Source organism: Mustela erminea, chromosome 14 (genome assembly GCF_009829155.1).
Source record: "Mustela erminea isolate mMusErm1 chromosome 14, mMusErm1.Pri, whole genome shotgun sequence".
Taxonomy (NCBI): domain Eukaryota; kingdom Metazoa; phylum Chordata; class Mammalia; order Carnivora; family Mustelidae; genus Mustela; species Mustela erminea.
In genome coordinates this window covers 72,943,598-73,013,358 of record NC_045627.1, presented here as the reverse complement: position 1 = coordinate 73,013,358, position 69,761 = coordinate 72,943,598, and the positions used below count along the sequence as shown (strand labels likewise).

Below are 69,761 nucleotides of genomic sequence, written 5' to 3'. Positions count from 1 at the left end.
AGTTTCTCTCTGAAGGTGATAAGGCTCCCCTGCTGTAAGGAATAGAAACCACTGAGCACCGAGCCGGGCATTCAGTAAGTGCTCAGTACGTCAGCTGTGTTGTCAGTCATTCATTCAACACTCACTGGATAAGAATGACAAAACAAACAACAAAACAAAAAACAGGCCTCATGGTGCTCACAGGGTAAAGAATCTTAAAGAGATTTCACTTAAACAAAGGTAAGTAAAAGAAGATAAAGTTTTTGTTTTTAAAGTGTGTGGTGGGAAGTATGGGGCTAGAGAAGGCTTTGATTCAGAAGATGAGAGCTTTGTCCTTGCCCCTGCTGTGGATTCACGCTGTTGGAGCAAGAACAGACTGTGGAGGTCCCAAAAGGGGATGTGACTTCCTGAGAGCCCAGAGCCTTCGGCCTCATAGAACAAATAAAATTGTCCCCGGCTCCACCTGCCTCCACACCGCTGTGTTTAACACTTGGTGACCTGCGACTATTCCTAGTTCTATCAACTTCCATATCCTTCTCTACTTCCAATGTCTCATTTCTTTTATTTTTTTAAAGATTTCATTTTTATTTATTTGACAGAGAGAGAGATCACAAGCAGAGAGAGAGGGGGAGAGGCAGGCTCCCCGCCGAGCAGAGAGCCTGACGCGGGGCTCGATCCCAGGACCCTGAGATCATGACTTGAGCCGAAGGCAGAGACTTAACCCACTGAGCCACCCAGGCACCCCTCAAATGTGTCAAGTTTCTGCTTAGAAACCCTCCTACATCTGCAAACGACAAAGTGAGGAATATTGCTTTTAAGATTTTATCTATTCATTTGAGAGAGAGAGACAGAGAGAGCACAAGTAGGAGGAAAGGCGTAGGGTGAGGGAGAAGCAGACTCCCCAGTGACCAGGGAGCCCAGCCCAATGGAAGGCTCAATCCCAGGACCTGGAGATCATGACCTGAGCCGGAGGCAAACACTTACCCAACTGAGCCACGCAGGCGCCCCAGTGGGGAATAATTAAATGGATTTGAGGACCAAAAGAGAACAGGGAGGGGTGGCACTGGGTGGGGGGTCAGGATCACAGGCCTGCTCTTCTGAACTAGAGGATGAAGGAGAACTGAACCCAGGCTCTCCTCCAGGAAGGCTGAGCTCTAAGCAGCATGGTCAGGGAAGGGGCTGGGGTAGTGGCAGGTCCTCAGTCTTTTTAAAACTGGGAGCAGAGGATAGGGTTGGGGGAGGTGAGAGCAGCTGAGGGTTAACACTAGAGAATTCCAGAATCAAAACCCTCAACCAGCACCCCACTCTGCAAAGGTGCCTGTGAGTCATGCGGAGTGAGAGGAAGAAGGGGCAAATCCTGGTTTTGGATTTGCAACTCCTTCTTGGCTACCCTCTGAGAGCCTACATAGCCCAGGATCTTGTTGCAACAAAGCCTCCTGCTGTTGCGGCTTGGCCTGTCTGGGGGTGCGGAGTGGGATGGAAGGGGGGAGGCTGCAGGAAAGAACAAAGCTCCACAAATAGTGCCCAGATTTGTACAGGGCTCTGAAAGCAGCGGGTTCAGGGGGCCCTCTCACTCAACGCCACGGCTGGCGGAGCTGAAAGCATTGGCTCCATCTTCCTTCCAGTTGTTTGTCGGCAGGCTCCACGCCCACACGGGGGCGGGGTGTGAACTCACGACCCGAGGTCAGGAGTCACATGCTCCACTGACAGAGCCTGTCAGGCATTTTGAGTTTTAAAAAGGAAGCCAGAGAGGTCTGGTGGACCCCGGAGACCAAGAGGCTATTCTCAGCTCCACCCACTCTAACTGGAATTTTTAAGCAAATTACTTCACCCTCATAGAAGCTCAATTTCCTCTTCTGGAGGTGGGGGTTACCACCGCCCACCTCTGTCCTTAAGTGAGATGATCAAAGAGCCTGCCTGGTACTTAGGAGGTAATTAATAACTATGAAGTCACATACACAAGGCTAGCCTGGATAAATCAATACTCTGAAAGGCTAATCTCTGTCTCTGAAAGGCTAATCCTCATGCCTCTGCCCATGGGATCAGGAGAGCCACCTGAAATCAAATGTCTCTCTTCCACTCCGCTAAAGGTAGAGGTCAGACACCCCAGGAGCACGTCCACAGGAAAAAGAAAACAAAAGGGTCACAGGAAAGATCTCTTCAGCAACTGCTTCAGTAGGTTCACTTTCTAGGAGGTTCCTCTGAGCTTTAATTGTACACGTGAGACGACAGACACGCTCCTTCTCGGAACTGAAATGCCAGGTTGCGTATTGATCTGCTCATACCTTAAACTCCTGTGCGTCATGAGGCCGTCCGTGCTCCGTGCCTGCGTTCCCAGCGGGGTCATCAGGTTAGCATCACACAGGACAGGATGGAGGCCGACGTGCAAGCCCCACTGAGGGACAGAGGGCAGGGCTGTCTGCACACAGGCTCCCGCACACCTGCTCAACAAGGGGGCGAACATGGTTCTAAGTAGTATAGAAACTAGACTTCTGGAACAACCCAAAAGAGGATTTTCTTCAAGGCTACAGGGGTCCTAATAAAGTTTCTAATAAGAAAATAAATCAGTGGGGCACCTGGGTGGCTCAGTGGGTTAAAGCCTCTGCCTTTGGCTCAGGTCATGATCCCAGGGTCCTGGGATCGAGCCCCGCATCCAGCTCTCCGCTCAGCGAAGAGCCTGCTTCCCCGCTCTCTCTCTGCCTATCTCTCTGCCTACTTGTGATCTCTGTCAAATAAATAAATAAAAATCTTTTTAAAAAATAATAAATAAATAAATAAATAAATAAGAAAACAAATCAGCAAGAATTCCTGTCATTCTGTGAGCAAATTAACCTAATTCAGACTCAGTCCTGCTGGGGAGATGACTTTGAAACAGTCAAAAGAAAAGCAACATAAAAGGTGAAGACGTTTTAATTAAGGGATGCCAGCTTAGAGTCAGAAATCGTAGATAAGGAACATTAAGGCGATCCCTTTGGGTGGATACAAGATTCAGAAGGCACAGGCAGAAAACAGTATAGCTCTGGGCAACAAGAAGGGCTACTGAGGAAAGGGCTGCTGCACCACTTTCTGAAGAGCTGTACACCTGCGGCAAGCACTAGGTACCTTGGCTAAAATACCCAGTTTATGACTGAGCCGGAAGCAGTTATCACTTAGCTCAGGAACTCCTGTAATAGAGAAATTTCAAGAATATCACACCTTGACCTTGAGGAATCCGAGAGGAAACAACTGAACGGAGAAAAGCCAAGGGGTTGACACGTGTCAAGGGCCCCCTCTAGCGGTCTGGAAATAAAAGCAGTTAATTTGGGATTAAGGATATTGGGAGGAAAAATAGCAGCACACACAAAGCTGACCAAAGCCTCGACCTCACCAACCTTTCATCATCATTCTAATTCTAAGGTGGGAGTAGAGATTCCTGTTGGAAAAACCTCTCCCAGCAAAGGCTTCTGCCTTGGACATGGCCTGGTCCTTTACAGTCTCCATGACCTTAGTACCAAATGATTTGGCCTTAAACCCATGTCCTTCAAGTTCAATTTTCTTTTTCACCTGCATGCACACTTCTAGGTTATCAGTTCTTAAAACCAGCATTTTTAATTACTGAGTAATTTCAGACTAAAATTATGAGGCTAGCGCTGGACCTGGTATTACCACACACTTAAACGTCTGTGTGTTATGTAATCAGCACACCAGGCGCTGGTCTGAAACGACATGGAACCCATAAAAGAGAACACGCAAATGCTAGTGTTCCGTTTGCAACAGAACTCAACCCACCAATGTGATGACTCGAGAGAGTCAATATACCCGTGTTCTCCTCGCAAACCTAATCCCTGTGCTGCCTTGTTTCCCCATGCAGCTACTGGCTGCCACAAGGGCTCTTACACCCAGGAGACACTCTGTCTCTAGGAAGGGGGGATGGAGTGCTATGCGGTGGCAGATTTATGGAGCTACACTGGCATCTTCCACGCAGAAGACTGGCAGCCAGGAGTAATCCAGTCCCCCTAGGACACTAAGCGAGACAGATGATCAGATGCCACCGAAATAGGTGACGTCTAAAGAAAAAGGGAGGAGGGTATGGAGGGAAAGGCTGAAGAAAATAAAAGTGGTGACTCACCCTTAAAATCTGTTACTCTGTATGACACAGAGGATCAATCAGCACTGTACAAATATGACACATCTTCCTTTTCATGGTGAAGTAGGGGGGACAAAGTACTCAGGTATTAGAAAGCTGACTCTAGTTAGGAAAGTCAGCCTGTGTGTGCTCACTTAAGTCATTTAGGTCCTACTTACTTGGGTGTTAACTTGGGTTTCAAATTTCCTCATCTACAGAGGTATTAGACTAAAAAGAAAAAATCTTGTTATTTTTAGATCTAAATATATCCCTGTGTACAGGGTCCTGATATTTTTAGTGCAAAGAAAGTGTTGACCAAAAGAAGCTGTATTTAAGGGGCACCTGGGTGGCTCAGTCATTAAGCATCTGCCTTCAGCTCAGGTCATGACTCCAGTGTCCTGGGATTGAGGCCATCGGGCTCCCTGCTTGGGGCAGGGGAGGATGGGGGTGGAAATGAAGCTGTATTTAAGAGCAAATGCTTTAGGAAAATCTTGAGCTTCTGCCATACTTAATATTCCTCCTAGAAATGTAACTGAATTAATAATCTTTGTTGAAAATTACTTAATGTGACCAAAACAAAGGCCATGTTTCTAGAAATTTCTGGAAATAGATTCCATTGTTTATCCCAGAGGAAAAGAAAGAGCTACCTGTTTCTCCCAAAAGGGGTATGAAAGCTAGGGAACGCTTTCACTATTGCTTAATCTTAGAAGATAATTTCTACCTAATTACATACAATTAAAAATAAAGGAAAAATCCTCAAGTAAGGAAAGACCTCCTTATTTTCTAGGTACTGGGTTAACACTGTGCTGTCACCAATTTTAACTGCATTAATATGCATCTGTTTTCTATTTACTCTTCGCCTGCTTAACATAAACAACATAAATACGCAAACTTGGGTTAGTGTTTCAGAACAGGGACTTAGGCCTGAGTAAAAGGTAAAGAATGAACGTTATTTCTAAAACTGTAAGAATCCTTAAGACAGAACAAATTTACTGCACTTCTCTGGCAAGCATCCCAGCAATGCAATGCAACGGTTCTCCTTGTTTAAGGAGACCATCTGCTGCTGGGTGACAACAGAATCTCAATACTGTTCTCTTTTCCTCAACATTGGTATTCTCCCTTCGTGGGAAGCTAAATGAAAGTGCTAGTCCTTGGGGTGCTTGGGTGGCTCAGTGGGTTAGAGCCTCTGTCTTCAGCTCGTCATGGTCCCAGGGTCTTGGGATCGAGCCCCGCATGGGGCTCTCTGCTCAGCGGGGAGCCTGCTTCCCCCTCTCTCTCTGCCTGCCTCTCTGCCTCTCTCTGTCAAATAAATAAATAAAATCTTAAAAAAAAAAAAAAGTAATTAACCAACTGTTTTCTGTTACTGTTTTTGCTTCAAGTTTTTACCTAAATTCCAGTTAGCTAACATACAGTATAATACTAAAAAAATTAACCAAATGTTTTTAAAAGGAGTTACTATTGCCTTTTTAAAAAACAAAGAAAAAAAGAAATCCTCCAAAATCCGTCTTTCACCTTTTTCTGTACTTCTAAGACACAATTCAGAGTAAACCATTTCTATAAACTGCATCATTTTTTTTATAGCAGTTGGTATTTTTTTTCATTTTTAAAGATTTTTATTTATTTATTTGACAGAGATCACAAGTAGGCAGAGAGGCAGGCAGAGAGAGAAGGTAGGGAAGCAGGCTCCCTCCTGAGCAGAGAACCCAATGCAGGGCTTGATCCTAGGACCCTGGGATCATGACCCGAGCTGAAGGTCAGAGGCTTTAACCCACTGAGGCACTCAGGCGCCCCTAAATTGCATCCTTTTTTTAAAAAGATTTTATTTATACATTTGACAGCGAGAGAGAGCAGCAGCAGAGGGAGAGGGAGAAGCAGACTCACACCGAGCAGGGAGCCCGACACGAGACTGCATCCCAGGACCCCAGGATCATGACCTGAGCCAAAGGCAGAGGCCCAACTGAGTGAGCCAGCCACACACTCCAAGCTGCATCATTTTCTTCAGAAGTTGGTACTTTTCCATTTTTCTATTCATTAGAATTAACAATTTCTATTCATTAGAATTAATAATCTTATGTCATCACTATGATAGAGCAAAGAATATAGTTTTGTTTCTTAAGTAGGCTCCACACCCAACACGGAGCTCAATGCAGGGCTTGAACTCACAACCATAAGATCAAGACCTGAGCTAAGATCAAGAGTCAGGTGCTTAACTGACTGAGCTACCCACACACCCCAAGAATATGGGTTTTAAAAACATTTACATTCTGGGGCATCTGGGCGGCTCAGTCATTAAGCGTCTGCCTTTGGGGCTCAGGTCATGATTCCAGGGTCCTGGGATCGAACCCTATATTGGGTTCCCTGCTCAGCTGGAAGCCTACTTCTCCCTCTCCCACTTCCCCTGCTTGTGTTCCCCCTCTCGCTGTACTCTGTCAAATAAATAAAAATCTTTTTTTTTTTTTAAAGATTTTATTTCTTTATTTGACAGAGAGCGATCACAAGTAGGCAGAGAAGCAGGCAGAGAGAAAGAGGGAAGCAGGCTCCCGGCTGAGCAGAAAGCCCAATGCGGGGCTCAACCCCAGGACCCTGGGATCATGACCTGAGCCGAAGGCAGCGGCTTAACCCACTGAGCCACCCGGGCGCCCCAAAGAAATAAAATCTTAAAGAAAAAAAAATGTACATTCTATGTCTCTTTATTTAGGTGCTCACTGGAGTTTCATTATAAGGATATTCACGAGGAGATGCTTAAGAACACTACTAAGTTTTAGGGATGCCTGGGTGGCTCAGTTGTTGGGCATCTGCCTTCGGCTCAGGTTGTGATCCCAGAGTCCTGGGATTGAGACCGGAATTGGCCTCCCTTCCGGGGGGGAAGTGGGCTTCTCCCTCTTCCACTCCCCCTGCTCATGTTCCTTCTCTTGCTTTCTCTGTTAAATAAATAAAAAAGATCTTTTAAAAAGTACGTTACTAAGTTTTAGAATGATGCTATACATGTAACTTCCCTTACCAAAATCTGTAGTACGGAGGTTGGTCACATCAGAACAAAGCTATATATCATAAACTATACAACAGTCATCTCAACCTCTATACGTAGTGACTCATAATGAAAATTTTGGGGGAGATGCCTAAGAAACATTTTAGGAATATTAGAAAGATACTATGCTTATATAACCGTTTGAATGGGGACTTACACAGAACATTTCTTACACCAAATTCTGTCAGGGAAGATCAAATAAATAGATTTTAGAGAGCATGCACATGTGCAGGGGGGAGGCGCTGAGGGAGAGGGCAAGCAAGCATCTCAAGCAAACTCTCTAGAGTGTGGAGCATGACAAAGAGCTCCATCTCAAGACATATCATGATCTGAGCCAAAATCAAGAGCCAGATGCTTAACTGACTAAGACACCCAGGGGGCCGTGGGAAGATTAATCATATTATAGCAAAACTAGAGTATAAAACTAGAGCAAAACTAGAATATACACTTAAACTCTACAGAGATTCAACTAGTCAAAATGAAAGTGAATATACATCTGGTCAGGGAACTCCAAAACAAGAGATATTCTATAAAGCACATGAAACATAGTACTTAGAACTGTCAAGATATGAAAAAGACTGAGAAACTCACAGACCAGAAGATCTAGGACAGCTAAATGTAATGTACTGGAAATACTCTTGAGGGATCTGGGGGTAAAAAGGGCATTAGTGGAAAAACTGCAATCTGAATATAATCTGGAGTTTAGCTGATGAACTAAATGCATCCACGCTGAGTGACTAATGTACCACGGTAATTGCTTTGGGCTGAACTGTCTCCCCCACCCTCCCCAAATTTGTACGTTCAAGTCCCAATTCCCAGTACCGCTATATGTAACAGTATTTGGAGAAAAGGCCCTTAAAGAGGTGATTTAAGTTAAAATGAGGTCTTAGAATTGGCCTAATCCAATCTAACTGGTGTCCTTATTTGAGGAAGAAATCTGAACCTGTAAATTTATTTTTAAAAAATGTTACCGTTCAAAAGACACCATTTGGAAAGCAAAAAGACAATTCACAGCCTGGGAGAAAGTATTTGCAAGTTCTACCTGATAAGGGACTTGTATCCAGAATATGCAAGAACTCTCACAAATTCAGTTGTTTATTTTTATAAATAAAAATATATATTAATATATAATACATATTAATATATAAATATTAAAATTATATGTGAAATATATTTAAAAATATATTAATATATAATATATATTAATATATATTTAAATACATAGATATTTAAGATTTTATCCAACAGAGAGAGCAAGCATAAGCAGGCAGAGCAGCAGAGAGAGGGAGGCAGAGAAGCAGACTCCCCATTGAGTAGAGAGCCTGGGATCATGACCTGAGCTGAAGGCAGATGCTTAACCAACTGAACAACCCAGGCACCCTTGTTATATTCTATAAGTAACAGAACTTTAAAATGTACAAAAAATATGAATAAGCATCTCACTAAAGAAGAGACACAAATGACAAGTACATGAAAAGATGCTTAATTAACATCATCAGTTAACAGGAAAATGCAAACTAAGATCACAAGGTACCAATCCACATTCACAAGAATGGCTGGCTATAATAAAAAGAATAACAACTGTTGGTGAGGATGTGGAAAAACCGTAACCCTCATGTATTACTGGTGGAAATGTAAAATGTGCAACTGTAAAAGAAGTAAAAGGTGCAACTTCTTTGGGACAGTGTGGCAGTTCCTGGGATGCTTGGCTGGCTCAGGTACAAGAGCACGAGAGACTCTTGATCTTGCAGTCGTGAGTTTGAGTACCATGCTGGGTGTAGAGATTACTTAAATAAAATGAAAAAAAAAAAAAAAAGGAAAGGGAAAAAAAAAGTTTGGCAGTACTGAATATGTGAAAAAGTTACCGTATGACCAACAATTCCAATCCAAGAAAAATGACAACATATATCCACACAAAAACTTGTTCATGAATGTTCACAGCACTGTTATTTATAATAGTCAAAAGTGAGAACAAGCCAAGTGTCCAACTAATAGTTGGATAAACCACAATATATATTCCTACAACAGGTATCACTCAGCAATATAAAAAAAAAAATGAATTATGTGCTACAACACGGATAAACCTCAGAAACACACTGAGACAAGTCACTCATAAAAGGCCCCACAGTGTAGGATTCTATTTGTATGAAATGTCCAGAGCAGGCACATCCATAGTAGGAGACAGAAACTAGATTTACAGTTGCCAAGGGATGAGGCAGGTGGGAGATACAAAGTGAGTGCTAATAGGTATAGGGTTTCTTTTTGAGGTAATGAAAATGTTCTAAAATTAGACTGTAGAGATGGCTGAACAATTCTGTGAAAATACTGAAAAAGTACAGAATTGCATAATTTTAATAGATTTTATGGTCTATGAATTAAATTTCAATAAAGCGTTTTAATAAACGTAATAAACAAAAAGCAAAGACCTCATCTGAGGGGGGAAAAGTTTCAACAGTAACGTTTTCCAAACTCTTCCTTAATCAGATAAACAAGGAAACTTTAGGACTTAATCTTTTGACTTAGTGTTCTTAGCTGCTCTTAAAACTGTCTTCCCAAATTCTAGTAAATACACTGCCCTCTTAAATTAAAAATTATTTTTAAAGAACTGTTACAATGAGTTAAAGCGAGGGTTCTAATCCTCACCAAGGGTCATAATCCCCTGGGGGAACTTTAGAACTACCAATAACCAGAACACCACTCCAAAAAGATTCTGATTCAACTGGTCTACGGAAATACACCAGCAGTTTAAAGCTACCCTGTGGATTTAAACATGCAGCCAGAACTGGCAATCACAGATTTATTTCAAAAGAATATGAAGCCACGTTTAAAAAATCTTCTTTTAGGTGAATGCAGATCTTTTCTGGCAAAACAAAGGCAAAACAAAAAGCAAGATATTTAAGAAAAATTTGTTTCTAATCATAAAACTATAAATAAAAAGCCACATAAAATACTAAATTAGTCATAAACCAATTATTTAATTGAAGCTATAAAAAAAGAGGCAATATAATTGATAAAATAATTAGGAAAGAATATTTAGCATGTTTCAAAAGATTTAAAACAGGAGCAGGACACTTTACAAAAAGTTGTGTGGGAAATAAAATTCTTAAACTATAAGTAGAAATGTAACATTACAGAGTATCTTATAAAATACAATGACAGAAATATAAAAGGGCTATGTATGCTCTACGTCTGAAAACTATTAGTAGTGACTACATATTTAGATTTAAATGTACAGTTCCTGGGTATGAGATTCATATTACTATACACAACTTCCAAACCAGTGGACAATATTTTCCGTTTAACCATGAGTAGTATCATCTTCTACAAAGTCTTTGGCCATCTCTGCTGTGATCACGTCAATATGACTAACCTGAAGAAAAAATGTTAAAAACTGTGTTAAACCTTAAAAAAAAAAACCCACACACAAAAAAAACCCAAAAAAAACACACCAGTGTTCTTACTGTATAGAGTAATATTTAAAACATATGGCCTACTGCCTATAAATTTTACATACCAAGTCAAATGAGTCTGCAACACTGATAGTAAGATTTTTATAATGGTGTTTGTTGAAAGCATTGAGCTTTAAAAAATATTCTGCATTTTAGAATTCTGAAGATCTGGGTAAATACTAATGTCTAAATATCAAACCCCGTTTTTTCAGTTTTTATTATTTTGCTATTTCAAAGAATCTTAGAGCTGAAGACATTAGGAAGAGCTGGGTGGCCCAGCCAAAATAGAAACAACTATATATAAAACTGCTAAAGACTGTGCACTGAATAGGTTAAGACAGGAAGATATTGTCTCTTAATGCCGATAAAAATAAAATCAATGCAAGGAATGCCACAAAAAAAAATTGCTACAACTTCACAGGCATTTGAAAGAAAAGCTTTTTCTTTACAAACTCATCATAAGCAACAAATTTCTAGGTTTTCCTTTATGATTTAAGTAACAGAAAACAAGAATTTGACAAGTACAATACAAACTTAAACTCAATGTAAAAAAAATTTTTTTTACCTTATTTCTAAATTTTACACCATAGAATTTGTCAGCTGACTCAAGCAGTTCAGGCCTAAAAGTAGTTGTAATAAACTGCGCATGTACAGCAAGTTCCATAATCATATCTATAAAAAGAAACAGTAATTTAATAAAACCCTTTTTTCAACAGATCTGAACATTTAAAAATCAACTATCCTCACCCTTACCTAAAATTCAAAATAGCTTTGTGACTATTTTGTGACTTTTTCATGCACATTATCTGCAAAATTACGAACTTACTACTCTCTTACATTAGGGATAGATTTTTTGAAGATTTTATTTATGTGACAGAGACAGCAAGAGAGGGAACACAAGAAGGGGGTGTGGGAGAGGGAGAAGTAGGCTCTCCGCTAAGCAGGAAGCCTGATGCGGGCGCTCAATCCCAGGATCCTGGGATCATGACCTGATCCGAAACCAGACACCCAACAACTGAGCCACCCAGGAGCCCCAGGGATATATCTTTTACCTGGTATCTTAAAGTTACAGAATACGAAGCAGCAGCAGCTACTTATAACACAGCATTAAGTCAGAGAGCAAAACAAGTTTTCTCACACAAAAAACAAAGAACAATGTTCCCCTGCTCCCCACATATCCAAAGATCTTTAGAATTTATTAAAGATCAAATATAGATTCTTTCTTTTTAAAGATTTTATTTTTTTAAGAGAGTGCGAGTGAGCACTAGTAGAGCAGGGCAGAGGGAGAAGCAGGCTCCCCAATGAGCAGGGAACCCCACATGGGGCTCGATCCCAGGATCGAGATCCTGACTTGAGCCGTAGGCAGAAGCTTAATCGACTAAGCCACTGAGGCACCCCAAAATATAGATTCTTTAAATATAGAATCAACATTTAATGTCAGGGGCTATTCAAACATTGAGAAAAACAAGTTTTAAAAAGAGAGACTTCTGGGCACCTGGGTGGCTCAGTTGGTTAAAGCCTCTGCCTTCGGCTTGGGTCATGATCCCAGGCGCCTGGGATCGAGCCCCGCATCAGGCTCCTGGCTCAGCGGGGAGCCTGCTTCTCTCTCTGCTTCTGCCTGCTGCTCTGCCTGCTTGTGTTCTCCCTCTCTCTCTCTCTGACCAATAAATAAATAAATAAATAAAAAATCTTTTAAAAAAAGACAGACTTCTACATAAAAGTTTAACTAAAGTAGGATTTTCAATTTTCAATGAATTCAACTGATTCAATTTTCAACTGATTGAAACATCGACCTCTCACAGAATTAAGCTTTGTAAAGTAGTCTAATGCTAAATTCTTAAAAACGTATTAAAATAAATTTTAGGGGCGCCTGGGTGGCTCAGCTGTTAAGTGACTGTCTTCAGTTTAGATCATAATCCCAGGGTCCTGAGATCAAGCCCGGTATGAGGCTCCCTGCTCAGCCAGAAGCCGGCTTCTCCCTCTGCCACTCCCCATGCTTGTCTTCCCTGTCAAATAAATAAATAAAATTTAAAAAAATAATAATAAATTTTATTTACAGAATATACACCCTGTCCAATCGCCCTAAATATCTTAGGCAACAAGAATGCACAATCAAAGAGGCAAGCTATCATTTTTAAGCAAATTCTCATTTTTAAGTACAAACCAAACTACCTGACACAGCTTTTCTGTGCTGGGCATCCAGAGCCTGGTCAATCTCATCAAACAGGTAAAAAGGAGCTGGGTCACATTTCTGAATAGCAAAAATCAGAGCAAGAGCTACCAAGGATTTCTGTCCACCAGAAAGCTGTTGCATTTCTCTCATTTCACCCTGTTTTCCTGTAAATGACACCTAAGAGAAAATTTAAATGAGTTAATACCCAAAAAGGGGTAGAATCACCATCACCTCTTAAATCACATAGAATGTACCTATTTAATTTGTAAAATATTCCACAAATTCCACTATGGTAATACTGGGGAAAATTGGATATAAAGGTATTTTTACCCTAATTCCAACTCCAGTGAACTGGTCAACTGATGGGACGCTGCTTTGTGACCCAGAACCCCTCTCACTTTCACCACTTCCTTCTCCTTCATCCTGAGACTGACTGCCCTCCACATCTCCTTTCTTCATTACCAAAGTAGCTTTGCCACCAGGTACCAACTTCTGGAATACTTCACTGAAATTCTTCGATACCTTAAAATGAATGAAATGAACAAGTTACAGGGTGATTCAAATATAACTTTTGCTTAGGTGGCACTGCACATATTATTTCTTAAGGCAAAAGACAAATATTTATTTCTTAAATATATTTAAGAAATATTAAGAAATATTTATTTCTTAATATTTAAAATATTAAAATATTTAAAACCAATCACAAATATTTTAACAGCAGCAACAGACTGAATCTTTTTAAGAGTTGTGTAGGATGTTCTAACAGTATGTTAGAAAACTATATGCTGGATTTGTTCACTTGTATTAGATCCAACTATCAGTAGGAAAAAAAACTTTATAAAACCTTTATGAATTGAATAATAAGCTGAATAACAGCCGAAGCTTTTGTCTTGTGTGAGCATTAAATACAAACATACCTGCTTGAAAGTTAACTGAATAGCTTCGTATTTTCGAAGTTCAAGTACGTTCATCAGTTCCATGATTGATTTGTACCCCCTATCCAACTCTTCTTGTCGTTTTATTAACTTTTCTTTCTGCTCAGAGAAATTCACAAACTGATCTAAAGCTTTTTTGTTAACATGGCTGTACTTCTTCAATTCTGTGTTGCACTGTTCAAGTTTTCGAAACAACTACAGAGAGAAAAAGATGTATAAATAAATTCACATGAAGAGAAATTTGCAACAAGATTTCAGATTTAAGGGGCGCCTGGGTGGCTCCGTGGGTTAAAGCCTCTGCCTTCGGCTCAGGTCATGATCTCAGAGTCCTGGGATCGAGCCCCACATTGGGCTCTCTGCTCAGCAGGGAGCCTGCTTTCCCCTCTCTCTCTGCCTGCCTCTCTGCCTGCTTGTGATCTCTGTCAAATAAATAAGTAAAATATTAAAAAAAAAAAAAAATTTCAGATTTAAAACTACACAATTTACGGGGTGCCTGGGTGGCTCAGTGGGTTAAGCCTCTGCCTTCAGCTCAGGTCATGATCTCGGGGTCCTGAGATCGAGCCCCGCAGAGGGCTCTCTGCTCAGCAGGGAGCCTGCTCCCCCCCTTCTCTCTCTGCCTGCCTCTCTGCCTACTTGTGATCTCTGTCTGTCAAATAAATAAATAAATAAATCTTTAAAACAAAACAAAACAAAACAAAAACTACACAATTTACCTGTTTGAGACTCAGTGTTTGGTACTTTTCAAATGCTTCCTGGGGAAGTGAACCAAGCTCTCGAATTTTCTTCATACACTCCTCTTTCTTCTTTAGTAGCATGCCTTGTCGATTCGTCATCTTTTCTAGTTCTTTAGTATCATGATTTATAGCATCCATGTGTTCTTTTTCCATATTTTTCCAGCGTTCCATACTCTTCTGAAGTTCCTTAATTCCAGCTTCTGTTTTATCAATGGAATTATCCAAATCTAAGAGAAAAAAACAAATTAAGCCAAAATACCTACTTTAAAGCTAGAGCACTATCTGACCAAAGATTTTAATGGCCAAATCTATCAAAATAAATAGGTTTTAGGGACACCTCAGTGGCTCAGTCGTTAAGCATCTGCCTTGGGCTCAGGTCATGATCCCAGGGTCATGGGACTAAGCCCCAAAGAGGCTTCTTGCTCAGAGGGAAGCCAGCTTCTCCTTCTCCCACTCCCCCTGCTTATGTTCCCTCTCTCTCTATGTCTCTGTCAAATAAAATCTTTATAAATAAATAAGTAAATAAGTTTTAGGTTTTTACCCTTGTTTTACTGTGTAAATCCATGAAACATTTAATTCAGGACAAAATTAGGAGTGTACACGAGTCATTAGGTATATACTTCTCATTATTAAATGTTTATAAAAAATTTTAAAAATAATTTTCTTCTCAGCAACTAGGTGATAAGAAACTTAATTCACACTTTTGGCAACGACATTAGTAATTATGGTCTCTCATAAAACTGTCACAAACATTTTAATAAAACAAAGGTTACTATTTATAATCAACCACTAAACTCCATTCACTATAAATTATTTATGGTGATGGAAAACACAAAATCATTAGTGCACACTTTTGCTTAACAACTTTATCAAATAAGCTAATTTTTAACAAAATAAAAAAATTTTTACTAAATAAAAATTCACCTTCTGATCGTGCCATAGTATCTTTTACTCTTTTATTGATTGCTTCAAGTTCTGAGGTTGTAGCAGTGAGAACAGTACCCCCTTCTGTCTCTCTCAGTTCATTAAGTTCCTACAAGATAAAAGAAACTTAAGATTATTAAACCACAGAATAGGAATTGTTAGTTTCAAAATTTTATGACTTTAACAGTTTCCAACAGCTGTTGCTTCTTCTGCATTAACGTGTAAAATTTTATTTAATCATCCAATTCTTGATATACATTTGTATTATTTTTAATTTTTGACTATTATAATCCTATGAACATTCTTGTTATCAATCTCAATGAAGTATAATTTACATCCAATAAAGTGAGCTAATTTTAAGTGTAGAGCTCAGTGAGTTGTGACAATGTATACACCCACCACAATGAAGATACAGATTTTTTCATTAAACCAAGAAGCTCCCTTGTGACCCTCTATAAAGTTCCCTCTACTCATGGCCCTAGAAAACTATCATTCTGCTTTCTACTGCTATAGAGTGCTTTCACCAATAGCTGTTATTATGAATAACTATTCAAGAGAGACAGAAGTACACTTTGTATAATTGCAAATATTTTAAGTATCCATTAAAGGGGGGAAAAAAGTAATGATACAATAACTACAAAATTTCTCAGCAAGTGACTATACTGAGAAAACATTAGTAACTTAACACTTACTGAGTACGTAGAATGTGCCAGGATAATCATACAAAACAGATATTACTGTTATGCTCATTTTTTAGAAGAGGAAACTGAGGCTTAGGAATACTACATTACTTGCCCAAGATCGTACACGAGATGGCAGTACTAAAACTCCAACTCATGGTAGATGCTTTCTGTCCCCAATGCTCTCAATCAAAGCTCATGGTAGATGAGCTCTCATCAACTCATGGTAGATGCTTTCTGTCCCCATGCTCTCAATCAAAGCTCCTCAAGTGTAAGTTCTTTCAAAAGGTTATGGTCATCAACAAACCCACAAAAAGAATATACCTGTTCTACTTGGTCCAAGCGTTTCCTCAAATTCTCATTTAGGTATGTCTCTACTCGAGTAATGATACCTTCTAATTTAATTCTTTCATTTAGCAACTGTCTGTTTTCCTGGAAGAAAAGAAAATTATGTCCACATAGGCATGCACATTTCACACACAGGAATGCTGTTATCTGCTGTCCTATCCACTACTTGTGTTCAAATGACCTACAATGGAAAGCCCTATATTTTTTTCATTTTCCGTCTTATTTATTCAGAATGCTTCGTTTCTGTGCTTGGTGCTTGGTTCTTTTTATAAGACATGCTGCCAAAAATATTTATCTATTTTTCTTTTTTTTTTGAACTTACTATTTACATCTCTATGTACAAAAATCAGTGTCTAATAAAGGGGTGCCAGAGTGGCTCAGTCAGTTTAACATTCAACTCTTGATTTTGGCTCATGTCATGATCTCAGGATCCTGGGACTGAGACCCAGGTTGGGCTCTGTGCTCAGTACAAAGTTTGCTTGTCCCTCTTCCCCTGCTCCTCCCCCCACTCATGTGCAAATAAACTAACAAAATCTTTTAAAAAAATGTTTAATCAGAACAATATTAATTATACAGTCAGATCAACAGAGACAGCAAAGCTAACAAGCTTGATCTTACTACTAACTGAAGTGCATTAAAATAAAGATGAAAAAAACGAAGAGTTCTTGTATAATCCTAACATACCCACAATGGTTTAGAAAAGCTTATTTACTCTCATGGGTACAAGAAGTTCAAGTTTCATTTTTCTATTTTCTCAGAGTTCCCTTCTTTCTCGTTCCCTTGGTAGCAATAAACTTTTCGCAATAGCCAATTATAAATGAAAACTTATATTTTTATAAATTGTACTTGCCTGCTGAAGTTGACGAATTTCATCATTCAGTGCATCTACTCTCTTCTGATCTTCCAGACTAAGTTGTGAAAGCAAATCAGTTCCCAGTTCTGCTTTCAACGATTCTCTGGTGGACTCCATAGCATGCAAGCTTGCTTCCAAACTTTGTAAGCTACGTTGCTATGTGACAGATTATCCACTTATTAATAAAGGTATTAGTCACTGTATTACTTACAACAGTGAAAAACTGAAAACATTCTATATTTGATATTAAAGTGAACTAAAGGGGCTCCTGGGTGACTCAGCGGGTTAAGCCGCTGCCTTCGGCTCAGGTCATGAACTCCGAGTCCTGGGATCGAGCCCCGCATCTGGCTCTCTGCTCAGCAGGGAGCCTTGCTTCCTCTTCTCTCTCTGCCTGCCTCTCTGCCTGCTTGTGATCTCTCTCAATAAATCTCTCTCAAATAAATAAATAAAATCTTTAAAAAAAAAAATAAAGTGAACTAAATTTTATCAACTCAAGTAACTATTAGGTATCCACTTAATTTGATAATTAGAACTAAGTAGCAGTAAGAAAAATATTTATGATACATTACTATTGAGGTATGTGGGACTAATCACAGTCCATGACTGAATCATATAAAAATCTTCTGGCATATTAATAAGAACAAAAAGAAAAGACTGCTAGAATGTGTTAGGATGGTATAGTTGGACAATTAAAAACTATGATTTTAGTACTACTGATGAACTATAATAACAGTTTTTGTCAAAGCTTTTGAGACTAGTTTGTTACTTGTAATTTAGCAGTAATAGTTTGGTTTCTATCCTGTTTAGTATAATTTGGATAAAAGAAAATATTCAAACAATTCCATAAATAGTGCTTAACAGACAAAAAATGATTACTGACAAATTAATGATCATTAGAAAATACTATTACGCCATAACTCAAAATGTCTACTTGTTCAATGAAGTTGGACAATCTGAACGTGGACTGCAAAAGGAGACTTTGGGTGCCCATGGGTGTAAGTGCAGTACAGACACACAGACAAGTCCAAAAGTATGGGGCTACAAGAAATGGAACACATGAACTCCAATGGATAACCAATATACAGTATATCCCAATTCTAAATACTTAAAATAAGTCTGTAACAAAAGAGATATACTTACGAACCTTTGGCATAAAAGTCTTCTCTGACTGCTGCCTCTTCTCTTTTAGCATCTTCATTTCTGATAATATGCTATCTCGAGATGCTTTAAATTTCCTTTGCTGGGTCTCTATCTGCTGCATTTGGTTCATCAACTGATCAATTTCATTATTAATCCATATACAAGGCTAAGGAAAATTTTCTCTAGTTCTTTTAAAAAGTGTGTATCCCTTCCCTTTTCTTTACCTCCAAATAAAAGTTATTTCCTCAAATTTATGGACCATAACAAAGCTAAATTAAATACTATACTAAGTGTGTTCAACCATAAAGTAGCTTAAAACATTTACCCCACCATTTCTCTCTCAAAATAACCTATGTGCTTTACTTATAAGCTATGTAAGAACAAAAATTCTTGGGAAACCCTAAGAGAATCTAAATGAAGTATATTTTTTGTTATCTTTTCATTCAAGAAATATTTACTATATAATCTATTGTGCTTAAAGCACTATAGAAGGTAGTTGTGTATGAAAAGGAGACATCGCCCAATGTAGAAAAATAATACCACCATCCAAAAAAAATAATTTGGATTATCAAATATAGGAAGGTAGTTGATGTATGTTGTCAATATCCTCCTTTTTCTTAGTGTTCCCCAAAGATTTCTTTGTGCCAACATCTTGCCGAATTTGGGCATTTCTAGATACACTTTGCAAACCCCTGCAAAGTCAAAACTAACATGTTTATTTACCTTTTGCTTGTGCTGTTGCTTGCACTGATGGTACAGAAGGTATAAACTCACTTCAAAAAAAAAAATTGCCAGTTTCAATTAAAAATATCCCAGGGGTGCCTGGGTGGCTCAGTCATTAAGCAGCTGCCTTCGGCTCAGGTCATGATCCCGGGGTCCTGGGATCGAATCCCACATTGGGCTCCCTGCTCAGTGGGAAACCTATTTCTCCCTTTCTTCCCCGTTCATGCTCTCTAGCTCACTATCTCAAAAAAACAACAAAAAACCCCACAATCACCTTTAAGAATATTCCAATGTCGGAGTGCCTGGGTGGCTCAGTGGATTAAAGCCTCTGCCTTTGGCTCAGGTCATGGTCTCAGCATCCTGGGATCGAGCCCCGCATCAGGCTCTCTGCCTACCTGACTACTTGTGATCTCTGTCTGTCAAATAAATAAAATCTTAAAAAAAAAAAAAAAAAAGAATATTCCAATGACTTAGTAAAAATGTTTGTTCTTGATGCTGGAGTACCTATATATATATTAAGTAATCTTCACATCCAGTGTGTGGCTTAAACTCATGATCCGCAGATCAAGTATTGGATGCTCTACTGGCTGAGCAAGGCAGGTGCTCCTTAAGTATCTGTATTTTTTAAATTGTGTGATATAATTTGAAGTACATAAAAAGCACTTTTGCCTTATACCAAAGAACTGTAGTTATTTTAAGAAAATGCACAGGTACAAGGTTTCTGTTGTGAGCTAAACTCTTCATGGGACTCTTCTTCACGACACTCTTCATGGAACAGCAGTTTTATTTGGAAGAATTTAGAGTATGATGTTTACTAAGACTTGGATTTTGACAGCCTTCTTCCATTAATAGTACTCCTGTACCAAATGACCTTGAAATAAAAACTTAATGCACATTTTTTAACCCCTATGTTTAAATTCTATGCAGTATGTGGCATTAGAGAGGCCCCCAACCCTTCCGTGAAACACTAACCTCACTTTCCTTCCACAATTCTAACCATCCTCCTCAGTTTCCTCTGTAACTTTAAATTTCAGTGCACCTCAGGTTCTCCACTCTCAGAAATACACTGACTCACTGCTATTAGATTTAAATGTTAATAGCTAAGGAAACAATGTTACAAGAGTTTTTCCTTGTCTTTAGAAGTTAACTTCTGACAACATAAGCTCCCATGCTTAAATAAAAGTCAAATGTGGTTTTTGTCCCCACTGCATATATGAAAAAACACACAACACGTAAAAGATTATATATTTCAACCCAAACACAATTCTCCACCAAAGCACAAGGCAAAAAGATATTTTCAATATTTCTGCGCAGGTTTTCATTGAGCTTTGCTTCAAGCTCACCTAGTTCTTCTTCTGCTTTTCTAACATCTTTCTGCAATTCAAGTCTAGACTTCCTTGTGTCATAGTAACCTCCAGTTAGAGCACCCCGATGACTTACTTGGTCACCTATAAACAAAGCACAAGGAAGGTAGAAATTCTGTATAACAATTTCTTTATTCTGTGATAAACTGATTTAGAATCAAACAACTAATTTAAAGGCTTTACCTACTTAATGGGAATTTAGAAGGATTAAACCCACTCTGAAAAATGTCTGCTTTCCAGCTGTTAGAATCTACATTTTAAAAATGTGCCAGAAAGAAGTGCTAAGGACCAATGATGACAGGTCAAGAGGACAAAGGACTAGAGTTTGGAATTGCACTGGCCATATCTGGGAAAATGTGAACATCAGTGGTAATAATAATGGCAAGTCTAGAGAAGTTGAATGCTTCTAAAAGCACAGAGATAGGGGCACCTGAATGGCTCAGTTGGTTAAGCATCCAATTCTTGGCTGCAGCTCAGGTCATGATCTCAGGGTGGTAAAACTGAGCTCCATGTCAGGCTCTGCACCAAGCATGAAGCCTGCTTGAGAGTCTCTCTCTTCCTTTCTCCCCACTCCTGCTAGCTCGCTCTCTCTTAAGAAAAAAAAAGAAACAAAAATACAGAAGCCTTCACAGAATTTAAGAATCACCATTTGGAAACCCCCAGTGTATTGAGTCAAACCAATGATAAAAGAAGTTGTGGGGGTGTGGCGCCTGGGTGACTCAGATCATGATTTCTGAGTCCGGGGATCAAGCCCCATGTCCAACTCCAAGCTCAGCAAGGAGTCTGCTTCTCCCTCTCTCTCTCTCTGCCTACCCCCTGCTCATGTTTTCTCTCTCTGTCTCAAATGAATAAATAAAATCTTAAACAAAAAAATTTGTTGGGGAACCTGATATTCACGTTTTCTTAAAGGATAGTCCCACATAGCACGTATCAATTACAAAGAGGAAAGGGCATCTTAACAACAGAGAGACTGCTACTGGTCAAACTTAACATCATTAGCAGTGGGACATATTGTGGGATGCAGTAAGAAGTACACATCACTCATGTCAAGAATGTAAAACCAAATCTAATGATGAAGGAACAGTTAAAAGACAAATTTAGAAAATGGAACATTATGAGAAAGTCAATTTCCTGAGGGTGGGAAGGAAAGGAGCTATCCTATATTGAAAGAATCCAAAGAGAGGACTTTGCATGCATCCTTGATTGGATCCCGGAAAGAAAAGTATTTTGGGACAACTGGGAAAATTTTAATGTAGGTACTTTTTAGATGATGATGATACTGGGTTATGTTAAATTTCTTAGGTGTAACAATGATACTTGGGGTTATTAAGAAGAGTGTCCTTATTCTTATGAGATATACAAGCTTAACTTGTAGAAATAAAGTATCATAATTTTTATAACTTATTCTCAGAGGTAGTCCAAAACAACAAAAAAATTATCTATAGAGATAAACTGGGGGGGGAGGGGGTGGTGGCATGGTACCTTCATCAGCAAATAAATTATACAGAAAAGGAAAAAAACTGAAAAATGAGGGCATATGAACTGATATACCAGAGGTTCTTAACCAAGACTCCATGACTTAGGTAGGAAAAAAAAATTTACATCTTTATTTTTATACTAACTTCAAAATGAAATTTAGCAATTCCTTCTGTTTTAACAAAAATCACAGTGGTATTATCAATACTTGTAACTTCGTTAACAAGAGAAGTAACAGCTATTTTCTATCAGATTATATTTGTTACAAATCTCAAAATATCGTTTACATGTATCAGTACTTCAAAGTTACATTTATTAGACCCACTGCTAAATCTTGTTTTTAAATACCTTCAAGAGTAAATTGCTGTCATGCTTAAAAAAATATTCTGATTACCAAGTCAATTATGATTGGTTTCTTTTGTAATCCAAAGTATTTTATTTTATGCACTTAAAAACATTCTGAGAAAGGGCTCATAGGCTTTACCAAAGAGCCAAAGGAATCCACATGACAAAAGGTTAAGAATCCCTACTACAGACTAAATGATTATACTTAAAGAGACATCAACTAAATATAATGTGTAGATCCTGCCTGGACTCAAACAAACCATTTAAAAATGACAAAAAACTGGACATGAATTTTGAAATACTCTTAAAACTAAAATGGAATTTATCTGTTCAAAGCTAAGAATTACTATTACAAACCTTCTAGGGTAATGCAGTCCATAGTGAAAGCACGAGCTAGCTGGGTTGAAACTTCCATGCTACGGCAAATAAGTGTTTTCCCAAACACATGTTTGAAAGCTTTGTCAAATCTGGGATTGTACCTCAATTTACTTATCATAGGAATCGCATCCTAAAAATGAATATTTTGTCAGCAAAGAAATCACAACATAGTTAACTAAAACATATTAGAATTATGAATTACATCTTTATAAAATACAAATAAACACAGATGCCTTCATATTTCAAAACTACTTTTGGTCTGAAGAAGTTAGGAAAATCACTTTACTGAAATATCCTGGAAATTATGTTCATGTAACCATCCAAGTTTTCAAGAGCAGAGAAAAATAAGAAAAAGTTTAGTGGCTCTGGAGTCACAGCTCAAGCTCAAATCCTAGTTCTGACACTCATCAGATGTATGTTCTGGACAAGTTGCTTAACTTCTCCATTTAACAGTTATTTCATCCATAAAACTGCAGTAACAGTACTTTCCTGATAAAGACTAAAAAAACTAGTATCTGAAACACAGAAGATAGCATCTGCCACACAGAAGGGCTTAATAGGTGTACCTGGGGCTCAGTCAGTTAGACGTCTGACTTGATTCTAGATTGGGTCATGATCTCAGGGTTGGGAGATCAAGCCCCATGTCAGGCTCCATGATGGATGTGGAGCCTGTTTAGATTCTCTCCCCCACTCCCTCTCCCTGCACCACCCCCCCCACCAGCTTGTGGATGCACTCTTTCTTAAAAAAAAAAAGGGTAAATAAATGTAAACTAATAGTATTTCCTCAAAATGTTTTCATTTTATTATATATGTCTTAAATATTCAGGAAAATATTTTTTCATATAAAATCTTCCTTTATAAAATAAAAATAAAAAAAAAAAATAAAATCAAATCTTCCCTTTTTATGTTCTTCTAAACTGTTAGGAAAGAATTTTTCTAATTCTCAAATTAGGAAATACAACCTACACACAGAACAATGCAACATGGTAAGCTTAAGCCAATAATTACAAAGAGAACACCAATGTAACTATCACAAAGGACAAGAAATAAAACACTGCTGACACTAAAAGTGTGCCCCTTTCCTAATCACAAACAGTGGTTACCTGTTGGAGGTGACCACTATCATAACTTCTGTGATAACCATTTCCTTGTACTTCTATCTAAATTTAGTTTTATGTATTTATTTATTTACAAGATTTTATTTATTTATTTTGGGAGGGTGGTGGGAGGCAGAGGGAGGAGAGAGAGAATCTCAAGCTGACTCCCCCCTTGGCATGGAAGCCCAGTCTCAGCTGATGTGGGCTTAGTCTCAGGACCATAAGGATCGTGACCTGTGCTGAAATCAGGAGTAGGATGCTTAACCAACTGAGCCACCCAAGAGTCCCTTTCCTTCCACACTACGTGCATTCTTGAGTCTTGGTTCAATCACAGCATCACATTTGTGATATGTGTGAATTTTTCCTCCCCAAAACCTCAAGAATAATTTATAGATTTAAAAGAAGAAAAAAGGTGGACCCTTTAAAGTAGCTTTTAAGATTCTCACTGTAGCAGGGTGGGCACCTGGGTGGCTCAGTTGGTTAAGGATCTGCCTTCAGCTCAGGTCATGATACAAGGGTACTAGGATCAAGCCCTGTGTGGGGTTCCCTGATGAGTGGGGCAGGGTGGGGCAGGGGTGGGGTGTCTTGTGTCTCCTCCCTCTGCCACTCCTCCCTCTCGTGCTCTCTAATAAATAAATAAAAATCTTAAAAAAATATTCTCACCGAACCACTTAAACTGTTATCATTATCACTGAGTTTCAGCTTTAACCTTAGATAGGACAGTAAAATAGTTGCTAATACCATCAACATTCTGAAACCACATACCTCAGAGCCATTACATTTTTCTCAAGAACACTTTCTGGCAATGTTTTGAATCCATTTAAACATACACCAGCAAGTAACAAAAACACTGTTTTCAGAGCCTATCACCTGGCTAGATGTTTTTATTTAATTTATAAGCCATTTAAAAAGTATATTCAAAAAACAAAAAATATTCACTTCAAATGACAGCTCCTCAAGGATTTCTTCTCCTTAATTTTGTCACCCTGGGATAATCTCTCCAAGTATCCTGTCCTTCTGTATTTTAACACTTGACACATTTGCAATGATTTGTTTCATGTGTTCGCTATGACCTGCACCTCCCTTCCCATTCCTACCCAGTAGTGACTATGCAGTAAGAGAAGACCAGTAAATCCTCACACACAGTACCTGTGCACTAGCATGTGCTAACCATAAGAAATAACTTACTGAAAGACAGACCTTCACACACACCAACTCACATTGGTTTCAGGATAGGCAGTATCCCTGACATCTAACTTGTTAAGAGGAAGGAAAGTGACCTCTCCAGGAAGATTCATTTTATTAAACTCCATCAAAATCTTTGTGCTGACTTCATCTGAATCAACAATATGATAAAATAACCTGCATGTAAACAAAACAAGACATATCTTTACTGCTAGACTTTAAAGTGCTATAAACATTCAGACAAACAATTCACTTTTTTTCTATGCAATCCAATTTGTACTGGGGTAGGATGGGAGGGAAACTAGTTAGAAAATTCCAATGGGGGGAGGGAGAGGAAGCCCCAAAAGGGATAGTTCTAGCTTCTACAATTAGGAATACTTAACATGTACAGCTTTAAAAAATTAAATAAGCAACTAAAATAAAAGGTTATGGGAGACAGATTGTACTAAAATTCCAAAAATCTGCTTCTCTTATTCCTTCTTTCCTTTAAAATTTCAAAATATCAAACAAAAACTTCACCTGTTGCCAGCAGTGACTTCCACGCATGTGTAGAAAGCAGGCTCACATTCGAAGTTATTCATCACGATGCCGTGATAGCCATTCTGAACATGCTGGTTTATTCCTTTCCTACGAAAGTGGTCCAGTACTTTGTTTATGCTGTCTATTCCATTTAAAATAGCCTGTTAAATTGTCAGAGGTGAAAAATATTAAAATAGTATTTCCAGTGGCAGTCCTGCTGGTAAGAAACAAACCCACTACTCTATACATTTAAAAATGCTTCGGATATTAGACACCCTCCCCAACTCCACATCACCCCCTTGAAAAATGTCAATTACACGAAACTTTAAAATGGGTTCTCTTCTGACACTAACATTAAAAATGGGACTCTTCAACTAAAAATCAAAAATGCTATTGTAGTAAAGGCTGCTTAAACGAGACCCATCATTTCAAATTTACAGGACAAGTGATTTGCACTCTTATTTATCACCTGAAACCAAGGACTTACAGCTTAAAAATTAACAAATTCTTGTGTAGTAAATGGCTCAATGTAAACTGAAGTAATGAAAAGAACATGCCCACCTTTCCTGTTGCTGCTCTAAGAAGTTGCTGTTTCTTTTCAAGATCTTCTCTTTTAGCAGCAAGTGCTTGCTGTTCTGCATTCTCCTCTCTCCACAAGTAACTAATCAATAAAAATTACACTTTAATTTTAAAAGCATTAAGATGCACCAATGGTATATATAGGATAAAATACTGAAAAAACATCAAACTTGAATAGTTCATTTTTAACTTTGTAAGATTTTTTAAAGAGATTTTATTTGAGAGTGAATGAGCACAACAGGGGGGGTGGGGGAGTGGGGGTGTGTGTGGGTGTGTGGGTGTGTGTGTGCACACGCGCGCGCATGAGGCAGACCTCCCTGCTGAGGGTGGGAACCCCACCTTGGGGCTTAATCCCAGAACACAGGGATCATGACCTGAGCCAAAGGCAGATGGTTAACTGAGCCACCCAGGCACTCCAAGATTTTTTTAAGTGATCTCTACACCCAGAGTGGAGCTTGAACTCACAACCCCAAGATCAAGAGTCACATATGTACCATCAACTGAGCCAGCCAGGTACCCCAAGCTCATTTACAACTTAAACACTATTTAACAGCCAGTAATTAGTGTCACTCAAAAAAATTAAGGCATATTTTAGTCTATACTAACTTTCTTTCACTTTGTAATTCATCTTTCTTATTTTTTACTTCGTAGTATTTTCTGTCCAGTTCTTCTACTCGAGCTTTGACTTCGTTAAGATCCTGATCCAGTTTCTATGGAAATAAAAATAATTTAAACATAAATCCAATTTCATGCAAACTAATCCACAGTGACAGCAAGATCAGTACTTGCTTGGGGATAGCAAGGCAAGAAGGAAGGGCAAACATTTTGGGGTGATGAATAGGCTTATCATCTTAACTGTAGTGCTGATTTCACAGATGTATTCATCTGTCAAAACTTATTAAATAATTTTTACACATTTTAAACACACACAATTCACTGTATGTCAATTGTGCCTTAATGAAGTTGTTTAAAAAATCCAATTCTAACTTTTTAAAAATGCCTTTAGGCAAAAAAGCACATCAAGAGCAAACATAAAACATAAATGAATTATTCTATAAAATATTGCTAAAATAGAATTAATTTGCTCACTAATGATCTAAACCTTTCAACTAGAATTTTAGAAGAAAAAAATACATTCACACATGCTCAAAATACTACAGTCAATGGTTTTCACACCACTCCCTCTATACACATCGGAAAGACTGAGGATTATACTAAGAAGCAAAAGGCCATTCTACATAATTCAATCAGCACTATAAAATCATCTCTAGCCAATATAAAGGATAGACTTCAGCAGTGGAAGGTATAGCTCAAATACTGCAAAATAATGAAGTTCAAGCTTGAGAAAGAATGAATAAAAACTTCACTGACAAATCGTGGCTCATCACCAGGCTGTTTCAAAAGGAGTATTCGTTGAGGATGTTTCCATGAACTCATGACAAACACATGTCCTTTCTTTCAGGAGAGGACATGTAGCTATCACAGCTGAAACTCTATTAATTAATTTCCAAATAACTACCTGGAATCAACCCATGGTTTTCCATTCCCTCCATAAAATAGCGACCAAAGCACACTGGACTCAAGAGGCTAGGAGACAATGGTTTAGGACTCCTGGTCACTCTTCCACCAGTTATTTTTGATTACAGAGCCAGTTAGGTTTGCTCCCCACTATGTTTTCATTTTTTGTTCATGCTGTGATTACATTAAATATTAAACAAATATAAAGACAAAGGAAAGAGCTATTTCTTTAAAAACGTGATTTAGTTTTGGATACACTCAAAGGTGACTCACTAAAAATTAAATTAAATGGGGAAATCAACTCTAAAAGATCAGGGAGAAATAATCTATAAATGCATATATTAATATGTAATATGTACTTTGTAACAATTTATAGTAATTCAAAATGTCAAATCAAAGTTAAAGACTAGGAAACTGACCCAGATTATAAAAGATAACAACAGAGATAAGACAACTAAATGCAATACATGATCCTAGACTGAATCCTGAATTCTGTTCTCATCCAGCTTTAAGAACTACATTTATGTGTGGTTCATAACAAAAATGTCCCGAGAATTCACAATCACTACTCATATTCAAAAGAAACATCTTGGGCTCTACATGAAAAGACTGGTATGCATTCTGGTGCGGAGTGCTGATAATGGGGGAGGCTATGCATTTGCGGGGGTAGGAGGTATAGGGGAAATCTCTGTACCTTCCTCCCAATTTTGCTGTGAACCCAAAACTGTTCTAAAAAAAATGGTTCTTAAAAAAAGACTGGTACATGAGCATGTATTTATCTTTTTAAGCAAAATACTTAGGATATATATAAATAAATATATGTTTACATGTGTATAAATACAAATACTATTACATATAAAACTTAAATATATATACACACTTATATAAACATTTTATGTATTAAGTGAATTTTTGGATATAAACCAGTAACCAACTGGTATAGATCTCATGAGGTAAGAGGAGGATTCCTCTGTGTAGGTACATATATAATTTCCTCACCCTATACTTGTCCTACATTCTCCCTTCTCATCACTTCTATCATCCTCCAATCACCTATATGCAGCCATACATAATACCTAACAAAGCATTTTCCCCCTTTCTCATTTTAAATAAAGTGAGATCTTTCTTATCCTACAAGTGATTTTATCTTCTACTTCAATTTTTAAGAAAATGCTACTGAACATGCATAGTAGATAATGTTTTATTCATTTAGAAAATCTTATAAAAATCACCAGTCTTAATCAACAAAAAATATATTCTGCAATAAGTTATTAAATTGACAGAGAATTGTGAAAGACTAAAAATGGAAAAATAACTAGCTACTCTGAAGTCATATTTTGACTTATCATGTTAAAATTAAGGGTGGCTCAGAAATGTTCTACCAACTCACAAAAATATATTTTAAGATATACTCAATCTACATGAACAATCACAGATACGGAAAAAATGTTCCTTGAAAAGGAAAACTATCATATAAATATTATGTATATAAATATTAAATTGTGCTGGTCTTTTCTAAGTAAGTACCTGTTTTGTATATTTTAAGAGTAACAATGTTACTACTGAAAAATAAAACTTAAATAGGTAAGATGTACATGGCTTTTAAAAGACTTTCACAAAACAGCTATAAAAGTTCTTACATTATACTGCTCCAGGTTCTTCTCTTTATTTGCCTCCGTGTCCTCCAAATCCTTATGGATAGCAGCAATCTGTCTTTTTTTGTCATTAATAGCCTGATCTAAAGACTTGAGTTCCTTTTTAATCCACTTATCCCTTTCTTCTTTTGATGTAAACTGGCTTCCTCGACCCTGCTTTGCATAAAGATCTGTTCTTTCCTGGGTAGCTTGGGCCAATCTATAACAAGACAGAAGAAAAGAATGGATTAAAAAGGAGACCAGAAAATAAGCAAGTTTAACTGCAATCAATGTCAAGACCTCAGAGATAACAGCCATCTTAAAAATTCCACAGAAAAAAACAGTAAAAGCAACTGGTATCTAACAGAGATCCTTGGACTAGTACTATATAATATAAATCTCATTTTGAAAAGCCACAGTTAAAGTCATGTAAACGAGTCTATATCCTAAGGATTTCAGGCAGACAACATCTTCACTCCAGGTCTGGGTGAGTCAGTAAAGCTAGAAACAATCCTAATATCCTACCTCAGGAATTTTCCAACTATATTTAGCTATATAAACATTTCCAATTCCTTATAATAAAAGACACTATCAAGGTTAAAAAGCAAAGAAAGACAAAGAAAACATTTACAATACACAGAATACTAGAACAAATACAGATTACAGATAACCCTATCAAACAATAAGAAAAAAAATCAGAAAAACAGTGGCAAAGGAAATAATTCACTAAAACAAATACTGGTAGCATAAGAAGATAATAATGCACTAAACCATGAAATCAGCAAAAGTTGGCATGTTCAATCTACAGATACATACTAAAATGTCTAGATGCTGAAACAGTAATGAAAAAAGGAAACAGGATGAAACAGAGTAAGATGTCATATGGGTAAAAAAATAAAACAAAGAAACCACCATTCATGTTTTAAAAAGCCCAACAACATCTAGACAAGTTATTTATCTTAGGCAAGTTATTTAACCTCCCAGAACCTCAAATTTGTTGTACCTAACAGTGATAATGTGACTCTCTTACGGCTGAATGAAAAAAAATTTATGTGTTATGTATACAATAACACATGGCCCACAGGAGCTGTTTAACACAGGCTATTAATGTGAAACTGGATTTAACTTCTGCTCTTACTGTGTCTTAATTCCTAACTATTCAGCTTTCACAGAGGAACTATGTAGAAAAGTAGAAGTGTTGGTGAAAGAAATCCCAGACCTAGCAATTCCTCGCTCTTCTTTTTCTTTCACACTGTTGAATTTAGGTTCTGTTTCTGCCAGTTCTTTCTGTTTTTCTTCTATTTTTTCAAGCAGCTTCTGTCTCTCTTTTAATAAGCGTTTCTGTAAATAAAGCAGGGTAAGTAAAAATGCAACCTTAAAAATTTCTGCTTAATTTTAAGTTTAGCATAAGATATTCTCTCATGGAAAAGAATTCATGAAAAAAACTGATCCTGTAACACAAAACTAATTTTTAAATAAAAACACACAAGGAGACAGTACTGAGTTGCTACTAAGTGTGAATTATTTTAATGTGCCAGATCTTTTACAAAAATTTAAGCTTGTACTCCCATTATAGAAAGGATGGTCTTCTGCAATTCCTATTCAACTGAACATTTGTCTTTCATTTTTAGCATTTTAACTTACCCTTTGTTCACTATTGCCTGCCAATTCATCTTGTAAATCCTTGGCTTTAAGCTCCAATTTAGTCCTCTGCTTAATCTGCTCTTGTCTTTCAGCACTGAGCTGCTCCTTTTCTTCTTTCATAGCTGAAATTTTTGTTTTCAGTTCTCTAACTTGGCGCTCAATATCCTAGCCAAAAAGTATGACACAGAAGTGAGTCAGACAATTAAGAAGTACAAAAGCAGAGTTTTCACACCATTAGTTCTGTTCCTTTTTCCTTCATTTACACTTTCAGTACTGTTCTGTCTTTCCAATACTCAATCCCAATGACACCCATCTGAAGTTACCACTCCATAATTCTGGTAAAAAAGGATTTACCGTGGTCAAAAAATATAAGTTAATCTAAGCCTAGTTTATAATCTTACCTCCATCTTATCTCTTGCATCCTGCTGGGCATCTCTTAATTGCCTGGATTTTTCTCCACTAGTCTCTCGCTTAGCAGAAAGCTGGGGAGAACAAAAAGCTGTAATTTCTAACTCATTTTGTATTTTAATACTTCAAAACATGTAGTATAATTGTAAAATACCTGCTAAAACAAAATCATTTACCTGAAGAGTTTTTTAATTTTTAATGATTTTAAGTAAAAAGCTCCTTTAGTTTTAAGTATTACCTAAAAACAAACTTTTGGATGAAAGGTCAGCAATACTAATTACAAAATACATCTTAAAAAGCCAAGAAAGGGGCACCTGGGTGGTTCAGTCATTAAGTATCTGCCTTCAGCTCAGGTCATGATCCCAGGAAGCCCTACACTGGGCTCCCTGCTCAGCAGAAAGCCTACTTCTCCCTCTCCCACTCCCCCTGCTTGTGTTCCCTCTCTCACAATGTCTTTCTCTGTTAAATAAATAAATAAAATCTTTAAAATTTTTTTAAAAATAATAAAAAATAAAAAGCTAAGAAAAAAAATTCATGAAACTTTTTTTAATTATTAAGTAAACTCCACCCCCAATGTGGGGCTTGAACTCATAACCCTGCTATCGAGAGTCCCGTGCTTCACTGACTGAGCCACCCAGGTACCCCTTCACAAAGCTTTTAAAGGTGGATTCCCTCATTCTGGTTTGCCTTGCACCAGCACCTGATTACATTTCAGGTAAAATCATAGCAAGGACCATACAGGTCTAGGCGTTTTTTCCTTGGGATACTGAAAGAACAAATTTACTGACCAATGATTTCATTAAAAGGTATAAAAATTTTAAGTTTCCATTTAAAAATTACTGAAAGGTATAAATATAGAATGAGCTTAAAATAAAAATCACTCTGAATTCAAGTAACAAAATTCCTTACCTCATCAAGTTTAGCACGAGTCTCGTTAAGCTCCTGGTTATAAATGGTATATTCCAGGGCTCGTCTCATTTTATCCCACTTTTGATACTGAGCTAGTTCTTCCTTTTCTTCTTCTAAGGTATGTAATCTCTCTTCAATATATTTTAACAACTCATTGATTTTTTCCCGTTTGCCCTCTTAAAAAGAAATGAGAGAGGGGTGAAGGAGCTGAATAAAATTTTTATGTAAATAATATCTATTCTCAAATATATCATGAGTTAAAATCAATCTTAAGAACTAAAGCATTATAGGATAGTGTGTGGTAATCAAATCTAAGAAAGTAAAATGACAAAACACTTTATGACGAAAAGCATCAGAGAACAAAGTTACACATAATGACACTTTTTAAGTTTTCATTATTTTTGTTCATATACAATGTTCTATCAGTTTCAGGTACACAAACAGTGATTCCATAATTCAATACATTACACAATGCTCACCATGAAAAGTGTAGCTACCATCTGTCACCGGACGTTATCACAGTATCATGGACTATATTCCCTATACTGTACTTTTCATCTCTGTGACTTACTTTATAACTCAAAGTTTTTCCTCTTAATCCCTTTTACCTATTTCACTTATCTTCCCCCTGCACCACCACCTTGGCAAAGGAAATAAATAATTCCTTTAGGAACTCAAGACTGTCGGATTCTAAGACATGACAGAACACAGTACTTGAGAAGCTAAGTAGGGTTTTCATAATACATGTACTAAGGAAGATCAGAAGTTTCCCGTTTACTTGCTCCTAAACAACTTAAAACCTAATGCCAGCTGATACTCCCGGCAATTTTTTTTTTTTTGAGGACTGCTCCCAAATCTGTTATCCTCACTAACAATGAGAACAGTAGAGGCACAAAATAGTTGACCTACAAAGGCATTATTATCTAACAGTAATTCCTTATTTAGAGAGAGAAATTATTTGAAATCTCACAATTTAAAATGTCACCAACTAATTTTCTCTCCATTCAGTATATAGGCAAATTATCAAACAGTATACTCCTGAGACTAGATAAAAGCCCTTACAACTATAATAACACAATGACAAAGTAATTCATAAAATAAGGCAAGATCAAATTTCTTTACCTGTTTCTTTCATTAAAGATATGCTTTCTTCTTTTCGTTCATCATATACTCTAGTACCAGCTACTTCTCTTAATAGTTTTAGTCTCTGAGAATCTGGTGCTGTGGCCATCTGGTTGATCTACAAATTTTACAAAAATAATTACTATGTAGCTACAGACTGCTCTTTAAGAACTCTACCTTGAAAGAGTATTCACATGCTAAGTTTTCAGTATCACTTCAAGAATATAATTTGTGCAATGTATATACCTACACAACTGTATATCCTTTATGTAAATGAAATTTATCAAATGAAAATCCAAACAGAATTAATACATTCATCAACCTAATTTATGAATAAAACTCTAAATTAAAAATGAAGGAAGAACATTCCATCACCATACTTTTTCTTAGTCAACATTGTAAGGTATAAAAGATGTACTCCATTTTGAAAGAACAAAGTATTTTTACAAGAGGGAAACTATCACTCTATAGTTTTAAAAAGCTGTAATGATACTATTAAAAATGTAACAGGGGTACCTGGGTGGCTCAGCTGGTTTAGTGTCCAATCCTTGGATTTTAGCGCAGATCATGACCTCAGGGTTGTGAGATCAGGGCCTGAATCCATCTCCCCACGCAGTGCAGAGTCTGCTTGAGATTCTCTCCCTCTCCCTCTGCCCCTGCCCCACTTGTGTATACTCTCTCTAAAACAGAATCTTAAACACACACACACACACACACACACACACACACACACACACACACACACTATTACTTCTTAAGTAAACTCTACACTCAACATGCGGCTTAAACTCACAACCCCAAGAGTCACATGTTCTACTGACTAAGCCATCCACATACCCCAGAAATGGTATGCTTTAAATATAGACAGATAAAAATAACTGTCTAACAGAGGTAGTTACCATTAAATAAGCAAAAGCATTTTTAAAATCTTATTTAAAAATACATGGCAGGGCACCCAGATGGCTCAGTCAGCTGAGTGTCCAACTCTTGGTTTTGGCTCAAGTTGTGCTCTCAGGGTCATGATATCAAGCTCCGCATTGGGCTCCACACTTGGTAGAGTCTGCTTGGGATTCTCTCTCTCCCTCTGTGACTTTCCCTGCTTGAGCATGCTCTCTAAAATAAATAAAATCTTGGGGTGCCTGGGTGGCTGTTGGTTAAGCGTCCGGCTTCAGCTCAGGTCATGATCCCAGGGTCCTGGGATCGGGCCTCGCATCGGGCTCCCTGCTCTACAGGGAGCCTACTTCTCCTGCTCCCTCTGCCTGTAGCTCCCCCTGCTTGTGCTCGCTCGCTCTCTCTCTGTCAAATAAATAAATAAAAATCTTAAAAAAAAAAATCTTGAAAAAATATATATGCAAAAAAACCACAGAAAGTGGCACAAAGTGACATGCAATGCAACTTTAAACACCATGAGTTTACCATATTCATAAAAATAAAACTAATCACGAAGGGCAAAAAATACTCTCACTGCATTAAAAAAGTGAACTGAGTTACTCTAACACTTCTTACATAAAAAGAGAATCAGACTTTTACATAATAAGAGAATCAGCTCTGAACTAAGAAAATATTGTCTATCAAAAGTATACATATATCAAAGAATCCTTCATATCCTTTTTTTAAAAAAAAGATTTATTCATTTGAGAGAGAGAGTGAGAGAAGGCACCCACACTCAAGCAAGGGGCTCGGTGGGGGGGTGGTAGGAAGGAGGGAGAGAGAATCTCCAAACTGACTTCCCAGAGAACATGGAGCCTGACTCAGGGACTGAACTCAGGACCTGGAGATCATGACCCAAGCTGAAATTAACAGTTGGCCACTCAACCAACTAAGCCACCCCAGGCGCACTCCCTCCTTCAGATCCTTATCCCTGATTACCCCAATTATGCATGGTCATTCAACTTATTCACTTAAAAAATATTTAACAAATATTTACAACATATATGCCACTCTGCTGGGCACTAGGAAAAGATCAATTAACAAAACAGAAAAGGTCTTTCCCTCATGGAATTTACATTCTAGTGGGAGATGAAAGAACAGAGAAAACACATAGGGCTTGGATAAAGGCAACATTTTTTTTTTTTATCTTTTTTAAGATTGTATTTATTTATTTGACAGAGATCACAAGTAGGCAGAGAGGCAGGCAGAGAGAGAAGGGGAAGCAGACTCTCCACTGGGCTGAGAGCCCGATGTGGGGTTCGATCCCAGCACCCTGGATTCATGACCTGAGCCGAAGGCAGAGGATTAATCCACTAAGCCACCCAAGTGCCCCAAGGCAACACTCTTTTAGTTGAGGTAAATCATGGATGGCTTATATGAAATGACATATAAGCAGAAACTGAAATGAAGTATAGGGGCCTATTTGTATGTGTGTAGGGGAGACTCAAATAAATGGGCTCCCATAATCAGCCTCCATTTAAAGAAATTCCTTGCTTATAAAGCTGGTCTTTCCAAAAACTTGCTCTCAATTTCCCAAATGTGAAACACCATACTCTTCCTAATCACCTCTCCTGGATGTTAACCTTCCAACAGATATCTAAAAATCCTCCAATACGAAATAAGAGGACACTTAAAAAGAACTTTCCCCTGGTCCAAAAATACACTACAACAAACTATGAGAACACTTCAGGGTATGTTCTTTTTTTTTTTTAAGATTTTATTTATTTATTTGACAGACGGAGATCACAAGTAGGCAGAGAGGCAGGCAGAGAGAGGAGGAAGCAGGCTCCCTGCCAAGCAGAGAGCCTGATGTGGGACTTGATCCCAGGACCCTGGGATCATGACCTGAGCCGAAGGCAGAGGCCCAACCCATTGAGCCACCCAGGCGCCCTGCAGGGTATGTTCTAAAAAAAGAAATTATCTTAGGTACAGTTTAAAGTATATGAAGAAACAGTAGAAAATATGTAACTAATAAAAACTATAAAAAAATATAATCTCCACAGGAAAAAACAGTTTGTGGCATTATAGGTTTCTGGCAATGTAAACTTTCTAGTCATTTTAACTCTATGATATATTAAGTAACAGAAGATTACTTTTAGGAAGTAATTTTTTTTCTAATGTTATTTTTATAGAATTTCTACAGTACTCTTATTTATTTATTTATTTTTTTAAAGTTAGGCTTTATGCCCAGCATGGAGCCCAATGCAGGGCTTGAACTCATGACCTTGGGATTAAGCCCTGAGCTGACAACAATAGTTTTATGCTTAGCCAGCTGAGCCACCCAGGCGCCTCTCTATACTGTTCTTAAATATGCTCATTGTGACTTTCACAAACCAAAAATGTCTTCTAGTACAGGACATCTTATTAAGTGATATAGGCCACTAAGAAGACAAGACCCACAACTGCTGAAATTATTGTATCCCACTACATAATAGATCTACTTTGTACCTTATGGGCACATAAAAGGTAATATGACATCAATATAAAATAAATCATGAAAACAAATGACAGTAATGTCCATTTTGCTTCAACTTAACCACTAAAATCAATCAGCTAAGTTCATCATTCAAGTAAATATATTCAGAAAACAAATTCTAAAAAAAAGGACATACAATTTTTTTACCTTTCCTTGTTTTACAATGTAATAAGGATTGCTTCGAGAAAAACCAGCACTTTCAAGGAGATTCATCACATCATTTTTCCTGTTAATAAACATTGAAAAAAATTTTTTCAGATGAATAACCCAACGATAAGCAAAAAAAAGAAGGGTGACTCCTGGGTTAAGGAGCATGAGGGACTATAGTCATTGAGCCACCTACTATATCAGCCTCAGAGGATCCTGATTCTTCCCACCCCCGCCCCAAAGATTTTATCTATTTGACAGCGAGAGGAATCAAGCACCCCGCTGAGCAGAGAGCTGGAGCCCAAGGTCCTGGGATCATGATCTGAGCCAAAGGCCCATGCCCAACCAAAAGACTCACCCAGGTGCCCTGAGAATCCTGATTCTTATGTTAATGCTCAAAATACGGGTTTGTTGAACACAAGGCATATATAACCCATATAACAGAGTAAGTAAAATACTTTTACTCTGTAAAGAAATAAAAATGTAAAGAAAATGCTTACGTGACCATTTTCTTGTCTAGGAAATACTGATCCTTTTTGGCTCCAATAACTCTTCTAAGTGAAACTTCTTCTTTATCAATCTAAGAAAAAATGTAAAAGCCCAAAATTAATTTCACAGTAAAAGTGGAAAACTTTTTAGTTAGTAAGGTCATTCTAGAATCCATAGCCATAAACATTATTTTGAAATCTCACTAAAGATATGCTATGAATATCAATTCTTAGGACAAAGACATTTTTCACAACAGCTTACACAACCTCCCTTCTGTTTACTAGAATGTTCATTACAATTTTAAGGCAAAATTAATATGTAAACTGCATAGCTATTTTAGCATAAACTATAAGAGCTTAAGTACATTTGTAAATGTTTCAAAACTTGGAAGAAAATCAGCTGCATCAATAAAATTCTCAACATTATTACTAGGGAAAAAACCCACTACTCACTGGCAACCGGTTGTCTGAATTATCAAAAATAATCTCCACAAAAGCAGAAATGACACGAGGACCAGTACCCTCCTAAAACATGCAAAAAACAAATTGGTCATTTAAGTGGGATTTTCACATTCCTTATCTTTTTTTTCCCCCTTTCAATGCCTTTAAAATTTAGTGCATGGTAACAAGCCTAATTAAATGGAGAAAAAATCCAGTCAGACTACAATATATTCTTCTTGTCAAAAGAGCAAAGACACTGGATTAGGATAACAATACTTCTCAACCAAATGGTTTTAGATTCTCACTAAATCCGCAAGAAATATGCAAAAGATAGCAAATCAGATGTATTTAGGTCTTATTCTGAAGACCACTTTATTAGAATTTAAGGCCCCATGCCCACCTAATTCTACTTATTTGCTAATATCACAACACTTTGAGGCTCTTCTCTTATAGACTCATTTAATGCTATAAAGGAACCCTAACAAATACACAATTACTGGAACTCAACTTTTTTAAACTATCTGCAATATGCTACATAATCTTAAATCTGCCATGAAAAGACACATATCTAACATGTGTCACATATAGACCAATTTATGACCCAGCTACTTCTATCCCAAGTCCAAAGAATTTCCAGAGTTTAGAAACTGTGTAAATCAACACAATAAAGAATGGTACCTAAAGAGGTTATTCTTTCAATGCCAATCTTAGAAACCTAAAAAAAATTCATCTACAGGTAACCAGTTTTGATTACTGGGCTATAAATACAAATTTAAGAGGGCTAAATAAAAGATAATGATTGAAAAACATAAACAACCAAAATATCTCCCTAACTGTGAAAGACTCTATTGAGATATACTTAGGATTTTCACTTTCTGGTCTTAAAACTAATTATAAGTCACATTCAAACCAAAAAGAAATTTTATCATTTTATTTTAGACTTTTATAATTTTTTATTCTGGAATTTCTTCAGTTTGCTATTCATAATTATTCAATGAAAAATTCTAACAATTTTACTTACCATAAATATACTTATCTTTCATACTGGAAAATGCTGTTACCATTTAACTTACAAATATGGCCAAAAATAGAACAAGTATGTTGTTTAATTTGCAATTACTGCTTCTCTATGCTCCCAATAACTTCGAAGTCTCAAAGTTCCTAATTTCTAATCTCAGACTCTTTTTTCTCCTTAGCAAATCTGCTTTTGAGCATTATCAGACCATACTCTTAATAAAGACATAACCATCAATAGAAAAATCCTACAATTTTCTTACCATTATATAAAAATCGGGCCTTTATCATGCATTAATATAGGAGGCTAAATTCCACAGCAGAATTAACACACTTAAAGACAGTGTCATGTTTACAAAAGATCTGCAGCTTGAACAAATGATTTTATTTACCAGAATCAACAGTGTAGTTTAAAAAATATATAATATCAATAACATCTCAAAGCAATTTCACTCACATGCAACAAAGCCAATCGCTGTTCGGGACGAAGATGACTGAACTCATCACTAAGAACAAACTGAATTGCTAAAAATACAAAAACATAACTATTAGTACAGTCTAAAAAAAGATCTATGCCTTATTTACACCTTTCCATACCTTCTACCAGGTAATGAACAAGGCAGATAAAGTAGATTATTTCATATATGCAGATTTGTCTGTATTTCAGACTAATTACCTTCGAAATGGTAAGAAAAATACTAAGAAGTTTCCACTGAAACATTTAAGGAAAGAAAAAGAGAACACACTAAGGTAACAAAGAGAGACATGCAAACTAAAGTTTACCTCTTGATCAAAGTATACACTGAGTGGCTAACACTTTGTTTTTACCTACTAGATATAAATAATATACATCAAAATATTTATTAAAAAAATAGGATATATTCCTACAATATCCTTGGATACTTTTGGCCAAAAGAAATAGAACTAGGTGGGAAATACAGGGACATATTTCAGATTCCCATATTCTACTTCAATGCTTATCTGCTTTAAGAAGCCATTCCTGCTTCCATATGGGGTATCTAACTGGACGACCCTGCCCCAGAAACGCAACTCTATTCAGCTGTCCTGTTCCCAATCCACCCAGGAGACCTTTGACATTCTAAGAGTTGAGTGTGCATGTATGAATATGTATGCTGAGGGTGGACATGGAGTGGTTTATCTTTTATAATCATCTTGGGAGGATAGATTCAAATTACCTTCATCTCCCTGGAGATCACAAAATACTTCTACTCCAATCCCACTCTCTCACCTTCACCAAATTACAACCACTAAAGAGCTATTGATTTGTGAGCACAGAAGGGATAAAGCCTTTGTTCTAACTAAGGTCCCTGCTTTTCCTCAAGCACTACTCAACTAAGAGGTTCAAAATTTTTGCAACTTACTTCTTACATAATTCAAAACTGTTAAAATGTTTTCTCTGAAGAATTTGTTAACAGAGGTATTATTATACTTAATAACATTTTTTAAAGATTTATTTGAGAGTGAGTGAGAGAGAATGAGAGCGTGGTGCAGAAAGGCACCACAGAAGGATGAGTCTTAAGCAGGCTGCGCTGAGTGCAGAGCCCAGCTTGGGGCTTGATCCACACAACCCGGAGATCACAACCTGGCCTGAAACCAAGAGTCAGATGCATAAATGACTGAGCTACCAGGTGCCCCACTTAAATGCACTTTATCCTTACAATCTTCAAAGCTATTTATCCGCAAATTGACAGCGGTCTTCGCTGAATCTGAGATTTTTTTATACCCTTCCATCCTTAAAAAAAAAAAAAAAGATTCAGAAAGCATTTTTTTAGAAGATGTAACAGAGGAGTACCTGACTGGCTCAGCAAGTAGAGCAAGTGACTCTTGATCTTGGGGTCATGAGTTCAAGCCCTAGACTGCATGCAAAGCATACTTTAAAAATGAATACATAAATGGAACAAAAAGATGATCCACTTTCCAAAACAATATTAGCTTTTCTACTACATTTACATTTATATATATATACACATTTGCAACACTTATATACCACACTCAAGTTTAAAAAGCACTTCTATTTATATTATCTGATGAGTCTCACAACCCATCAAAGCAGGCAGACCAAAGACCTCTTTTTAAAGTGCAAAGATAGAGATTGTTCTGTCCATTATCTCAGCTCATTATTTACTAGGTACAGAGAACTCAGATCATTATATCATTATACTTGAGATCCTCTACACTAAATCACAACCCTGTATGAAGAAGTATTTGAGTTTCATGCAGACACACCTCAGAAAACCAATTTTTCTAAGTAGGCTCCATACCCAGCATGGAGTGCAATGAGGAGCTTGAACTCATGATCCTGAGACTGAGAACTGAGCTGAGTTCAAGAGTCAGACACTTAACCAAGTGAGCCACCCAGACACCCCTCAGAAAACCAGTTTTTATTTTTTATTTTTTTAGAAAACTGATTTTTAAAATAAATTACCTGAAATACCCAGGGTCTTTAATATATTTAGAATTTAAAAAACAATACCTACCATAAAAAAAGTTACTTTTTCCAGATCCATTTCTGCCCACTATAAAATTTCAAAAAGTACATGTTACTTTGCATAGAGACCAATAAAATTAAAACCTTACTGAAAGTATTAAAAACTTTATACTCTACTTTCTAACTTAACATCTTAATATTTGAAATTAAATACAACAAAAGAAATCAATAAACAAAACAGCTTTAATCACCAAATGAGTACAATTTTTTGCAGAGACATCTAATGGCTTTTTTTCTTAAATTTATTTCATTCATTCTTTTGCTCTTTCTTAATAGTTTAAAATTAATAGAAATAATCAAATGTTACCAGGTTTTCATAAATTACAATCATTACTATGGATATACAATTCGATTTTAATTATATATAATGGAATCTTTTAAAAAATTTAGACTCACGTGTTGCTAAAATTTTTAATACTTAAATAATCATTTTAAATTCTCAAAACTATTTGTTTATTAAAGTACTTATGATTAGCCCTATGATTATATCATGTATAATCTCAGAATCACAAAAGTAGACAAGTATAAGGCACTTTTAACTACCTACCTTCAGAAATAAACAATTCTATACATAAGATATCAAATGTTTGATTTAATAAATTCATTTGAATTTTCTTGTTCAGCAAAATTCCCAACCTCTCTCATCTTGACCAAGATATCCTGAACAAATCAGCCCTTACAGTTACCATTTTTAATGCAAAGTAAAGCATTAAAAAAATGTCATGAAAGTAATAAAACACTTTTTTTTTTGGAAGGCATATGATACAGAAGCCAGCTTGAAAAAGATTTCCACTGGCTTAATCTAGGACAATTTGAGCACCAAAATAATTAGATGAACTATAAATTTGTGCTGGAGGGGGAATAATCCATGACTCTAAACTGATAATAAAATTATAGATAAATAGCTAAGGAAGGAGAACTCGTGCTCACAGTAGAATACCACACAGTAAATGTGAAAGGAAATCTGGAAATGGAAAATTATTTTGTAAACACTAAAATAAAGGCAAGAAAAAAAAATAAAGCCAAGAATCGTCAATGGATACTAAATCTAGGGGGAAATTTTGCAAAGGAGCACAATATTTGCACGGTCCAAAACCATTTCCCATCCTCATACTATTTATTAGTTGCAAGAGGACAAACACTGCACAGAAGAAAAACCAGATAACTACCAAGACCGGGTGATCAAAAATAACATAATTTAAAAAGAAGGACACAGAATGATGTCTTCACTTCTAGATGTAATATCCTCAGAAGACCGCATCATTTATGTAGCTGTTCTTTTTTTTTTAAATAATGTTATAAAAGACAAAAAAGCCTGTGGAATTGATCCAGATTAAAGGAGACTGAAGAGGGCGCCTGGGTGGCTCAGTGGGTTAAGCCACTGCCTTCGGCTCAGGTCATGATCCCGGGGTCCTGGGATCGAGCCCCACATCGGGCTTTCTGCTCAGCTGAGAGCCTGCTTCCTCTTCTCTCTCTCTGCCTGCCTCTCTGCCTACTTGTGATCTTTCTCTGTCAAATAAATAAATAAAATCTTTAAAAAAATAAAATAAAAAATAAAAAAATAAAGGAGACTGAAGAGACACAACAACTATCTGCAATACCTAATCTTAGATCCTGTACTGGAGGAGGAAAAAACACTATAAAGAACTTTTTTGGGTCAATCAGTGTAACTGGAAAATGAAGAGAAGATTATTTTATTAATGTCAAATTTACTGAAGTTGATAACGCTACTGTGTTTTATGTAAGAAAATATCCCTATTCTTAGAAGGCATACACTGACATCAAAGGTAAAGGGCTATGACCTACATAACTGACTCTATGAAAAAAAAGGGTGAGTGTGTGCAAATGATAAAGCAACTGAGGAAAATGTTAACAGGTACATTAGAATAAAAGAGGTAGGAGTATTCTTTGTATTGTTTCTATTTATACTACTTTTCTATAAATTTAAAATTACCTCTAAATAAAAGTTTACAAGATAACATATCATTAAAAGAATTACACGTAGCTCAAACTATAATCTACTCATGAATAAACAACCTAAAATTTTTAAATTTCCCTTTAAGAATTACTCTTACCCATACAGTTAAATACTATACAGTAATTTTAAGCATGTTGAATACTTAATGATAGAATAAGATATTCAAAACTTAAACAGAAAAAATAGATTACTAATAAATAACAATACAAGCCCATTTTTATTTAAAAAGGGTTATTTTTTTAAAAAAGATTTTATTTATTTATTTGATAAACAGAGATCTTAAGTAGGCAGAGAGGCAGGCAGAGAGAGAAAGAGGAGGAAGCAGGCTCCCCACGAAGCAGAGAGCCCGATGCAGGGCTTGATCCCAGAACTTGGGGATCATGACCTGAGCTGAAGGCAGAGACTTTAGCCCACTGAGCCACCCAGGCGCCCTTACAAAGGCTTATTTATGCAGACAAAAAGACTGGAGGGCTGCGAGATAGATCCAGTTTGTATGTGCCCCAGATTCACCTGCCCCGACCCAAGTCTTGGTTGCCCGTCAACAGAAAGGCTCAGTATTCCATCACTGTAGGTTGTTTCAGCCTATTCTGGGTACACACTCAGCTCAGATCTGTGAGAAACCAAAGAGGCTACAGTTCACTGACTACTTCAGGTGAATTAAGTCCCCAGAGTAACACAACCCAAGGACATGGGGGAACTCATGCCTTGTGTGGTAAAATGACCAATCAGAGACAGAAACCTGCAAACAAAACCCTCTCATTCCTTTCCCATCTGATCTTTCCCACACATGGTGGGTTCATAAAGTCTGTCTGAAAGTTATCTAATTTGACCCCAAAACCAGCTGTGCCTTCTTTATAAAACTATGACCAGCCTTCCTCCTCATGCCAGCCCTTAGACTGCACCTTCCCATTTAAAGCCTTATTAGTAGCTGAGTGTGCCTTGCACTCTTGTTTTCTAGGAAACCAGGTAAGTAGATTGTCTTGTTTTCTAGGAAACCAGGTAAGTAGATTGTCAATATTAAGAATGGCTATTTCTGGGCAAGATTAGTGTTTTTTTTTTCTTCCTTTTAGCTTTTAAACTCTTCCATAATGTTCTATAATTAACATATTATTTCTTCTGTTAAAAAGTTACAAAAAAGCTAACCTTAAAAAGGTATATGCTTAGTACATTCAGACATCATTCAACTATTCAAACAAGAGATTCAAACATCACCACAAGAGATATCTGCCTTCCAATCTTCAAAGTCAAAATCATTAAATAACAAAAGTAGTACGCTTTCATAGAGTATTCTTAATGTCAATCTCAGTCTATACTACTTTGAATCTTTCTTATATTAAGGTACCTGTTTTTAAAACATGTTTAAGCAGTAAAATCCTATTAGGCTTGTTAAAACAAACAAAAGAAAGAACACTAAGACAATCTCCTTTGTAACTATAACTATTAACAACCCTAATGTTGCATACAAAGCAATAAACAGCTGTTTGATAATAACTAAAACAAAAATATTTGATAGATCCTACAGACATAATCTAATCATCATAGGTAATAATGGTATCATTTTATAGCTCATTTATAAAATTATAACATTGATATAATTAAGATATTCATCTACTTTTAACCTGTAAAGAAAAAATATAAACCTAGTAATTATTCATTTTTCTCCATTTCTAAAGATTTTCTCGTTGATGAAAATCAGAAGGCACTTAGAATCAAGATATAAGCAAAATATTTGGTAAATCTATCCTTATAACACACCAATTAACTTAACTATTCAACAGGTACAGGAGGGGGAAAATGTTTCCATTATTCCCAACTACAAGCAACAAGTGATGTACTGAGGGTAGGTTTTCTTCTTGCCCTCAGTTTTTTTTTTTTTTTTAACTGTAGTTGACATTCTTACCCTCAATTTTTTAAATTTAATATTTATTTCAAAATAATGTTTGCCCTTGACTGATCTCCATATGAGTCTCACCTTACCAAGTGAGACAGACTGAATTGTGCCACTCCCCTGTCCCAATCATATGCTGGAAGTCCTAATTCCAAATGCCTGGTATTTGGAGATAGGGGCCTTTGGGAGATAATCAGCATCAGGTGAGGTTGTGAGGGGGGAGCCTTCATGATGGAATTAGTGTTCTAATAAGGAAGACGCAGAGAGAACCAAAGAGGTCACATGAGCATGATGATGAAGATGGTGACTTCCAGAATGTGACTGTGCCGGCACCTTAATCATGGCCCTGAATTTCCAAAACAGTCATAAAATAAATTGTTTAAGCCACTTAGTCTATATTTAATGGTAGACCTAGCAGTCTAATATACCAATAAACCACGCCAAGGAGGACAATGTATAGACGTCTATTTGTAACAGTTTCTTCTGGCCTTTAAAAATTCAGCAGAACTTCAAGAAACACCTTCGCTGGCTCTATCAGCAAAAAATGGAGAGTATCACCTGAAGAGTCTTTAAACTAAACACTGTATTGCAGAACAATAATCATTGTAGCTCTTTACCCTCACACATATACTTTCTTTTTTTTTTTTTTTTTAAAGATTTTATTTATTTATTTGGCAGAGAGAAATTACACATATACTTTCTCATTTAATTTTTCCAACAGCCATGTAAGATGAGTATCATTAGCTCCACTTTACAAACCCCTCAGGGAGTCAAGTTTGAAAATGTATCAGAACCAGGATTGGAAAGCCATTCTGTTATGCTCTAAAGTTTATGCTTTTTCTACCAAGCTGCTGCATGGTGTGACCTTAAATAGTATGACAGAAAAAAAAAAAAACAACTCTGAGAACAATCTAATTTGTAAATAAATAATGGCCATCTTTGAAATAAGGAAACCGTGGGCTTTTTAATTAAGAAATGACATATCAACAACAGAACAGCTCAAATGCTAAATTTAGTGTCATTCGCTGTAAAGCCACACTTTCATACATACCAGGCTAAATAAAAATGAGTAACTAGTGATCACCTTATGCAAATATTTTAAATGCATAAAATAAGCAATTCCTCAGAGCAGATAGAAGACATGCTATTTCTTTCTTTCTTTCTTTTTTTTTTTTAAAGATTTTATTTATTTATTTGACAGAGATCACAAGTAGGCAGAGAGGCAGGCAGAGAGAGAGGAGGAAGCAGGCTCCCTGCCAAGCAGAGAGCCCGATGCTAAACGGGGCTCCATCCCAGGACCTGAGATCATGATCCAAGCCAAAGGCAGAAGCTTTAACCCACGGAGCCACCCAGGCACCCCAAGACATGCTATTTCATACAGAAATAGTAAGTATAAATTCATGTAATATTCAAAGCCAATTCCTCTTTCCTCAAGCCCAGACAGAATTTAAATGGCTCTCTACACATAAATCTGATTTTGCAAACCATCAACACTTACCGATAACATTATGTTTTGAACTGAAGGGATCTACAATTGTTTGATCTCTGTAACTCCGAAAACCCTGGATAATAACCTAGTAAATTAAAAAAAAGATACCTTTCAGAGAATACATACTAAAAGACGCAACTCCTAAACATTTCTCCTTGGCTCTTCTCTTTTCGGGGGGTTTCTCCTTTAATGCAAGACAGAGAACCTTCCATTTCTTACGAGAGAAACTCCTGCTGGAGGAGGGTGATTAAAAATCTTCAAAACAACAACAGTCCGTTTATCAGTAACGACGGACAGCGCGGTTTTTTAGGAGTTAACCATCAGGAGCCTGGTAAGGAACTCTCAGAATCAAGTACCTCGTAGAAGGTTCGTGCGGACGCTCAGCAGGACACTGCTTTAAGCAAAACGTGTCCAGCGGGCGGCCTGGCCCCGGCTTCCCTTACTCCAAGAGCAGTGGGCGCTTCTTTCGGACCCACCCGCCCGCCAAGGTAAGGAGCCGTTCCAAGGAAGGGGCGCTTCAAGCCCAACGCATCCCGTGGAGAAACTTCTCTCCAAGAGCGTGGATGGGCTCATCTCCGCGGTGGACTCTCGCGCGGGAAGACCATTTTGACAGAAGTAAACAAGAGAACGAGGCGGCGCTACAGATTCTGCAGGAAGAGGGTCCCTTTCACGTCCCCATTAATTCGGGGACAAAGACCCCGGGTTACGCTGACACCCCAATCTGAGCCCCCCAGGGGCGTCTCCGGGCCGGGGAGGCCACCTCTCCATACACCCATGCAAATGGGCGGCGCGGGGCGAGAGGACAACGCGGCCGCCCGCCCCGCCGCTGCAGCCCCCGGCGCGGCCCCCAGCCAGCTCGGGGCCCCCAGCCCGCCCCCGGCCCACCCAGGAAGGCCCGCTCCCTCTAAACGTCTCGGAAAGACGGCTCCCTCGGACGAGCGCGCTGCAGGAGGGCGCCCCGATCCTCTGCGGCCCCTGCGCCCGCGGGGCGGGGCCTCTCCCCTCCCCCGCAGCCCGCGTCCAGCTCTGGGTCAACCCCGCCGGGAGGCGGGAGGCCGCGGGTCGCACCGGGACACCCCTGCCTCATGGAGCGGTCCTCAGAGGCCCGTAAGGGGGTGGGCGGGGCGCACAGGCCTCACCTGTTTTATGTACATGGTTCCACGGCCCTCACCAGGGAGGACTCCCCGCGAGAAGCTACAGCGCGGCCGTGGGGTCCAGTAAGGCGCCTATGAGACCCCTCCCCCAAAGCGTCGCTCGCTCCCGTCCAGCCAAACAAAATGGCGGCGCCCGTGGAGGCGGAGTCCGCGCCTTAGACGGAACCATCCTCGCGGCCCCTGGAGAGCGTAGGGGGAGTCAGGGTCGGGTCTTCTCTTTTCCTTTTGACAAAAAGAGCCTTCGACGGCGTCCCCCAGTGGGTTTCATTTGATTGTTCAATTTGTTGCTGAACTTTTCCTGAGAATTAGTCGGAAGCTTCGTTCATAAAAGCCTTGATCGTGAGTTTGGCCCGTATGCCCTCCGAGAGCGGAGCCAATGGTTGCATCCACAAGGGCGTAAAGGTTCGGCGCCAAAGCCAAGTGTGAGAGCCCGAGGGCCAGTGGCGGAGCTTGCCGGTGGCCACGTGATCTCTGGCTGTTTAAAAATGCTTACCCGCGCTCGAACCTGCGGAGTCCTGGGAGCTTGTGGGGTTCGCCGGGTGGAATCCTTGTTGCTCTGTTTATTCTTGCTCGCTCCGGGAGCTTGTGTAAACTTAGGACGGCCCCTGCAGGCTCGGGACGGCACGCTCGCAGCACAGGGAAGGGCCTGACGCTTGAAAATTTGTTTTAATAACGTGGTAATTAATACCCTGGGAGCTGTTACTACTTTGCCATTTACTGTAAATCTAGTCAGACATGGACAATTGCAACAAAAAGAAATTTAGATAAGAGTAAAAGCTCTTTTATTGCTTTAACAGCCTGAAAGATACTAGGTGCTAGCAGCACCCTAGATGCATCTAATCTGATGAGTCTTATGGGGAAAATTTAATGTAGTTAAGCTGGATCTCTGGGCAGCTGTAAAATTACCTGCCGTTTAAGTTGGTGATCCTTGCTGCCCCTCCCGCTGCTGTGGGCTGTTCCAGCCCTAATTATTTCTAGATTGAACTATTTTTAAGAGCCGGCTAACTTCATCCTTGTCAGCACCCCCTTGGTGCTGGCAGAGTCAAATCCTTTCCAGCTCTGGGTGTTTAAAAAAAAAAAATCTTAAATATTTCTCCTAGATTAGTGTCTCTACACTCTCAATTTCTGTGGGATTGTAGGCAGATTAATAAAGTTCAAAATTTCCATTTCCTATTCTATAATATGAGGATGATAAAAACATTTCATTTTTAGAATAAAAATAGAATGTATAAAATAATTATATTTACTAAAACTGTGGAGATGTGTGCCCCTGAGGCTTTTATGAAATTGCAGTCTGGCTGACATCTTGATTTCAGCTTAATGACGCCTAAGGAGAGGACCCAATTATATTTCGCCCAGACTTCTGACCATATTTCTTTCTTTTTTTTTTTTTTTTTAGATTTATTTATTTGTTTATTTGACAGAGATCACAAGCAGGCAGAGAGGCAGGCAGAGAGAGAGGAGGAAGCAGGCTACCCAGTGAGCAGAGAGACCGATGCGGGGCTCGAACCCAGGGGATGGAGATCATGACCTGAGCTAAAGGCAAAGGCTTAACCCACTGAGCCACCCAGGTGCCCCCTGACCATATTTCAAAAAATCCTGGGGGCGCCTGGGTGGCTCAGTGGGTTAAGCCGCTGCCTTCGGCTCAGGTCATGATCTCAGGGTCCTGGGATCGAGTCCCGCATCGGGCTCTCTGCTTGGCGGGGAGCCTGCTTCCCTCTCTCTCTTTCTCTCTGCCTGCCTCTCCATCTACTTGTGATCTCTCTCTGTCAAATAAATAAATAAAATCTTTAAAAAAAAAAATCCTGATGCTGTAGACCTTTTCTCATAAATGTTAAACTCAGTTTACAATATCTGCAGCAATAAAGACTCCCAAGGACAGTGAAGGTGAAGTATAGGGCAAGGGCCAAGTACACACAAGATAAGACCCTACTTTTTCATTCTCATCTTTATACCCCCTCCATTGTTAAGACATTCCAAAATAAAGCTTTGACTCTAAGCTATTGTCAGTTCACAGTCTTTTATCATCCCAGGAAGGGATCACAGACTGATTTTATCTATCTCTAAGTTATTTCTCCCAACCTCTTAAAAAAGATTCTTTAATGTGTGCCCTATCTATCTTTATTCTCAGGTTAGAAAGATTTTCTATGGGTACCTTCCAATCCAACGATCAGGAAGGAAATATTATTATCACTCATTTTCAGTTGTTATGGTCCCCAAAAGATAGAACTAACACAGCAGAGATGATCCCAAATTATAGTTTTCTCTTGGTGACTCCTGGTACTGTGAAGTCCCAAATCACCTAAGAGAAAACCTAGAAAATTCTTATCCAAGCAAGATAGAACTATAGCATTTATGGGAAGATGAGACTCGAAAGAAAGACAAAATCTTTTATTGCCTCCCTCATGGATATATAGGAGACATTGCCAGATTTCCTTAGGGAAAAAACTTGGGAGGAAACCTTTTTAGGTACCATGCCCCAAAAGCCAAGACTAAACACTTTATACCATTGCAGGATTTTTTTTCTCTGTTGGTGCCTGCATCAGACACTTTGAAGAATGAAGAGGTAGACAGAGAGGTGGGCAGCAAAGCAGCATTTATTGAGCGATAACAAAGTGATAGCACAAAGCTCCCGAAGAGAGAGGGGACCTGGAAGGGTTGCCATTGAGATCTCTGAGTCTAGGGGTTTTTGTGGGGTTCGTTCAAGGGCTGTTTTGATCTGATTAACCCTTCCTGTGCCTGTCATCCAATCAAGGTTTTGTCATCTATCACATCGGAAAGCGTGGAGGGCTCATTCCAGGGTCGTTGTAAAATCCTTTTAAGGATGGTTCCTCTTCAGGCAGGCGGCCTCCTTCTTCCTGCCTGCCTGTCTTCCAATTGCTCTTCATCAATACTTCCTAGGATGTAAAGATTCCCATCCCTCTACTGGATGCTGTTGGGGAAACTGTCCTTATTGGAAAAACCCATTCAAAAAACAACTGCCTTGGGGCGCCTGGGTGGCTCAGTGGCTTAAGCCTCTGCCTTCAGCTCAAGTCATGATCTCAGGGTCCTGGAATCGAGCCCCGCATCGGACTCTCTCCTCGGCAGGGAGACTGCTTCCCCCTCTCTCTGCCTGACTCTGCTACTTGTGATCTCTCTCTTTCTCAAATAAATAAATAAAATCTTAAAAAAAAAAAAAACTGCCTGAAAAACCACCAATAAACTTCACTTTGCTTCTTTATTTGTGTTCTCTTTCTGCTACAGTAATCTTCATATTTTTATCTTTAAAAACTCAAATTCTCATGTAAGCATGTGTCAACATTCTGTTTAATTCATTAATGATAAACTCAATAACATGACAAAGCTGGTTTAAAAGATTAAAACTAAAATTTAGATCATCATTGGGAGAAAAAAGAACACTAAAATAATATTCCTAATTTAGACACAAAACTGGTAAATGCAGAGTGATAAACTATAACCTTTAAGGTAATCTAGTCTACTAGTCAAAAGAGATTCATCACATGTTATTGGTTTTCTTCCAGTTTTTACAGAATTGGAAACTATTTAGTCTCTGATTAATTGTGAATACTAAGTTGTTAATAACATTGAAAGGTCATGCAATTTTTTTCCCCCTGTCATTCAAGTTTAGAGATATTTTTCTGGAAAAGGACCTTAAGAATAAAAATAAAACTTAGAGATAAACTTTCTTGGATACCCTAGATATTCCCAACAAGTTAAGGACCATGTTCTTATATCTTACAGGAGGTACAGTCACTGTCTCTCCATAGAATCAATCACATTGGGCAAACTGGAGCTATAATAAAAAACTTAGTCATTGGAAAAATAATTGCCGGGATAAACCTTGGGTAAACTTCAATAAATTGCTAAATACTTGCACCACATCCCACCCTTCATATCCCATATAGATGAAATTATACAATATGTGGCCTTTTGTGCCCAGCTTCTTTCATTTAGCAACATGTTCTCAAGGTTCATCCATGTTGTAACCTGTAGCATGTAGTAATGGTAGAGGCTGTTTTCCCTCTTATGGTTGAATAATATTCCATTGTGAATAGATCACATTCTGTTTGTCCATTCGTCAGCTGATGGACATATGGGTTGTTTCCATTTTCTGGCTATTAGGAATAAAGTTACTATAAATAATCATGTTCAAGTTTTTGTGTGGATATATGTTTCCATTCTTCTGAGCATGTCCCCAAGCATGGAAAAGCTGGGTCATATGGTAACTCTCCATTTACCTTTTTGAAGTGCAAAACCGATTTCCAAAGGGGCTGTTCTGGGGCACCTGGGTGGCTCAGTGAGTTAAGCCTTTGCCTTCAGCTCAGGTCATGATCTCAGGGTCCTGGGATCGAGCCCCACATCGGGCTCTCTGCTCAGCAAGGAGCCTGCCTCCCCCTCTTTCTCTGCCTGCCTCTCTGCCTACTTGAGATCTCTCTCTATCTAAAAGGAAAAAAAAAGAAAAAAACCTTTTCTTTTTCCTTTTCTAAAAGGAAAAAAAAAAAAACAAAGGGGCTGTGCCATTTTATTTATTGGTTTGTTTGTTTGTTTATATCTGACAGAGAGAGAGCATGTAAGCACAGGCAGCGGGAGCAGTAGGCAGAGGGAGAGGGAGAAGCAGGCAGAGGAAGGAAAAGCAGGTTCCCTGGTGAGCTGAGAGCCCAACGTGGGGCTCCCTCCCAGGGCCCTGAGATCATGACCTGAGCTGAAGACAGCCGCTTAACTGACTGAGCGACCCAGGCGCCCTAGGCTGTGACATTTTATAGTCACACCAGCAGTGTGTGAAAGTTCCAGTTCTCCTTGGCAAGACTTGTTATTTTTGTCTTTTTTATTTCAGCAGTCCCAGTGGATGTGAAGTGGTATCTCATTGTAGTTTTGATTTTCATTTCCCTAGTGACTAATGATGTTGAACATCTTCTCATGTCTTTCATGTTAATTTATATATTTTACTTGGAGAAAATACCTTGACCATTTTTAAATTTGTCTTTCTGCTGCATTGTGAGAGTTCTTCATACATTCTGGACACTAGACCTTTAGATCAGATACAAGATTTGCAAATATTTTCTATTTGTTTGGGTTGTCTTTTCCCTTTCTTGATAATCTCCCTTGAAGTAGTTAAGTTTTACATTTTAATGTCAACTAATTAATCTGTTTTTTTTTTTCATTTTGTTGCTTGCAGTTTTGGTGTCATATCTAAGAAATAATTGCCAACTTTTAGTCTAATTTTGATAACTTATATCTATGAAAGGAATCAGCTGACTACTTCACACTGCCTGGAAAACACTTCTACCAGAAATCTCCAACACTCACGCCTCATTTAGGGCTCTGCTCAATTGTCAGCTTTCAGGAAGGTCTCCTTTGACTAACTTATCTAAAGTAACACCACCCCTTGGTTACTTACCATCCTTAATACTGCTTTATTTTTCTTAGAGTACTCTCTGACATTCTCTCGCTCTCCTTTTTCATTTTCATTTATTACAGAGCCCACTCTCACATTGGAATGTATGCTCCTGGAAAGAAGGAATATTTGTTTACTTGGTCAGCTGCTGGTTACTCAGTGTCCAGCATAGACTTGTAATAGGTGATCAATGATACTTTGTTAAGTTAATGATTCCCCAAATCTCCAACGCAATGTTATCTTTGCCAATCCGAAATATGAAAAATGGTATTTTAACATCTCTCAATTGCATTTCTATGTCTGTGAGTGAAGTTTAGCACTTGCTCATGTACTAAAAAATCATCAGGGCTCCTGGCTGGCTCAGCGGGTAAAGCATGCGACTCTTAATCTTGGGGTCATGAATTTTGGGATCACCCTACATTGGGGTGGAGATTAATTAACAATAAATAAATAAATAAAAATGATTTTTAAAAAATAATCTTTTTTTCTGTATAAACATCATTGTTTCCAACAGATGCTATTTTAATAAATGTAGTAAATATAGTTATTTTTATTTTATTTTTAAATACAGTTCTTTAAAAGGGTTATAGATGTCATAGAGCTTGGTCATTCTGTACTTTATCAGGGTTTGGAATAGTGCCTATTCAATGCATAAAAAGCAACTACCAAAGACAACTTATGAGAAGGTGAACACAGGTTCCATGAAACTTCCGATGTTTAAAAAGAGTCCTCCTAATGGAAGGGGATCTCCTAGGCTGAAATATGGAGAAGAAATGATTAGCTTCCTTGGCAGCTACTCGTGGAGCTTATTTAGTTTCCCCACACTAGCAGAGCCTGAGAGTAGGATTTGGGGGCAAGGAGTGATCTCAGGGAGCCGAAGTGATAGAGTGGGAAGTAACAGAACAGGAAGGGAGAAAAGTCGATATTGTGTGCAACGGTGAAATTTCTGCTCACATGGGCACAGATGATCAATCCCACTGGGAGACTCCTGAGGAAACATGTACCACATGCCTCAGGACTGTCATACCAAAGGACAGGGAGACCGAACCGTTCGTCTGCCAATTCCCATCTCCCACTGATTGAAAGGATATCTTGGAAGCGTATCTCCCCCATGCTTGGGAGCTGCACCTGTACCTCGCTGTGCAGCATTCTCCAGCCTCAGAGAAAGAACAAAGGCAGAAAACCAGATAGCTGTACTGGCACACCCTTGAGGAGAGAGTCTGTCAATGTGTATGGTCTCTAGTCCCTGCACTGAGAGTATGTGTGTGGCCTTTGTGCTGCTACTTTATTAGTCTTCTACTGGCTTTGAATGATTCCACGTGCTCTTGTCTTATCTCACCATCTGGGTTTTGCACTCTTTAAAGGCTGGAATTTTGGCCACTCCAAGGTGTATCATACAGTCTTTTGGAATTATATGACACACACACATTTGTTGACTGTTTTTCATTCGTTCATGCATTCGTCACAAAATGTGATGATCATGGTTCTGTGCAAAAGGAAGGAAGATATGTACTTCAAATTTATACCTAGTCACCTTGCCATTTGTTGTCCAGGGTCCTGGATTTGCCTTCGTGCTGCATTTGCGCGTCCCAGAGAAGGAAACTAGACAGTCTCATCAGCCCTAAATGAGCTACCCAGGGAATATTAGCTACAGGGTGTTTGGGGCAAAAGAATTGGAAGTCATGAAATAAAATCTCTGCATTCTGCAGATCATGTCTGAAATATGTTACCTTCTCAATCGATTTGTTAAAAGGAGAAAGGGGCAATCATTGGAGTCCTGATTATATGATGTAAGCTGGTTTTATAGTCCTGATAACGACTTCTGTAGGAGGAAAGCTGGTGGGTCTATTTTCTGGAAGAGCATGTCCCTGTGTACAGCTTGGTCCTGGTTGGTCTAGACAATGTCACCACGTACAACTGTGTAGACTGTGCCGCACAGCTCCTGGGGACATCATTCTCACAGCTGGGCAATATGGAGACCTAGAGAGAAAAATCTCAAGTGGAAGCTCCTTCTCAAACAAGAAAGACTGACAGAAGAGAAAGTTAGTAGGTGTCTCCGCTCATTGAAAGATGCCCAGTAACTGACCCGTCCCCACATGACTTTGCCCTGGGGAAGACAGCAAAGGCTGGAAAGCTGGTGAGTTGAAGATAATAGTTGTGGCATCTACTCTATTCCAGACTGTGCTAAGCAACTCATGGATAGTATTTTTAATCCTCAAGAGCCCGTTTAAAGGTGAAGAAAGTGAGATAGAACCTTGGGCAAGCCACTCAGGTCTTTAGGTTGGTGCTACTTCAAGGGTACTCACGACTCCTTGCAGCCTATGAACTACTCATTACCAGTTCACAAGGGAAGCAGTACAGAATTAAGAGTAGGCTTTTAGAAACTTGTATAGTTGGCACCTGGGTGGCTCAGTGGGTTAAGCCTCTGCTTTCAGCTCAGGTCATGGTCCCAGAGACCTGGGATCGAGCACCACATTGGGCTCTCTGCTCAGTGGGCAGCTGCCCCCCCACTGCCTGCCTCTCTGCCTACTTGTGATCTCTGTCAAATAAATAAATAAAATACTTTTTAAAACTTTTATAGTAACTTAATATCCAAGTACATGATCAGGAAACTCACCTTGTTGAACAAAGGATAGACCAAGTGCTGTCCATGAATCACGTGTTTTGAGAGCTGTGTATGTGGTGGGACCATGTTACAATGAGTGATATTTCAAGGTTAGTTGGTTAACAGCAAACCAAACACATGTAAAAATCTGAGAAAATAAAAGTATTTCTCTAGATTATTTTTACCTATTTAAAGATAACTTCTTTTTGTAAAAACTATATTTAAAACTTATCATTTAAAAATATTAGCTAAGGGGCGCCTGGGTGGCTCAGTGGGTTAAAGCCTCTGCCTTCGGCTCAGGACATGATACCAGGGTCCTGGGATCGAGCCCTGCATTGGGCTCTCTGCTTGGTGGGGAGCCTGCTCCCCCATCTCTCTCTGCCTACTTGTGATCTCTGTCTGTAAAATGAATAAATAAAATCTTTAAAAAAATATTAGCTAAGGGATGTCTGGGTGGCTCAGTCAGGTAAGCATCTGCCTTCTGCTCAGGTCGTGATCCCAGGATCCTGTGATTGAATCCCGCATCTCATCGGGGTCCCTGTTCAGTGGGCAGCCTGCTTCTCCCTCTGCCTGCCACTCCCCCTGCTTGTGCTCGCTCGCTCTCTCTCTCTCTCTGACAAATAAATAATAAAATTTTTAAAACAAAATTTCTCCTTCCATTCCCTTTTACAAACCTCTGTGAGATTCATTTCCCCATGAAAGCTTTTATTAAGACAAAACATAAAAGCAGTTTTGACAACCATTGTACATTGCTAGTAGCCTTATGTTCCATTCTGCATGGATTAAATAGGCTAACAAGCCATAAGTATGTGCATTTGTCCATTAAAACTCAATAATGTTGATACACTGTTTATCTGAAGTAGGGAATCACTATATTTCACTTATAATTTTTTTGTTTAATTGTGAATGCAGAACAACAAAGTCATTAGCACAATAGTTCTCTATATTAATCATCTATTATATGCACATTGAATGAACAACATGTAGAGATTTTGCATTTATTTTCCTTTTTCCTATGTTATGTTTTGATCTATTTATTGACATGTAATTTTGTCTGTTGTATCTGATAATAAAAATCAAGTTTTTAAAAAATTTTGTATGTAGTGTAATTTATCCAGTCACTCTTTTTTTTTTTTTGAATTTGACAAATGGATTGATTTGCAACAGATAATTTTTTAAAAATACTGATTCTTCGGGACGCCTGGGTGGCTCAGTTGGCTGAGCCAACTCAGAGGCTGCCTTCGGCTCAGGTCATGATCCCAGAGTCCTGGGATCGAGTCCCACATTGGGCTCCTTACTCGGCAGAGAGCCTGCTTCTCCCTCTGCCTCTGCCTGCCATTCTGTCTGCCTGTGCTCGCTCTCTCCCTCTCTCTATCTCTAATAAATAAATAAAATCTTTTTTTAAAAATACTGATTCTTCACTATAGTGTGAGAAGTTCTATATGTCACCTTCATCTGTAAAGTGAGGATAAACTGCCAACTTGAATCCATCACAGTTTTGGATGGTATAAAGTCCAATAAGCTAGGGGAAAAAGATCACATGGTCTATGGCCATATCACCCTGTATGCACCTGATCTCGTCTGATGTGAGAAGTTAAGCAGGGTCAAGCCTAGTTAGTACTTAGATGGGATTCTGCCTGGGAATCCTGGGTGCTGTGGGCTTTAAAACAAAACAAAACAAAAATGGACCTCTCCTTCCTGCAGGAAAAGGGAGCAATTTGGGGTTTCACTTTTTCATCTTTCCCACTAGAGGGCAGTCAAGAAGTACTTATAATGTCAGAAGTACAGCATCCTTTTTTGATCGACTTCACAGTGTAGAGATAGAGGGTCCACACCTCAGTATCATCAAAGCCATCTATGAAAAACCCACAGTGAATATCATTCTCAATGGGGAAGAACTGAGAGCTTTTCCTCTAAGGTCAGGGACACAGCAGGGATGTCCACTATCACCACTGCTATTCAACATAGTACTAGAAGTTTTAGCCTCAGCAGACAACAGAAAGAAATAAAAGGCATCTGAATCAGCAAAGAAGTCAAACTCTCACTCACTGAAGATGATGTGATACTTTATGTAAAAAAAACAAAAGACTCCACTCCAAAACTGCTAGAACTCATACAGGAATTCAGTGAATTGTCAGGTTATAAAACCAGTGCACAGAAATCTGTTGCATTTCTATACACCAACAGCAAGACATTAGAAAGAGAAATTAAAGAGTCAGTGCCTTTTACAATTGCACCCCTAATAAAATAAAAAAATAAAATACAATTGCACCCCAAACCATAAGATACCTAGGAATAAACCTAACCAAAGAGGCAAAGAATCTGTACTCAGAAAACTATAAAGTACTCATGAAAAAAAATTGAGGAAGACACAAAGAAATGGAAAAATGTTCCATGCTCATGAATTACAAGAACAAATATTGTGAAAATGTCTATGCTACCTAAAGCAATCTACACATTTAATGCAATCCCTATCAAAATACCATCCCTTTTTTTTTTCAAAGAAATGGAATAAATAATCCTAAAATTTAGGACTAATTTTAGTAGCCAGAGGAATGTTGAAAAAGAAAGCCAAAGTTGGTGGTATCACAATTTTATACTTCAAGCTCTATTACAAAGCTGTCATCATCAAGACAGTATGGTACTGGCACAAAAACAGACACACAGATCAATGGAACAGAATAGAGAGCCCGGAAATTGACCCTTAACTCTATGGTCAACTAATCTTCGACAAAGCAGGAAAGAATGTCCAATGGAGAAAAGACAATCTCTCCAACAAATTGTTTTGGGAAAATTGGACAGCCACAAGCAGAAGAATGAAACTTGACCATTTCCTTATACCACACACAAAAATAGACTCAAAATGGGCAAAAGACCTCAATGTGAGCAAGAATCCATCAAAATCCTTGAGGAGAACACGGGCAGCAATCTCTTCGACCTCAGCCACAGCAATTTCTTCCTAGAAACATTGCCAAAGGCAAGGGAAGCAGGGCAAAAATGAACTATTGGGACTTCATCAAGATCAAAATCTTTTGGACAGCAAAGAAGACTGTCAACAAAACCAAAAGATAATGGACAGAATGGGAGAAGATATTCGCAAATGACATATCAGATAAAGGGCTAGTATCCAAAATCTATAAAGAACTAATCAAACTCAACACCCAAAGAACAAATAATCCAATCAAGAAATGGGCAGAGGACATGAACAGTCATTTCTGCAAAGGAGACATCCAGATGGCCAACAGATACATGAAAAAGTGTTCAACATCACTTGGCATCAGGGAAACACAAATCAAAACCACAATGAGATACCACCTCACACCAGTCAGAACGGCTAAAATTAACCAGTCAGGAAACGACAGATGCTGGCGAGGATGCAGAGAAAGGGGAACCCTCCTACACTGTTGGTGGGAATGCAAGCTGGTGCAGCCACTCTGGAAAACAGTATGGAGGTTCCTCAAAAAGTTGAAACTAGAGCTATCCTATGACCTAGCAGTTGCACTACTCGGTATTTACCCTAAAGCTACAAATGTAGTGATCCGAAGGGGCACGTGCACCTGAATGTTTATAGCAGCAATGTACACAATAGCCAAATATGGAAAGAACCTAGATATCCATCAAGAGATGAATGGATAAAGAAGATGTGATATATATACACAATGGAATACTATGCAGCCATCAAAAGAAATGAAATCTTGCCATTTGCAACAATGTGGATGGAACTAGAGGGTATTATGCTGAGCGAAAAAGTCAATCAAAGAAAGATAATTATCATATGAGCTCCCTGACATGAGGAATTTGAGAGACAGGGTGGGGGGTTTGGGGGGTAGGGAAGGAAAAAATAAAACAAGATGGGATCAGGAGGGAGACAAACCATAAGAGACCTTAATTTCACAAAACAAACTGAGGGTTGCTGGGGGTGGGAGTTAGGGAGAGGATTATGGACATGGGGGAGGGTATGTGCTATGGTGAGTGCTGTGAAGTGCGTAAGCCTGACGATTCACACACCTGTATCCCTGGGGCAAATAGTACATTATATGTTAATAAAAATAATTAATAAAAAAGTTTTTATAAACCTTTGTGACTTTGGAATAAAAACAGTACACAAAAAGAAAATATTAATAAATTATACTTTACAAAAATAAAAAAAAGAAGTACTTATAATGTCGGCGTATCATGAAGCCAAAATTGCTCTTAAACCAAGAGACTGAAACAGGTAGGAAATAATAAAACAGAGCAAAAGCAATTATCCAGTGGTCATTACTGAATATAGTTAACACTACCAAACTGTATGTTTTAAAAATGCTTAACAGGGTAACATTTGTATGACGTGTATTTCACCACCACTGAGAGAGAGACAGAGATCGTCTTCAGGCCAGAAGCCTGGAGTAGGCACGATCCGTCCACATTGCCAGCTTCAGCTCACAAGATATGGAGAGAAGTGGAGGGACACAGGCTGGCCCATCACAGGGGCTCTTGAACCTCTTCTCCGGGGCACATACACTTACACATACATGTACTTTTATTCTAGTATTTCTTTATCCTAGTTTTCCAAAGCCGACTGTTTTAGAACCTCCCCTTCCCATAATCAGTTAGTTCATTCAACATTTACTGACTACCTCCTTATTCCAGGCACCTTGGAAGGCTCTGCAGGACAACCGTGAATGAGTTTCTGCCTCAAGGGGTCCAGAGAAGATAGTTCTTTCTGTTTGGGGCCTTTGAAGGTCCTGCCTCTCCTTCATTTCATTGCCAAGTGGGCTGCTTGGAGCTGTTTCTCAAGCGTTCTCTTGAGAAGGTGGGGAGACACGGAAGAAAGATGGAGAAGGGCTACAGAACCACAGAGCGATCTAGGGTTACCCTGACAACAAGCTCAGAGGAAAACGGCCAAGCCCTGAAGGTGCTAGGACTCAGCCTTGGCCAGCTCTCCATGGAAGGATGTCACCTTTTGACTCTAATAGAAGTTCACTGAAGTGACTCTTGGAAATCCAAAGGAAGAGGGGCCCACGCTTTGAGGAACTCATCCCACGTCTACTCCAGCCTTGTTCCGATTCTGTAGGAACACAGGATGTCCTCACTCCAAAGGTTGGCTGAGACCTCTGGAGGCAGTGTAGGGTATATGGGTAAGGGTTTGGCTTAAGAATCAAACAAGCCTTAGTTAAAACTCAGGCTGTGCCTCGTGGCATCTGTAACCTTGCACAATGTTTGTATGTCTGAGCCCTACTATCTTCACTTATAAAATGGAAACAATAATATTAGTAGCTCCTCAAAGGCTGTTGTAAGGCTGACATTATAAAATGTACATGAAGTTCTCCGCACAGTGCCTCGCACGCAGTAAGCGCACAATAATGTTGGCTTACAAAATATGAGCTGAACTGGAACTCAGAGTGCGTCTTACCCAACTCCAGTCTACAGATGGGAGGCCCGGTAGCCTAACAATGGTGGAAAGATGGTAGATTTTGGAGTTAGACCTAATTCGAATACTGACTCCACCACTGGGATTTAGGAAGTTACCTTAATCTCTCTAAACCTCAGTTTCCTCATCTGTGGAATGGGACAATCAGGTTGTTCTGAGGACTAAATGGGAGGTATTCTGTAAAACACCTGGTACGGGGGCCTGGCATACAGTAGTTGCCCAATAAAATGTTCCTTTGTGTCCTTTCCTCTTTTTGGTTGTCCAGAGTCATATTTGGTCCTCCCTTCCTCCCCTCTTCTTACCCCTTCCTTCCCTCCTTCCTTTCTAGTAGGATCCATGCCCAGTATGGAGCCCACTGTGAGGCTTGAACTCCTGACCCTGAGATCAAGACCTGAGCTGAGATCAAGAGTCGGACACTCAACCAAATGAACCAACTAGGTGCCCTGGTCCTAACTTTAAAAATGCAGGGCTCAGAGAGTTCGTGGTGACATTCATGGTGCAAACATGGAAGTCAAGCATATCTCAACTCAATTCCAATTCCTGATCTTGGGCAAGTTACTGATCCTCTTTCTGCTGCACTTAACTTGTCTGTAAAATGAGGATAATAATAGTACCTACCTAGCTCCTGGTGCTGGTGTGAGGATCCAGCTCTTTCGAAGTGTCCCATAAATGTTTATTTCATGTCCTGCAACCATGGCTCTGATGTAGAAGATACTCTCAGGTAGATAAATAGTAATGCCCATATTCATTCATTCATTTGTTCATTCATTCATTCATTTTTTTGTTCATTTGTTCGCCGGGCTATTAGAGCTGGGATTCACAGAATTAGACAAGACCCCTGCTCTTGAGCTGCTCACAGTCTACAAAACTTAAACAATGGCTCCCTGACTGTGTGTCAGGGGCTTTGAGGAGAGGCCAGATCACAAACAGCTGAGAAAACAGACTCTGAAATCAGACTTCAGCCCTGCCAATCTGTGACCTTACCCGAGTGACTTAACCTCTCTGTGCCTCTATAAAATAATATAAAGTAGGGATTATCAGTCCATTTCATTCACAGGGTTGTTATGAAGACTGAATGGTTTTGTAGCTGCAAAGAGCTTAGAACAGACTGGCTCATGGTAAGTAAACTATGTGGGCTTATTCAGTCAATAGAAGCATAGGCAGAAATGACACCAGCAGCATTCTGGGGTAGGGGTGGAGTCCTAGAGGAAGAAATAGGGAAACCCAAAAGAAATTCAGGGAAATTCTAGGGGTACCTGGGTGGCTCAGTGGCTTAAGCCTCTGCCTCCGGCTCTGGTCATGATCCCAGCGTCCTGGGATTGAGCCCCACATCGGGCTCTCTGCTCAGCAGGGAGCCTGCTTCCCCCTCTTTCTCTGCCTGCTGCTCTGCCTACTTGTGATCTCTCTCTCTTTCAAATAAATAAATAAATAAATAAATCTTTAAAAAAAAAAAAAAAGGAAAGAAAGAAAGAAAGAAATTCAGGGCACTTCTTACATGTCAACGCCCCTACATTTCACGTTTTACAACAGTCCCACCAGCCAAACCCGGAAGGGACCCTGGATAATGTTTTGTGAAAGGCTCAGTTTACAGATGAGAAAACTCAGGTCAGGTGAGGTGAACAGAATAATGGCCCCCCAATATGTCCACATCCTAATCCCCAGAACCTATGATTATGCGACCCTACATGGCAAAAGGGACTTTGCGTGTGTGATTAAATTAAAGATTTTGCATTGGGGAGATTATCCTGGATTATCCGGGTGGGCCCGGCATAATCACAAGGGTCCTTGTAAGAGAAAGAAGGGAGCAGTAGAGTCAGAGAAGTCAATGTGATGATAGATATGGGGTTGGACTGAGGTGGGGCCAATGAGTTAAGGAACCCGTGCATGTGTAAAGGGGTACCTCTGCTTCCCCCACACCCCTTTCTCCCATGGGTGCCTTTCCATTGATCTGAGCCTTCGTTCCCTGCTGATGGTCCCTGGAGCCAAATCTGCTACTTTCAGCTTTGATAAAGTGTCCTCCTCTCCATCCCTGCCTTCAGAGACAAAGCCCGAGCTTTATTCTCGGAAGTGGAAACAAGGAGTGCCAACAGCAAAGGAGCGATATTAGCTATCTGGAAATCTTTTCAAGAAAGAACTCACCCTAGATGAGATTTGTGAACGAGGCTGATGAGATTTGGGAAATGTAGCCAATAGCAGATAAGTAGTTGCCTAATTGTCAGGGGTCCTCTGTGAGAAAGATGTGGCGGCTGGGATGGAAAAGTGGTAGGAGGCAAAAGAGCTTATGTTTCCAGAACCAGACAGGGCAGAGGAGGCCTTGCGAGGCTGGGAAATGAAATTTGGACAGGAATATCCCTGGAGCGGAGAAGAGAAAGTAGTCAGGCTACTGCTACTAGAGAGAACAAAAGGGTTCGCCAGGGATCAAGAAAATGGGTCCTACTGGATTTGGTAGGTGGGAACATAACCAGACATCAAGTTCTTGGAAGGTTGTTAGTATCCACCAACAACTCTCCTATCGGAGATGGCATGGGAGTGGGAGCCCATCTCTTGTTTTTTTTTTTTTTTGGTTGTTTTTTAAAACCATGCAAAGCCTGGAAGGACAAATACTAAAATGCTACCAATAGTACGATGGAATTATGGGAGGATTTAGTGTTTTACCATTTAGCTTATAGACTATTTTCGAGGTTCAGTCATTAGCATAGGTTACCTTTGCAAATGAAAGTTATCTATAAAAAAATAATTAAAAGGAAGTGACCCCTTGGTTATATCTAGTTTGTGCCTGGATCTTCCCATACATTATCTCACTTCTACTTAAAAACAGTACAAGTTAGGTGTGCCCATTTTATTTATTGAGAAACTGACACAAAGACTTGAAGCAATTTGCTCAAGGTCACACAGTTAATAAGGGCCGGAGCTAGGATTTCAAACCAATTCCTTTGTACTCATAGGCCACCCTCTTTCTACGACACAATTTGCTTCCCTTTAAAGAACTGCCAGGTCTCTCCGTGCTCTTTCTGTGTTTGGAGCAACCAGCTGCTTATATAGCAGCCTTGGCTGGCCTTATCCTCAAGAGAGGGAACAATACTGGTGCTGTTGGACTCCAGGAATCACCTTAAACAAGAATACCCTCATTTCCTGTTTCACCATTCCCACTCTTGTTATGCCTTCGAGTACACTGGTCCCTCCAGACCTGGTTAGGGCTGGGGGAACTGGTGGGTCAAGGCCCAGGGTCCATGCGCCCAGGCTCTGTAACCCTGGCTGCTTTTCCTGCTCAGTCTCCTTCACTCTACCTCCCAGTGGGCCATTTGAAATAAGTTGGGGCTTCTATAAATACCAGAAGCTAGGTGATTCCCCCTGCATGTGTTAACCCAGGGCACTGAGATAAATGCTGTTTCCACTGGGCAGGTTGACCTGGGGAGGGTTGTTTCTGAAGGGACTCAGTCTCCACACCACTTGGCATGGAGAAGACACTGAGTCACTATAAAACGTATCCATGGCTACAAGACATCAGCCAGGTCACTCTCCCTGCTAGCAGATGCCTTTTCTCTCCCCTTAGGTCAAACATTGTCCAAGTGGCAGAGAACTGAGCAAGCCACTAGTATATTCTGAAGACCTCCAGTATGTCTTACTTTCCAAAATGACTAAAGGGAGTGTGACAGAATCTTACAATTATTGAGCGCCTGCCTGGGATCAGCATTCTGCTCTTTCTTGTATTCACTCATTCAACAAATATTCAACTTGTTGAGTGTCCATGGGCTAAGCATTGTACTGGATGCCACAGAAAATAAACAGGTAAACAAGGATATGCAAGGAGCTTCTTACTTGGAGCATAGGAATTTTTAAAAATTATTTTAAAATTATTATATAGTAAAATTGATTTCTTCTGATGTATGTTCCATGCATTTTAGTACCTGTAGATTCATGTAACTAGCATCACAATCAGGATGCAGAACAAAGTGTAGGGATTTTAAGTTCCATTTGACTATTGAGGCCATTGAGGTCCAGAGAGTCTGAGCAACACCCCAAGACAAGTACCCTGGGGTTAACACAGATGACAGAAGGAAATTGGGATTTTGCTGTGGAGTCCGAGAGAGGCTAAGGAAGGGATCTGGTTCCAGGTATTGGACCTTGAAGTGGAAATTTTTGCTTTTTCAGGAATGGTTGCAAACTTCAGTGAAGTCTATTTTGAAGACTTAGAGAAAGCCTTCTGGGATTTTAGAATTTAGCTGGGCCCAGTGATTTACTCTCTCTGATTACCTGCCCAGCCTCAAGGTCTATAGCCTGTCTAGAATAGCTGATTTTAATTATGAAATATTTGGGCTCATTTTCTTTAAAAAACATGCATACATGGTAATCTTTGCCAATCACTCCTGGTCAGATTTGTGACAGTTACTTGATGTACCCAAAATGAAACAATTGTTTTTCCGACTCCTCTCTTGGGGAAAGCGTGTTTGCTGCCCTGATCACAAGCCTGCTTCTAACTTGATGGGTTTAATGAGTGCCGTCCTGGAAAATTAACCATCCAGTGTTGTGAACATTGTAAATTAAAAGTCAATAAAGTAGATTAAAAGGTCAAGAATATCTTCCAAGGAGTGTCGGATACTCACAACATCTAATACCTCTCAAATCACCCACTGTGGTTGCTGAAAACACTTTTGAAGGGTTTTAGCCTAGCGTTTTAATTTTAGTTTATATAATTAATAAACACACATGGTTAAAATGATATTAAGTGACCAATACTCTCCCTCCCGCCCCCAGACCCTAGTCCCTTGGTCTCCGTTTCCAGAGGCAAACATGATGACCGGTTAACTGTGTATCCTTTTGGAAAGTCACTAAGCAATCAAAGGTATTTTATTTATGATCTATAGAATATGTATTTACATATTGTCTAAATGCAATCCCATGTTTCCTGACTCTATTGGATTAAGTAAGTCAATGGGGGGGGGCGGTGGGCCCCATAATTCTTCGATTTATGGCCCAGATGCCCCCTGGTCCCGCCCATTTGGTCCTGACCCATCCACCACTGGTGCTATCTTCTGGCAATGGCTGGTTTTCCAGATGTAGTTACATACAGGGCTGGTCTAAGGCTTCTAAGGCAAGGCTAAGCTTGACTTCCCAGTGGAAAGGGGAATTATTCTCCTCAGAGTCCCCAACAGGATCCCAGATGCCCACTTCCACAGCTGGTGACCTCCAGCCTGACATAAACCTCACGAACAACTTCCTTCCAAAGTGCTTGGAATTCTCACCCTACGAAACTGAGTTGGAAGGGACTTTAGAGAGTGACCCATCTCCATTCCAGACTACCCCCCCACACATCCTTTCCCCACCATCGGGTCTTCTAGCTTTGGTGGGGGTGGGAACGCACCAGTGAAGAAACACTGTCTCCCTGGGGCAGCCCACTCAGTGGTCACCCAACACAAAGGGCCGGAAAGATCTTTCCTTTATTGGCTGACACATGTGGCCCTCTGATAACCACCCACTCTCCCCAATGCAGGATTACCCAACAAACACACTAGATATAGCTCATGGAATGAGCAAAATGGAGGCTACTGAAAAGATAATTTTTTTCCAAGAAATTGATACAATTTTTAAAAAACTCTGAAGTGGTCATCAATGGAAAAATCAGCTCATTATTGGACTTCCTTGTACTTGTTCTTAGGATTTACATAATTTTATTTTGTATTACCTATGGGGATGGGGGTGGGCAGGAGATATTATAATCTTTAGAGTCTGAAGACCCCTAAAGATCTTGAATGAGTTCCATGGTCCTACATTCTGCATTGACCCAAAGAAAGTCTCCTTCTCAGATAGCCTTTCAAACATCTAAAGACTTCCTCCACTCTCACGCTCAACTTTGCTGGTTTGTCAGGCTGCAGGAAGCCCTTTCTGAGCAACTGGGAGAGAATCGGGGTTTCCCCCAAGACACACAACCCCATCTGTATTTGTCTTACTCGGTGTCCTGACCCATGTACAAAGAGAGAACCTGAGTGGGTGCCCACACAGTGCCCACAGGGTCAGTGACTACTCCTTTACTTCATGGCAGAAGCTTGAACACCCGCCCACCTGTCCCCATCAGCCTTACATCACCCATCTGGAGGGATGGGGATCATCCCTTCGCCCCCTTACACGTCCCCAGGACAACCAGGCTCTCCCACTCGGCTGTCCGTAGCAGGGTTGTGGAATGGGGCTGCTGTTGAGAGTTGGTGCCACTCAGCCTGGGAGGATGAGGGTATAAGAAGGGGTGACTAAGCCTTTCTAGCAGCCCAGGGGGGTCATACATATGATGGCCCTTATTACTAAACAGGGCATGGCAGAGAGAAGGCTCTGGAGAACAGGGGACCCTGAATGGAACAGGAAGTGGTCACTATGATTCAACCACAGAGCTTTTTCCTGAATGCCATCCGTTAAGAGTGACACAGCTTTTGGGGGGAAGTCACTGTGCTGAGGTGGTGGTGTGGGTAGGGAGAGAGATGTTCAAGTTATGGCCTGGTGCTGCCACAGAAACTGGGCAGCGAAACCAGGAAGGAGGGCTCCCGACGCACTGGTATCTCCAGGGGCCAACTGCCAGCCTGGGTCCCAGCCCTGTGGGAAAGTGCTTCTCCGTAGAGGTGGAACAGCCCCCGGGGGGCAGCATCTCTCTGCCTTCCTGGGGTCAGGGACCTAACTCACCAGAGCTGCCATATGGACAGGTTGCTTCTCTGAGCCTCTATTTCCTTATCAATATAATGGGAATAATAATGGAGTCCACGAACTGGGTTGCTGTGCTGATCAAGTGAGATTTACATGATTATCACTCTGAAGAGAGATTGGCATAGGGTAAGTGGTAAGAAACAGTAGTTGTTACTATTTTGTGGCTATTATAACCAGAGACTCTCAGAGGTGGAAACCTTAGCCTGAATAATCCTTTTTTTTTTTTTTTAAGATTTTTTTTAAAAAATTACTTATTTGACAGACAGACCACAAGTAGGCAGAGAGGCAGGCAGAGAGAGAGGAGGAAGCAGGCTCCCCGCTGTGCAGAGAGCCCAATGCGGGACTCGATCCCAGAACCCTGAGATCATGACCTGAGCCAAAGGCAGAGGCTTTAACCCACTGAGCCACCCAGGCACCCCTGAATAACCCATTTTAAAGATAAGAAATCTGGAGTGTCAAGAGGACACTGATGTCCCCACGGTCTCACATAACTAACTGGAGATGCAGCTGTGCCTAAAACCAAGGGCTCCTGCTTCTCAGTCCCTCTGTCCCTAGCCCAGCCCTCCTTCTTGATCACACCATTCACTGTGTCAATCATCCGCTAATTCCTATAAAAGGCAGGCAAAACTGTTCCATCTCTCAGATACCAGGCCATTCAGAATGCTTCTGTCCATCTTCTCATCAATTTCTCTAGAACTCAGCCCTCGCTGCCCTCCCCCTTCCGGGAAGTCCTCCTGGTTTAAAGCTCTTCCAGAACTTTGAGACGCTGGGTCCTCTCAGCTATTAGTGGACAGCCTGCTCTAGCAAGGACTTCTGCAACCGTCAACAATCGACATGAACATATAGGGGCAGAGGACAACATTGGTAAAACATGGGTCTTTCGGGGCTATCTGGCCGGCTCAGTTGGGAGAGCACACAACTCTTAATCTCAGGGTGGTGAGTTCAAGCCTCATGTTAGGTGTAGAGCCTACTTAAAATATTTTTTAAAAATGGGTCTTTCAGGGACGCCTGGGTGGCTCAGTTGGTTAAGCGGCTGCCTTTGGCTCAGGTCATGATCCCAGCGTCCTGGGACCGAGTCCCACATTGGGCTCCCTGCTCAGCGGGGAGCCTGCTTCTCCCTCTGCCTCTGCCTGCCACTCTGTCTGCCTGTGCTCACTCTCTCTGACAAATAAATAAATAAAATCTTTAAAAAAAAAAAATGAGTCTTTCAGGGTGCCTGAGTGGCTCAGTGGGTTAAAGCCTCTGCCTTCGGCTCGGGTCATGATCCCAGCATCCTGAGATCAAGCCCCACATTGGGCTCTCTGCCTGCCTCTCTGCCTACTTGTGATCTCTATCTGATAAATAAATAAAATCTTTTAAAAAAATAAAAATGGGTCTTTCAAATCATAACTTTAAAAATTATTAAAACTACTTTTATAATAAACATAAAGTAGTAATGATAGCCACCTTTTTTTTTTTTTTTTTCTTTTTTGAGTTTATTTTATGCCAAGATTTCTTCTGGGTGATTTACAGGGAATATTTTTAAATCTGCATTTATAATATTCCCAACAAGTGAGGCAGATTCCTCAATGGCCTCCACCCTTCCAGGGTTTTCCCTGGCTTCTGGAGGCTCACCCCAGGCAGTAGTGGCTTGTGGACAGTTTCCACTGTCAGGAAACATCCAGTCTCAGATAAAGCCACAGAGCACCAGGATAGGGGACAAGGATGGGATGGGGACAAAGACCCCAGGTACACCTGGGAACAACCAATCAAACCCATCCATTATGGTTTTAAGCATATTTCTGAGAGACCTGCCCTCTCTTGCTGGGATCAGATCCCCTCAGTTTCAGGGTCAGCCTGAAGGTAGCTGGCCAGGTCTGTGGTGTAAAGTCCAAGATCTTCAGCGTCCATTTTCAGCC

General features: G+C 39.3%; 1 protein-coding gene and 1 pseudogene across 2 annotated transcripts; one reads left to right on the top strand and one right to left on the bottom strand.

Annotated features, from left to right (window-relative positions):
- Window positions 1–9,036: 9,036 nt before the first annotated feature.
- SMC3 (structural maintenance of chromosomes 3) lies at window positions 9,037–47,901 on the bottom strand. Of its 2 annotated transcripts, XM_032312515.1 has the most exons (29): window positions 47,749–47,901; window positions 46,619–46,694; window positions 41,244–41,282; window positions 39,203–39,270; window positions 37,744–37,815; window positions 37,303–37,382; window positions 36,803–36,881; window positions 33,250–33,367; window positions 32,128–32,303; window positions 31,212–31,292; window positions 30,811–30,975; window positions 30,386–30,507; window positions 29,173–29,386; window positions 26,621–26,724; window positions 25,997–26,096; window positions 25,436–25,596; window positions 24,952–25,093; window positions 22,614–22,764; window positions 20,367–20,519; window positions 18,353–18,504; window positions 17,206–17,364; window positions 16,332–16,439; window positions 15,328–15,436; window positions 14,383–14,630; window positions 13,652–13,864; window positions 13,065–13,256; window positions 12,734–12,911; window positions 11,127–11,233; window positions 9,037–10,482 (listed from the first exon to the last, which is right to left on the bottom strand). In XM_032312515.1, the coding sequence occupies exons 1-29, from the start codon at window positions 47,761–47,763 to the stop codon at window positions 10,411–10,413; spliced, it is 3,654 nt and encodes a 1,217-aa protein (XP_032168406.1). In that variant the 5' UTR covers window positions 47,764–47,901; the 3' UTR covers window positions 9,037–10,410. The 2 variants fall into 2 exon arrangements, with proteins under 2 accessions (XP_032168406.1, XP_032168407.1); XM_032312516.1 differs by lacking the exons at window positions 37,303–37,382; window positions 37,744–37,815; window positions 39,203–39,270; ... (1 more) ...; window positions 46,619–46,694; window positions 47,749–47,901 and having other exon boundaries at window positions 36,792–36,881.
- A 9,405-nt stretch (window positions 47,902–57,306) lies between these two features.
- Window positions 57,307–57,425, top strand: LOC116573819 (annotated as a pseudogene).
- Window positions 57,426–69,761: the final 12,336 nt, after the last annotated feature.

Excerpts from the sequence above, each read along its gene's own strand:
- SMC3 (XM_032312515.1), bottom strand. Across the intron at positions 32,304-33,249 it reads ATCTTTAATGAAAGAAACAG|AGGGCAAACGGGAAAAAATC; the intron begins GTAAAGAAATTT and ends TTTCTTTTTAAG. Across the intron at positions 13,257-13,651 it reads TTCAGTTAACTTTCAAGCAG|GTATCGAAGAATTTCAGTGA; the intron begins GTATGTTTGTAT and ends ATTCATTTTAAG.